General features: G+C 45.5%; 1 protein-coding gene across 1 annotated transcript; it reads left to right on the top strand.

The window, feature by feature from the left end:
* The first annotated feature begins 43873 nt into the window (after nucleotides 1-43873).
* SGPP1 (sphingosine-1-phosphate phosphatase 1) lies at nucleotides 43874-64745 on the top strand. The gene is made up of 3 exons (XM_088471321.1): nucleotides 43874-44514; nucleotides 61875-61964; nucleotides 63777-64745. Exons 1-3 carry the CDS (start codon nucleotides 43891-43893, stop codon nucleotides 64326-64328), a joined length of 1266 nt encoding a protein of 421 aa, XP_088327447.1. The 5' UTR covers nucleotides 43874-43890; the 3' UTR covers nucleotides 64329-64745.
* The last annotated feature ends 7344 nt before the right edge of the window (nucleotides 64746-72089 follow it).

The raw sequence follows: 72089 nt of genomic DNA, 5'->3' as shown, positions 1-72089 counted from the left end.
GTGTGACTCAAACACATGCACAGGCGAAAAACATTGCCCTACTGGGTCCAATATCACTGCTGTGTCCGACTCAGCCCCATTATGGGATGGAATCAACTTGGGTGATCGTGAGCCATCTGTTCAGTGCTGGCATGGTAGAATCCTACAATCCTACTCTTTCCCCTTCAGGAGAGTCCCCAGAGAGGAGATACAGGTGTCCACCACATAGAGGGGGGAGGGCACAGGTATGTTGGAGCTTGTAGTATTTAATGCGCCAGCATGTCCAATTATTTGAAGATGGCATGGGCCTGCTGGGACCTGTAGTGCACCAGCGGTCAATTATATTTCTTAACACTTTAAATTCCACATTAACCCACATACACTACCCAGGGGTCCTAGTAATCTTCACATGGAAATGGTTTTGCTAGGGATGAGGGCCATGCATTTTGTTGCTGGACCAATTCCCCTCTGGAATACAACCCTGTGCACCAGCCTAGGGCTGGTTGGCACAATGGCAGGGGTGAACCCACTCTGTATTTTCCCAGCTATAGTGCCACTAGTCCTGACTAATATAGTCTAGTGTAGGCAGTGGGAATTTCATGGGTACCACATGCTTTTCATCTACGGTTATTGATGCTTCCTTGCCTGTTTTTTAAAAACTATTATTTTTAAGTTACAGCTAGGTCGGTGTTGATGACCATCAGTACAGATCTTGCACCAGGGAGAAGGCACCCTTACTGTATTAAGGCTCTCTCCCCCGTTCCATTAATCTAAGGGGTCTATTTACTAAGCAGTGTTAGGAGACAGAGTGAAAAGTGATAAGAAAGTAATAAGGTGCCAGCCAATCAGCTCCCAACTGTCATCTCACAGGCTGTGTTTGAAAAAATGACAGTTGGGAGCTGATTGGCTGGCACCTTATTACTTCACTCTGTCTCCTAACACTGCTTAGTAAATAGACCCCTAAGTGCAGAAAGGCACAACAGGGAGAGACGTCTCATCTACATACAGAATGAGCAATACTCCTTTTTACTGCGCAATACTGAGAGCGCATTTCACGCTTGTGAGTTAGACGTATTTCCAACTCTACATGAGCCTCTTTATGAGCCAATGAAGGAATGAAGGAAGTTTTTTATTCTGTATCATTTATAGATTAAAAGGGCAGAAGTGGTGAGTTTTCACTTCAAAAGTGAGATGACAGAAGTGGAACAACTGAAAGCTATGCAGGCTTGCACACTTTTATTATATAGTCCATTCAGCATAACTGGAATATTATATTTACCTAAGCAGGCAATTATATAGCCTTAATAAGCAGTTTGCTGAAAGAGATCATTGAAGCACGCTATGATCACCTGGGGTGTATTTGATGAGACACCTGACTCTTAATGCCCTCCAGGGATCAGCTATTCTAAACACAGCTTATAATATGGATGAGGATTTGCCCTTGTCTGCTGTTCTCATGTGACAGTCTGGGGACTCATTACCATGGGATCACAGTATAAAGGTCCCACCTGTCTGGCAAAGTATACAGAGTAAGATAAAACCACATGTTTAGAAGCAGGATGTATCACCTGTTATTATAAACACTTGAACTAATAAAGTCATAAAGATGAAATTAATATGTATGTTTATCAAGTAAATAGTTGTATTGAAAGTTTGTAATCTTATTTCTGCTATTTAAAGTTGTTCACATTTTAATTTGATGAATATTGTGGCCTAGCTGTATATAAATAGATGCATACCTCCCAACTTTTCAACTGGGGTTAGAGGGACTCAGCTATGCAGAGCAGCGGTGTTAGTGTCCATCGGTGTGGTTACCACAAAAAAAATGAATAAATATATGGTTATGCTGTGCCATCGATGGAGGGAAACCACTTGGTTCTAGTCCATTGATGGTAAAAGCATTCAACATCTGCCATAAACCATCGATGATTATGAATCATCGATGGTCATCCCTAGTGTCCTCCCCAACTTTCACCCGCCAGTGGGAAACTGTGGCCCGTGGCTGGGACAGTGCCTGTAAAACGAGACTGTCCAACTGACATCAGGACAATTGGGAGGTATGTAGATGAATTCTTTGTGGAACATCCAAAGTTGATGGACTGCTGGATCTCCCCATTCTGCTGGGGGAGGATTACTATCTGGACTTCCTCGCTTGTTTGTGGGCCATCTTGAGGTCTGCTGCCAATGCATGATATACTGCTCCTATCCTGGCTCTGGCAGCCCAGCCATTTCTGGGCGCTGTGCCCTCTCCTGAGGGTCAGCATGATCAGCTCCACAGCGACCCAGATCCCACTGCCTTGTGTTCTATCATTAAAGCAGCTGGTGGTTATGCTCTGTCTGGCTCCTATGAGTCCGTCCACCCTACGCCAAATAGGCGTCCGCATGGCAAACTGGAGGTGGAGCAGCAGAGAGTTCTCTACCAGCAATGACGTCACAGTCCTATACAAAGTGGGATCCCTGTTCAGACATACACAACTTCCACTGGACTCCGAGCCGGGGGCCGAATTTCTGCAGGAGGCACTGTGCTACTGTTACTGGCCTACTGCTCAGATATGCAGTGGGATATTCCATTTTAATTCCTGCATGTTCATATGCAATGAACTATACTATACTTCCAAGCATTCCCTAAGTGTAGAGAGTAAGAACATCAAATCCCAACATTAGTGAAAAGTATGGCACCAGAGAGAAAGAAGCATGTGATTTCAGACAGAAATGAAGGGGGCACATCACTGCTGGGACAGCTGCCTGTCTGAGAGGAAATGATGGGGAAAGTGAAGCACAGCAGATAGGAAGCCTGCCAGTGGCAGTGAGTACAGAAAATGCTGGAAGAGTAACAGAGATGCTACAGAAAGAAGCACAGCCAGAAAGGGATATATCATTATAGAGAGGCTAAAGGCAATAAGCTTGGCTGCCGGTCCAACTGGAAGAGCATTAACACACAAACTGGTGGTTGCTCAAGTCAATTTATAAGCCCATTACAGGTGCGTGTAAGGGAAGGGTTAATCTAGACGAGAAAAAAAAAGAGAATTAAAATTCCCCAGCATTCTGCACATAGACCAGTAAAGAGATGTGTATCCTATATAATAATAGTAATTGGAGAGATCTCAGGGCCTGATTCAGCATGCAGCTTTGCAATTCTGTCCTTGCACATATGGTAATGCAGAAGGAGGCATCACGCCTCCTGTGCATTACTTATCCGAGCTGTGTTGTACAACGCAGCATAGGATAATCTGCGTGATCATCGGCCGGTTAAGTGACCCAGGCCCGTCAAGAGCCGCGCCCGGCCCCGGTAAAAAGGGGCGTGACCTAATAGAGGAAGGCGTGGCCACTCCCCCTTAGGTAAAAAAAAGTTTTTTGTGGCGCTGCGTGCTGGCGATGGGAGTGCAGTGAGACCCCTCAGCCCGGCGCATAACCAGTGGGGGTCGCGATCAGCTTGATCGCTCCCCCCATAGGCATAGGAGACTGCTGTGGCTGTTTCTCAGCAGCTGCGAGCAGTCTCCCAGGGCAGCCCAGAACACAGCGTGTGCTGGGCTGCTGTGATGTAAGAGGGGGAGAGCGGTGCCGGACCCGTGTCCCCGCCAGGCCCCTCCAGCAAGCTCGGGCAATTTGTATCCGATCCCCCCCCTCTCGGCTCCCCTGAAGTGACCCATGGGGCCAATCAGCCGGCCGCTGCAGATGAAAGAAGCCAGGAAATGTCCGAGACCGATGGAGATCATGGCCTCTTCCCTCCCCCCCAACGGCGGCGACACGCCTCCGTTTTGAGAAATGGAGGCCATCACCGCCCCCTCCCCGCCCACAAACGGCAGCAGACTGTCAATCAATGTCAGTATGCTGCCAGTCGGAATCGCAGACTTTTTCTGCACATGCCTAGAACGGGTCGGGCGACTGCGTAGATTCCTGACTGCTGAATCAGGCCCTCAGTACATGTATTTGCAAACATATCATTAAGCCACCAGCAACAAAAAAGTGTCTCTGCTTTTTGGTGGTCCTAACATTACATGACAATAGCACCCACTTTGGGGCATACATTTATGCTTGCCAATATCGCATACATTTATATATTTCTAAATTGAGAGCTAACTCACCTGGAAGCACCCAGGATCCTCCAATATGGCACTACAAGAACCAACACACCCTCCAACCACTGATCCCATCCATGCCTCTCAGAACATTAACCACAAAATGATGGTTTGTCAATCGATCTATAAACCCATGTGTTATTTATATATAAAAAAATATATATGTACTACGACCCGAAACCCCGTGTCCCAAATTTTGATCTTTAGTGTCCCCCAGTCTTAAGCGTACAGGGCCTCCAAAAGCCTTAATCCATCTCTGGGGCTGATTCAGAGCCAGATGCTCTGACAGAGTGCTCGCTCTGAATCAGGGCGTCTTTTTTTTTTTATGGAGCGGCCTCCTGGCCGCTCGCATTGCTGTGGGTTGCCACCCACAGCTAATGCGAGCGGCCATGATGATGGTCGCGATGGTCAAGACCATCGCGACCATCGGGCTTGCGACGAGACCCTTGTGGTAGGGTCTCGTGGCCGCCAGCCCCAGAGAGCTTTCGGCTCAAACAGAGCCGAAAGCTCTCCCACTGACATCACTTGTGACGGTAGGCGTTCTCATGGGAACGCCTCCCTCTGGGCAGCCACCCCCCCTGACCGGCCCACCAAAGGGGGCGTGCTGTCATTCAACATCGACGTCCAGGTCTGAATCAGGCCCTCTGTTTCCTATAAAAAGCTGGTTTGGGTCTTCCCTCTTTGCCAGAACTTTATCTTGTGTTACTTGCCGTCAGATCATTGGCTACCTTGTGCCTAAGATATATTATCGTCAGACCTCCTGGTGCGCCGCGCTTCATTACAGTCTGCACTGCAGTGCTATCCTCTGGTCTCCTTGTGACTCAAGCCTTTCTACAGTTAGCTGTGTTATTCCCAGGCACATTGCACCACTATATAGTCTACATATCGTTCATTGAGAGTCGCGTTTCCAGTTTATTATATCATCCTCAACTACTCCAGAGCTCAGTGGGGGTGATTCTGACTTGGACGCTAAGCCACGCGATTGTTCGCATCCAAAAGGAGCCGGGTATGCAAATCCCACGATCGCAATGTCTGGTATAAAGATGCCCTCTATGTCTTAGAGAGCGACGGCAGAGTGAATGCACACCGGTATAAAGACGTCCACTTTTCTTACTTAGCACACATTATCTCCAGGAAGTGTATGATTAATCAGAACCATCGAGAACCATCGGAGCTGCACGCAGCGCTTGAGATCGCCCCTACCTCGCGATCACTGCAGGCTAAAATACAACCAAGTGACGTGTACAATGACGCCTCCATGCTAATTATGCACACCCATACCACTCCGTTTCGACGCCCAGACACGCCTGCGTTCGCAGCACCACTCCTCCGTTCACAAGCACCTTCCCGTTACCACGCACAAACGGCGCTGTCACTCAAAGTAGCGTCCAGTCTGTGTACTACGAGCGCTCAATTCCCGAGCGCAATTAGTGACTAGCGCATGCACATATTGACGCATACGCACATGCAGACAGGCGGCTATCGGCCATAGCGTGCGTTTGCAGCTTAGCGTTCGGGTCTGAATCAGGCCCTTAGTCCCTAATGCTGAATGGCAGATACAGTGATTACCTGTGTTTTTTTTATTTATTTTTAGATGGGGGCTCTTCTTCTGTTTATTTATTTGTTGATTATTTGAACATACCACATTTGGGCCCTGATTCAGAGCCGGACGCTCTGACCAGAGCGCTCGCTCTGAATCAGGGCCCACCTCCATAAATATGGAGCGTCCTCCTGGACGCTCGTATAGCTGTGGGTCACCACCCACAGCATATACGAGCGTGCAGGATGATGGTCGCGATGGTCTTGACCATCGCGACCATCGCTACTGCGAGCAGAAGCCTGCGGTTGAGTTTCCCTTGGGAACGCCTCCGTCTGGCAAGCACGCCCCCGGCACGCCTACCAAAGGGGGCGTGCTGTCAATCAACATCGACAGCACGCCCCCTTTGATCAGACACTACGAGCGGAGGAAAGTCCTTCGCTCGTCGCGTCTCGCGCATGCGAACGACGGAGCTCCCTCCGTCGTGAGCATGCGCAGTGCAGACCATCGACCCACTTGCGAGCGGACAGCCGCTCGCGAGTGGGTCTGAATGAGGGCCTTGGTCTTCACTTTAGTAGTACCTCTAGTTCTTCTCAGACCACTTTTCTTTCTATCGCCCCTTTCAGCGATTGCCATTATTGCGCAAATGCACTGGCATGCAACGCATATTCACATTTTGTTGGGATGCAAAGCAGACACAAGCAGGGTTGCCGAGGGGGGGTGAGGTGAGTACTAACTACCTGTTGGAGGGGCCCGGCGGGGGCCTTGGTCCAACGCAGCCCAGCCTCCCTCTTGCCTGTCAGCAGCCCAGCACATGCTGCTGTGTGCTGAGCTGCAATGTGAGACAAGGGGGAGCCCACCCCCTCTGGATTTGCGCCGGGTTTCGGGGCTCACAGCGCCTCGGTTTGTGGCACAGCGAATAGGTTTAGGGAATGTGGCCACACCTCCCGTGATTAGGCCATGCCCCTGATAGTAATGAGGCCCGGGCCGGCTCTCTACGGCTATACAGTGGCAAATGCAGGATTTTTAGAGGGGGGTTTCCAAATGCTTGATTTTATAGTGAGTGTGGCCAGTCCATGAATAATTAGTACTTAACCATCTTTAATATGTGTCATACAAAGTGTAATGTGCATCATAATTCCAGCATATCCAAGACCAGCGATCACAGTAAGCCATTAAATGTGGCAGTAGGGCCATCCTGCCTGAGTTGAATGTTTTTAATTCAGATGTGGGCTCCATTCCAGAGCATTGGAGCAAATCCGGGAGTCTGGGGGTGCAGCAGAAGAACCTAGCACTACCCTGGGCATATATGTACATATTGGTCTTCTTATGCACTGAATAGTGTATTATACTATATTAATAACTTACCCTATTGATGGTCTATAGCATTGCACTCCTAACAGTGCATGTATTCCAGATCTCCTAGTTGGTGCACAGGTGTATTTAATACTGGCTGACACATATTAAAAGATCAACAGGGGGTGCTATTTATTTCATTTGTGATTCTGAGAAGAACATGCAGTAAAATTCTATTATTTTACAATTTCTATTGTGGTTATGGGCTGGGGAGGGGGGTTTCCAGGCAACCGGAAACCCCCCCTGCGTGTGCCTATGCTATAGATACAAGTGCGGATGACCACAGCCAGATGTTTTAGCTTATGCTGACGCCAGTAACCACACAGCTTGATTCAGAAAGCCGTGCCACCCAATGTTTTACATCTGCAGCCAGCAGCATTATTACCAACACTTGCTCTCACCTGATGTTGCGAGCAAATGATTTATCTGAAATAGGCGTTCCATCTCCGTCCACACGCCTCAAACAAGCGCGGAAGTCAGGCTCCATGCCCAAGACACTCCCACAAGAGGGATCTATTCCGTGCACGGTAGCCGGACAGAAAATGTTTATTTCATGGACCGAGATGTCAGCATTATGTGCAGATGGCATTATTATGTGCATCATTTAGTTATGTAATGCTGCACATTGGTTTATATTTCACCACACATTCTTCTAGTCTGGAAAGATAAAGTAGCTGATAAGAGAGCCCTGCTTGCACTTACTCCAAGGTTAAACAGCTCAATAGGCCTTATCAGCAACTATTAAACAAGTAATTAGCGTAAGAATATCACAGTGAGTGTTTATATCTCAAGTTCTTCACATGACTTACAGGCACCTTAGCTATTATCTTATTTTTCCTATAAATTGCTAAATATCCTTTGCACCTACATCCTGTTTGCCTGGTTTGCAGTACATTGATGATTTAAAGTTAATTGCATTGCTTTTAATTGCTTTTTTTTAGCATTTTCTTTTTTAGTAGTATGTTTTGTTCCTTGGGTTTACAGATGTTGTCAGCAGGCGCTGGATTAAACAATTGTTCACTGAGCACTATTTTGCCATTTCTTTGCTACTTCTTTTACCCATTACTGACCGTGACCTGACCTTCTGTCTGGCTGCTGTCCGATTCCTGATTTCAAGCCATTTTCTTACTACTGTAATAAAGAGCCCCCTCATGACGCTTTATAGGCAAGAGACCAAGGGTAAAGGCCCGAACCTTGTCAGCGACGGGACCAGGCGGGGGTATTGGCATCGACAATTGCATACATCCTCGCTAACGATATCGCCCGTTGAACCTGCATGCAGGGCCTATGGAGGATGTTACTGACGACGTGCAGGAGCGCGCATTGTCAGCGACATAGCGGGTACACACTAGACTAAGTGCCCGATATGTCGCTCCAATCCGCCAGATTGGACGGGATATCGTCTAGTGTGTACCCGGCTTTAGAATCTCTGTTCTTCAGCTTAGGAGGGGGCCTAGGACTTCCTAATTTTATACAATATTTTTATTCTGCTCAACTTGCTCATTAGATTCCTTAATGATCTTATCCTCAGATATGTGTTCCCTACAGTCTCTCTTTTTCCACACACACTCATAGACACTCTTCCAGGACCCTCATTCCCGTTGAACGTCTGTGTCGGGCTGGCCGCCCACCTCGAGTGCTAATTTTCCTCCTTTTATAACTCTAACCTGCTTTCCACCTCCTCGAAATGCTCTATACATAAACTACTGCAGTGGTTACGTGATCTCAATGAGGATGAGACTGTTTGGATATCTGGACAGGAGCCTCCAAATCCTCTCTATGTGTACATGTTAAGGAAACCACTTATACATTGCTCTATCAATGGTACCTGGAACCGTGAAGATAAACAAGCCTCACCGCAGGCAAAACACGCGTCCAGCAGCATAACATAAGTGTGGTACGATAGGTGCACCTATCAACCACTTTCTCACTCCTGTTATGAACCGCATGTTTAACTTTTGTTTGCAGCCGAAAGGTCTGATGACTATTTAGTGAGGAGACAGCCGGGTCTAATTTATGTTATGATATATGAGAGGACATAGTTTCATGTTTGTCCAGTAAACAGATTACATTAATTGTCTATACTTGGTATTTCATTGAAATCTATATTTATGTGTACTTATCCCTCCTTCTCTAGAAACTGCAGATACCAGGGTATTGACCAAGGGCACAGTAATAGTGATTGAGAGTACCGCACAATGTATTTTATATGTACTGTAAATGCAGGATCTTATGGGATATATATTCATAGTACTATCAATGACAAACATGACATGGGGTATGATATTACCTAACAATGTACACTAAAATCATGAATACCTTCTATAGCAGAGTAATATGATAATAATCGACCAAATGTTGTATACATCTGTTTCCTTAAATCAGTAAGTCACGTTGTGATATACACATTCCAGTGCACTGAATGAGGCTGTTAATTTCACCTCTTAGGTATCCACACTTGTTATCTAATGCATGGATATGTGTTGTAACTAATGTCAATGCAGTATATCAATTTTTCACTGTGAAGTTATAAAACCACCAGAGATGTGCAACTGTGCTCCTATCTTGAGGAGACAAGGTACCTGCATACCATATTAGCACCAATTAGGGTCAAAAATACAGGACCTTTGGGCAAGCTTGGTTGGATGCTATAAGCCAGTGGTCTCCAACATGTAGGCCGCGAGCTACCGGTAACTCGCGGCCTTAATTTTGGTAGCTCACCTATCTGCAGTACTGCTGTCAACTAGGAGGAAGTTCACTCTTACGTGTGTTCCCTCATGGGATCAACGCCATGGGTGGAGCCACAGGGAAGCACGTCAGGTGATTGCCACAGCATCTACAACAAACACCTGACGTAATTCCCTGTGGCTCCACCCATGGCGTCTACGCTATGACGGAGTGAGTGACACCCACCCAGCCCTGCCGGAAAATCACACAGCAGCCCTGCCTATATGTTTTGCTCCTCTACTGCACGTACCTCCTTGGAGTCGGTAATTACCAGTGATATGTGCCTGTGCTTAAATTGTATTTACAAACTACAACAATATCACTGTAATAATTAACATTTTTTTTTAATTTTCATTAAATTAACTTTAATTGTTCGGTTATTTGCCAGATTTTTTTTTTCTACAAATTTAGTAGTTCTTAAGGAAGTTTCATTTGTCTAAAGTAGCTCACACCTCAGTTAACCTTGGAGACCACTGCTATAAGTGCATAAACTTCACAGTAATAAATACTATCACAGTAATAAAGACACTTTGCATATAAATTGTGTTAGAGAGCAATGTGCTCCAGCACTGTCTCCTGCATACATCCCCGCACTAGGACCCAGGGTCACCGGTAGTCTGACCTCCAACCTGGTGATGTCATGGCATGTACAGCCTAGTGTGCGACACTGTGTAGAGAGCCACAGTACTGTGCAGATGCATTATAGCCATCACTGTAACCACTGCTGTGCATACTGACCATGGCTGTGTATATTGCATACTGCTGTTTAACCCTGTGGGTTACTGCTGTTAGCAACAAACCTGCAAGCCTGGTTAAGGATATCTCTGTTTGGACTAACGTCCATTTTACACCCCCTGGTACCTATAGCAACCACTAGGTTTATACCAATTGTGACACAGTCAGATTAGGAGGTCCCTCTCCTGGGTAGGGGACTCTTTCCTTACACACACACAGCAGCAGGGAAGCAGCACACCAGTCTGGAAGTGAGTACAAGCTGGTCGGCGCCAGTAGTTAGGTTTTCCAGTGTCTCTGAGCAAACTCCCTGACTTTCTTCCGACCAAGTAGTACCTGAGAGCCTCTAACGCCCACTTTATGGCCAACGCCTCCTTCTCCACTGTGGCATAGTTTCTCTCATGTACATTCAACTTTCTGCTAAGATAGAAAATAGGGTGTTCCTCACCCTCCTTGTTCTGGGACAGGACCGCTCCTACACCTACTTCTGATGCATCGGTTTGTACTATGAATTCCATTTCAAAATTAGGAGTCATCAGGACTGGTTGGGAACACAACGCTACTTTCAACTCCTGAAAAGCTTTCTCTGCCTCAGGACTCCATTCTACCATGACTTTTTGTTTGCCTTTGGTCAGGTCAGTCAGTGGGACTGCCATGGTGGCAAAGTTGGGTATAAACCTCCTGTAGTACCCCGTAATTCCCAAGAAGGCTCTCACCTGCTTCTTAGTCAGAGGCCGTGGCCAGTTTTGTATGGCATCAACTTTATTGAGCTGAGGCTTTATCAGGCCTCTGCCAATGGTGTATCCCAGATATTTTACTTCCTCCATGCCTAGACAACACTTTTTTGGGTTGGCTGTCAAACCTGCCTTATAGATGGAGTCCAACACTGCTTGTACCCTGGGTAAGTGAGACTGCCAATCAGGACTATGAACGACCACGTCATCCAGATAAGCAGCCGCATACCGTCTATGGGGCCTTAGAATCCTGTCCATCATTCTTTGGAAGGTAGCAGGTGCCCCATGTAGCCCGAAGGGCAACATCTTGTACTGAAACAAGCCCTCTGGCGCTGAAAAAGCTGTCTTTTGTTTGGCGCTCTCGGTTAACGGTACTTGCCAATACCCTTTGGTTAGGTCAAGAGTGGTTAAATACCTTGACGTCCCTAGTCTCTCAATCAGTTCATCCACTCTTGGCATCGGATTTTGAAACACTGTTCAACTTTCGGAAGTCATTGCAGAAACGCACACTCCCGTCAGGCTTTGGAATCAACACAATGGGACTTGACCATTCACTATGTGATTCTTCAATAACCCCTAACTCTAGCATATTTTTAATTTCTTTCGACACCGATTCTCTTTGTGCTTCTGGTAACCTATAGGGCTTTAGATTAACTTTAACCCCTGGGTCAGTGATGATGTCATGTTTAATGACCGAGGTTTTCCCAGGTACGTCAGAGAACAGCACCCTATTTCTAATCAGAAACTCTTTGACCTCTTGTTGTTGAATTGCCGACAGGGTTTTTGCCACTGTCACTTCGGGAACTAAGGGCCCTGGACTTACTGGAGGGTCTCGGACGGCCGACAGTACCGTTCTATCTTTCCAGGGCTTTAACAGATTTATATGGTATATCTGTTCCGGCTTTCTTTTCCCCGGCTGGTAAACTTTGTAATTGACCTGCCCCACTCTTTCTAAGATTTCAAAGGGCCCTTGCCATTTAGCCAAAAGTTTATTTTCCACAGTGGGAACCAATACTAACACTCTGTCCCCAGGAGCAAAGCTGCGTAACCGAGCATTGCGGTTGTATACCCTCTGCTGTGCCTGTTGAGCCTGTTCCAGGTGCTCTCTCACTATCGGCACTACCGCAGCAATTCTCTCCTGCATTTGAGAAACATACTCAATCACCGTTTTGTAAGGACTAGACTGCCCCACCCATGTCTCTTTGGCAATGTCTAGAAACCCCCTTGGGTGTCTCCCATACAATAAGTCGAAGGGTGAAAACCCGGTGGAGGACTGGGGAACTTCTCTTATGGCCAACAATAAATACGGCAATAAGTAATCCCAATCCCTACCATCCTTGTCGACCACTTTCCTAAGCATGTGTTTTAACGTCTTGTTAAACCTCTCGACCAGCCCATCGGTTTGGGGGTGATAAACCGAAGTTCTTAACTGTTCGATTTTGAACAGGCGGCATAACTCTTTCATGACTTTGGACATAAATGGTGTACCCTGGTCAGTTAGTATCTCCTTAGGTATACCCAGCCTGCTAAAGACATGAACTAGCTCTCTGGCAATGGTCTTGGTTGACGTATTGCGCAACGGGATCGCTTCCTGGTACCTGGTAGCGTAATCCATTATGACCAGAATATACTGGTGTCCCCTGGCAGACTTCATTAAGGGTCCAACCAAATCCATTGCTATTCTTTCAAACGGCACCTCTATAATAGGCAATGGAACTAGTGGACCCTTAAAATGTGGCCTGGGAGCATGATACTGACACTCAGGGCAGGATGCGCAAAAGTCAGATACCTCTTTATGAAGCCCGGGCCAGAAAAACCTCTGCATTATTCGCTCAGTGGTTTTCTCTAACCCTAGATGGCCTGCCGTTATATGACCATGGGCCAGATCCAACACTGTTCTTCTGTAGGCTTTGGGAACTATTAGTTGTTCCACAACATCTTCCCCCTTCTTAGTCACCTGATATAACAAATCCTGCCACATTGCCATGTGGGGATAGGACAAAGGACTATCAGGGTCTACGGGTTTACCATCAACTACTTTTACATTCTCCCTGGCTTTTACCAAAGTAGGGTCATTCAACTGCTCCACGGCAAAGACCTCTCTTCTGACCTCTAAATCAGGCAGACGATCACCTGGCCCAACAACACTTCCCACCTCAATGGGAGGCACATCAGATGGCGGGCCACCGTCACGCTCCGCATTCTCTAGTTCGCCAATCATAGTAGAAAAAGGGAATAACTCTGACTCAGAAGAAACTCCCTCCTCCACTACATCGACAACCTTCTCAAATGGATCGGGGTTGTTCATCTCTGGAACAAAACGGCTTTCCCACAACTTCCAGAAGTGAGCAAAGTCTCTCCCCAATATTGCATCGTACATCAGACCATGCACCAAACCTACAGAAACTATAGCAGAACCACATGGTGTCTCGATGTTCACCTCGGCAGTAACATAATATCGAGTATCCCCATGTATGCAGGTCACACCAACAGTTTTCCCCTCACGCCGCAAGGGGTTCACCAGCTCAGCTTTTATAAGTGTCACCAAGCTACCAGAGTCTAACAGTGCCTCTACTCGGTTGCCATCTACAGTGAGTACACACATGTGCTTATCAGTCTCAGCCTGCCGGTCAGCCGTACAGGCTATCTGTGCAAAGAATGACCCCTGCGGTAGACATGAGCAGTATCACATTGCATAGGTTCAGTTGTAAGTGAACAATTAGCGGCAATATGGCCGAAGCCACCACATCGGAAACACTGAGTCATCTTAATGTCTAGTCGTTTACGGGGCAAGAACCTTCCCGGCCTGGCAGGCCTGTCTCCAGGTTCTACACCCTCAGTCTTAGGTACATTCCACCGCCCAGCACCCTTCTCCCCTGGAACAGTCTTACCAGTGTCTGTGGGAGTTCGCCAGTGCGCCATCGGGGCTCGGTGGGGCATACTCATCAGCTCCTCAGCCGCCACGTGCCTCTCCACCAGCTCGACCAACTGGTCCGCGGACTTAGGGTCTGCATGGCTCACCCACTTGCGCAGAGTCACAGGTAATGATCACAGGTACCGGTCCATCACGACCCTTTCCACGATCTGTGGTCCCGTCAGCGTCTCGGGCTGTAGCCATTTTGAGGACAGATGGACGAGGTCATGCATCTGTGAACATGGAGGCTTGTCCTTATGGAACTCCCAGCGGTGGTCGAAATAGGCCTTTTGTGGCTCCCCAGACAGAAAAGGTGCCACCAGAATTGCCCACTGCTCCTGGGGCCAACTCTCCCTTTCGGCCGTTCTTTCAAATGCGGCGAGATAGGCCTCCACATCATCGCCCGAAGTCATCTTTTGGAGGAAGTGACTGGCTCGTATGGAGTGAGTGGTGGTGGGTGGACCAGTAGTAACATCTCTGGGCCGGGCGACCAGGTGCTGTACCACCTCTCTTATGGCCTGGCTGTTTTCCGCTAAGGCCTGGCGGGTTTCCTCAATGGCGACCTGTTGTTGCCTCTGGGCTGTCTCCAAGGCCAACAGTTGCACCCTGGTGGATTCCTGCTGAGCCCTGGTAGATTCCTGCTGAGCCCAGGTAGATTCCTGCTGAAGTTTGTTCGTCTCCTGCTGAGCTGTTGTAGTTTGGAGCAAGGCCTTAATAATGTCCTCCATTTTGTCCTGGGGTGTAGGTTGGAAGCTGAACCTTGCCTCTCTGAGCATTGGCTGACGCCTCCTCTATGGGACTCCAAGGACACAGTGTTATTTCCACACTCACAAATTGGGTGTCTGTCCCTTTAATTTTTAAATGGAAAGTTTTCCTCTCGCTGCAACTTCAGTGTGTGTGGATACCCGCATTCTCCACCATATTGTGACACAGTCAGATTAGGAGGTCCCTCTCCTGGGTAGGGGACTCCTTCCTTACACGCACACAGCAGCAGGGAAGCAGCACACCAGTCTGGAAGCGAGTACAAGCTGGTCGGCGCCAGTAGTTAGGTTTTCCAGTGTCTCTGAGCAAACTCCCTGTCTGCTCTCCCAGGTGAGACAATCAGCCCTAAACACACTAGGCTTATATTGGCCACTCTCAGGTGGAAAACTAACAAGCCTGTTACCAGGCTGTGAGAACCAAAACCTGGAGTGGCCGTGGGTGGAGCCCTCCCTCTCCTCTCACCCACAACCCCCAGGTCTCAAACCGGCTTTTCAAAAAGCCGAAACTCAAGCCTGCTACACTGAAGACTTTCTCCTGGGGGTTTAAAACACAAAAGACAGGAATCTGGGACAAATGTACCTGCCACAGACCACTTTACCAGTGATCCTATCACACAATATATATATAATGATTATTTAGAGTCCCTCTGCTGCTGATCTGGTACGTCCACACAGGTTACCCCATACTTGCCTACTCTCCCGTAAAGTCCCAGAGATACACAAACTTTGGGTCCTCCCAGGTTCCTGGGAGAGTAGGCCGCCCTTGGTGTCGCTAGGTCCCGTATCTGCAGGACCAGCGCTGCTATTAGGCAGCTTTAGGCATTTGACTAGAGGTGCCTACCACTAGAGGGTACCTCTGAGCCGGCCTACAAAAAGCCTTTAGGATATCTCTGATGGAGACATCATTCATCTACATGGCCATGCTGCCGGCAGCAACTGCGGGTGCTTGCAGGTGCTGTCACTTTTCCCCTGCTCTCTGTGCTTAGGCTGAGCTGTGCTGGCCAGGCTGTCATTCCTCACACAGCCAGCCCGACAGGACAGCTCCCAGTGGCGTAACTATCAATTTTGCTCCCCCCTGCCAAAAATGTTTCTGTCGCCAGCCACGGCCCCCCCACCCCACGGCATTTTGGTAAAATAATTACAGGGCCATTTATACGCAATTTGGCACCCGTGCAAAAGTTAAAAATGTGCTCCCACCCCCCCTAGACAGTTTGCAGTATTTTTCCTCCTTGTAGTAATGCCCCTTACACATTATTCCACACACCATAATGCCCATTACACATTATTCCACACACCATAATGCCCATTACACATTATGCCACACACCATAATGCCCCTTACACATTATGCCACACACCGTAATGCCCATTACACATTATGCCACACACCATAATGCCCCTTACACATTATGCCACACACCGTAATGCCACTTACACATTATTCAACACACCAAAATGCCCATTACACATTATGCCACACACTGTAATTCCTATTACCAAAGTGTCACTTACATATTTGCCCCCTGACACCATTTTATGCCTCTCACAGTCAGGCTTCTAATTACTTTTAAATTACCTGCTCGTCAGAGGTCTCATGCTCGTCAGGGGTTTCATGCTAGATGCACGGGGTCTCTGGGTTTCATGCTTGTTGCCAGTGGTTTCATGCTTGTTGTCAGGTGTTCCATACCCATTGCCAGGGGCTCCATGCTCATTGCCAGGGGCTCCATGCTCATTGCCAGGGGTATAATATATATATTTGGGAGTGTATGTAAATGGGGGTAGCCGATGCTTCTTTGAATTCACAGAGCATCCCTGCTAGTCACAAAGCATCCCTGCTAGTCACAGTGCAAGGCTCCTAGTCACAGGGAATCCCCAGGGGTGCCGAGAGGGGGGGGAGCGGGTACAACTTACCCGAGCCCGGGCTTCCAGGATGTAGTGGGAGATTGCTGTGGCTGCTGCTTAGCATCTCCTATGACTGAGGGGGGAGTGATCAAACTAATTGCGCCCCCTCTGGCTTTGCGCCGGGCTGAGGGGCTCACAGCGCCCCCTCCCCGGCGTGCGCAGCGCTGCTACGTGGCGCTGCAAAAGTATGTTTTTTTTTACTTTGAGGGGGCGTGGCCATGCCGCCCACGATTAGGCCACAACCCCCTCTTTACCGGTGCCCCGCGGCGCTCTCAATGGCCCTGGGTATCCATTCTAATTCACAGCACATCCCTGCTAGTCACATAGCATCCCTCCCAGTCGTATAAAGCATCCTATACCGCCAGCATCCCTCACACTGTATTTATATTAGGGGTGTGCACTGGCCACTTTTCGTGTTTTGGTTTTGGATCTGGATCTTTCTTCATGTTTTGGATCTGGATTGGTTTTGCCAAAACCACCCTTCCGTGTTTTGGGCTCTGGGTTTTGTGTTTTGGATCTGTATTTTTTTTAAAAAAAGCATAAAAACAGCTAAAATCACAGAATTTGTGGGTTTTTCTGCTCCTATGCTATTATTAACCTCAATAACCTTAATTTCCACTCATTTCCAGTCTATTCTGAACACCTCACAATAGTGTTTTTATGTCCAAAAGGTTGCACCGAGGTAGCTGGATGACTATGCTAAGTGACACGAGTGGGCGACACAAACACGTGGCCCATCTAGGAGTGACACTGCAGTGGCAGACAGGATGGCAGTTTGAAAAACTAGGCCCCAAACAGTACATAATGCAAAGAAAAAAAAAAGAGGTGCAAGATGGAATTGTCCTTGGGCCCTCCCACCCACCATTATGTTGTATAAACAGGACATGCACACTTTAACAAACCAATCATTTCAGCGCCAGGGTCTGCCACACAACTGTGGCTGAAATGATTGGTTCGTTTGGGCCCCCACAAAACAAACTGGCAATTAATCTGTCCCTGCACAAACTGGCTCTACGGAGGCAAGATGTCGTCCTCATCCTTCTCATCCACCGATTCCTCACCCTCTTCAGTGTTGTGTACATCCTCATCCACACAGAGTATTAATTTGTCCCCGCTGGAATCCACCACCACAGGTCCCTCTGTACGTTCTGGAGGTTGGTCTCCCTGGAAGAGTTGATAATTCATTTTTATGAACATCATCTTCTCCACATTTTATGGAAGCAACCTCCTATGCCTTTCGCTGACAAGGTTCCCGGCTGCACTAAACACTCTTTTGGAGTACACACTGGAGGGGGGGGCAACTCAGGTAAAATAGAGCCAGTTTGTACAGGGGCCTCCAAATTGCCTCTTTTTCCTGCCAGTACAGGTACGGACTATCTAACATGCCTACTTGGATGCTGTCACTGATGTAATCCTCCACCATTCTGTCAATGGTGACAGTATCTTATGCAGTGACAGTCAGAAATTGTTGCCAGTCCGGACCAGATGTCCAAACTTGGTCCTGCCTACCCTGCATCACTGCCAGCGGGTTGCTTAGGATACCTACGTTTTTTCCTGGCAGCCCCAGTTGCGGGAGAAAATGAAGAAGGAGCTGTTGACATGTTACGTTCCGCTTCAGCTGACAGTGTTTTCACCAGCAGGTCTTTGCACCTCTGCAGGCTTGTGTCGGCCGGAAAGAGAGACACCACATAGGCTTTAAACCTAGGATCGAGCACGGTGGCCAAAATGTAGTGGTCTGATTTCAACAGATTGACCACCCTGGAATCCTGGCAAAGCGAATGAAGGGCTTCATCCACAAGTCCCACATGCCGAGCGGAATCGCTCCGTCTTAGCTCCTCCTTCACTTTCTCCAGCTGCTTCTGCAAAAGCCTGATGAGGGGTATGACCTGACTCAGGCTGCCAGTGTCTGAACTGACTTCACGTGTGACAAGTTCGAAGGGCTGGAGAACCTTGCACAGCACGGAAATCATTCTCCAGTGCGCTTGAGTCAGTTGCATACCCCCTCCTTTGCCTATGTCATAGGTGGATGTATAGGCTTGAATGGCCTTTTGCTGCTCCTCCATCCTCTGAAGCATATAGAGGGTTGAGTTCCACCGCGTCACAACCTCTTGCTTCAGGTGATGGCGGGGCAGGTTCAAGAATGTTTGCTGGCGCTCCAGTCTTCAGCACGCAGTTGCTGAATGGCGAAAGTGGCCAGAAATTTTTCGGGCCACCCAAAGCGTCTCCTGTACGCCCCTGTCGCTCTTCAGAAAATTCTGCACCACCAAGTTTATTGTGTGAACAAAACATGGGACATGCTGGAATTTGCCCAGATGTAATGCCCGCACAATATTGGTGTTGTCAGATATCACAAATCCCCAGGAGAGTCTAAGTGGGGTAAGCCACTGGGCGATGATTCCCTCAGTTTCTCTTAGAGGTTGTCGGCGGTGTGCCTCTTACTTGAACCGGTGATACACAGCGTAGCCTGCCTTGGAACGAGCTGGCGTTTCTGAGATGCTGCTACTGGTGTTGCTGCGTAAGGTGATACATCTACCCAGTGGGCTGTCACAGTCATATAGTCCTTAGTCTGCCCTGTTCCACTTGTCCGTGGTTAAGTGGACATTGGGTACAACTGCATTTTTCAGGACGCTGAGGACACTTTTTCTGACATTTCTGTACAGTCTCGGTATCGCCTGCCTAGTGAAGTGGAATCTAGACGGGATTTGGAACCGGGGACACACTACCTCCATCAATTGTCTAAATCCCACTACACTAATGGCGGATACCGGATGCACGTCTAATACCAACATAGCAGTCAAGGTCTCAGTTATCCGTTTTGCTTCAGGATGACTGCTGTCGTACTTCATCCTCCTTGCTAAGGACTGTTGGAGGGTCAATTGTTTAGTAAAAGTAATGTTGTTCCTACTTCCTCTCTGGGATGATGAACGACTCCCAGCAGCAACAGCAGCAGAGGCAGCAGTAGGCGTAGCAATTGAGGATCCTCCGGAGGAATCCCGTATAGGAGAGTCAGTCATGCCAGTGACATGGCCTGCTGGACTACTTCCGATTCTGACTAAGGAGGAAATTGACGAGGAGGGAGTTGACGGTGTGGTTTGCAGGCGCTTGGATACAATAGGACAAAGGGATTTAGGTGTCCCTGGACTGCTTATAGTCTTAGCCAAAAGTTTCTGAACTTGACAGTAACTTTTTATGAACACACTACAGGTGACATATAAGGGAGGATGTTCCTACTTATTTCACCTTTACATATGGCAAGACAGTTGTTGTCCGGATTTGGATAGAAATATTGCCAGACCAAAGAGGTGGAATGTTTGGTCTTCTGCCCAGGCATGACCGTGATGGGCTTTTTCATCCTACGGACAACAACTGTCTCCCCCGGAGCCTGATTTAAACAAACCACATCACCATCAGAATCCTCCTCACCAACTTCCTCCTCAGCGCCAACTACACCAGTATCCTCATCCTGTTGTACTTCAACAGTGACATCTTCAATTTGCATATCAGCAAGTGGACTGTGGGTGCTCCTTTCAGCACTTGCAGAGGGCGTGCAAATGGTGGAAAGAGCCACCTCTTCCCGTCCAGTGCTGGGAAGGTCAGGCATCGCAACCACCACCACACTTGGACTCTCCTTGGGGATTTGTGATATCTTCTTTGAACGCACAGTTCTTTGCTGTGCTTTTGCCAGCTTAACTCGTTTGATTTTCTTAGCGGGAGGAGGGCTTCCATCGTCATGTGAAGCTGAACCACTAGTCATGAACATAGGGAAATACCTTAGCCGTTCCTTGCCACTCCGTGTCGTAAATGGCATATTGGCAAGTTTACGTTTCTCCTCAGATGATTTAAATGTTTTTTTTAAGGTCATTTTCCTGAACTTTGTCATTTGGGATTGTATATGCCCTCTACTATGACATTGGGCATCGGGCTTGGCAGACGACGTTGATGGCATGTTATCGTCTATGTCATGACTAGTGGCAGCAGCTTCAGCACTAGGAGGAAGTGGTTCTTGATCTTTCCCTATTTTATTTTTATCGGAGAAAGTTTGGTCCTCCATTTATGTTATATTGATATATACGTGCGGCTAAGGCGCACACAAACACAGAAAATAATTTTTCATTTTTGTTGGAGACTAGTACACTTTGTGGGTTACACCACCCTTTAAGAAATGAGCCAGCCGGCTCTTTACTTATGGGACACAGGCGCACGCTTGGCGCTGCTCCTTTGTTGATGCATGTGCAGCTACAGTGCACACAATTCACAAAGACAGAAAAAAAAGAATTTTTTATTTTTTGTGGAGCGCACTTTGAGGGTTACACCACCCTTTAACAGACAGACGCACGCTTGGCGCTACTGCTTTGAGGATGCACATACAGTGCAGACAATTCACAAACACAGAAGAAAATGTTTTTATTTTTGTTGGAGTGGACTTTGGGGGTTACACCACCCTTTGACAGACGCACGCTTGGCGCTGCTGCTTTGAGAATGCACGTACAGCGCACACAATTAATAAACACAGAAAATATTTTTTTATTTTGTTTGGAGTGCACTTTGGGGGTTACAGCACCCTTTAACGGACGAGCCAGCCGGCCCTTTACTTATGGGACACAGGCGCATGCTTGGTGCTGCTCCTTTGTTGATGCACGTGCAGCCACAGTGCACACAATTCACAAACACAGAAAATATTTTTTTATTTTGTTTGGAGTGCACTTTGGGGGTTACACCACCCTTTAACAGACGAGCCAGCCGGCCCTTTACTTATGATACAGGCGCACGCTTGGTGCTACTTTGTTGATGCACGTGCGGCTACTGCGCACACAATTCACAAACACAAAAAAAAATATTTTTTTTGGAGTGCACTTTGGGGGAGCACCCCTGATGCACAGATCACCCCCTGGACAACACTACAGCACCCCTCTAGGACTACAGCCTTTATGGGACACTGCACAACACAGTCCAGCCAACCCCTATAGACTTTTGAGTGGACACAGCCCTTATGACTGCAACTGACTGCACAACACAGCCCAGCCAGCCCCTATGACAGCAGCACAACACAGCCCAGCCAGCCCCTATGGACTGAGTGGTCACAGCCCCTATGGACAACAGCAGCACAACACAGCCCAGCCCAGCCAGCCCTAGCTCCCACCCTCTCTCTTCACTGTAGACAGCCGGAGTGAGAAATGGCGCCGATGCGGGGACCTTTTATAGAATCCATAACCCGCGAGATCCGGACGGCAGGATGATGAAGTTTTACCTCGATTTCAGATCTGAGTCAGGCGGGAAAAGTCGAGCTTGACTCGGATACGACTCGGATCCGAGTCGAGCTTGACTCGGATACGACTCGGATCAGGGGGCTCGGGGGGGTTCGGATTTCAGAAATCCGAACCCGCTCATCCCCAATTTATATGTACAGTACACCATGTATCACAGAGCACCAATCATCATCACCATAATGAGCATCCTGCACAGATCATCCTTCCCGTACACAGAGCACAAAAGCAGAGCATTGCTCCAGAACACAGAGACAGAGCATTGCAGCCTGCACACAGCAGCATCTGGTAAACATCCAGAATCCTGAGTGGCCTGGGTGTGGGGGGCGTCAGGTTGTGGCCACAGCAAACCCATCGGCTCCTCCAACCGGTGTCTGACAGCCCTGAGGAAGAGGAGAGAGCCAGTATGAGTACCTGTCAGACAGCAGGAAGCGGCTGTACTCCTCCGTGTCCTCGGCATAGTACAGCGCGCGTGGGAGCCCCTGGGTTCAGGGCCGATACAAGGTTTCTTGGCACCCTAGGCATTTCTTCAACCTCGCACCCTCCCCCCTCTCGGATAGCTACACAAGCCCTTATGCAGTGCCCCTTATACAATGTCCCAGTAGTGGTCCCCCTATGCAGTGCCCCTTATATAGTGCCCCAGGTAGTGGTCCCCCTATGCAGTGCCCCTTATATAATGCCCCCAGTAGTAGTCCCCCTTATATAGTGACCCCAGTACTAATCCCCCAGCAGTGCACCCAGTAGTAGTCCCCCCCAGCAGTGCCTCCAGTAGTAGTCCTCCCCCAGCAATGCCCCCAGTAGTAGTCCCCCACCTATGCAGTGCTCCCAGCAGTAATCCCCACCTATGCAGTGCCCCCAGCAGTAATTCCCACATATGCAGTGCCCTCAACAGTAATCCCCACCTATGCAGTACACTCAGTAGTGGTCCCACCAGTGCAGTGCCCCCAATAGTGGTCCCACCAATGCAGTGCCCCCAGTAGTGGCCCCACCAGTGCAGTGCCTACGGTAGTAGTCCCCATAGCAGTGCCCCAGTAGTAGTCCTACCAGCAGTGCCCCCAGTATTAGTCCCCCCCAGCAATGCCCCCAGTAGTAGTCCCCCCAGCAGTGCCCCCAGTAGTAGTCCCCCCCAGCAGTGCCCCCAGTGGTAGTCCCCACAGCAGTAATCCCACAAACAAAAAAATCCACTTACCTTGATCCACGCTCCTCAGTCTGGCGTCCGCCCGGGCTGGCCCGCTCAGCATGATGGGAGAGACGTCTCTCCCATCACGCACTGTGGAAGCCGGAAGAGCCCGGCTCCGGCAGTGGGCGCAAGGCAAGCAGCCGTTGAGAGTCTATCTGACTCTCATCGGCTGCTAAAACACACAGCTGCCGGCGCCGGCGGGTGTGTGTTTGTTATACTAGTAGTGTAGTGCGCACTGCACTTATGTGCAGTCCACACTACCGCCCTGCCTGGGTGACCAACAGATGCTAGAGGTCCAGTAGGACCTCTAGCATGTCTCCTCCTAGGCGGCGGCAATTTCCAGTGCCATTTTCAACAGATTTCATGCTGACGGCTAGTCTGCATGGAATCTGCAGCCCCCCCGCCACCGCGCCCCACAAGCCTCCGTGCCCCCAAGCCACCACGGGGTCTTCGGGGGCGGTAGTTACGCCACTGACAGCTCCGTCCCTGCTCTTTCCTCCTCTCCCCTTCCTTCGCTCCAGTCCCAGCCAGTCACAGAGTAGCTCCGCCCCCATGATGAGTCAGTCTCTGAGACGAGGAGCTGTGATCATGGCAGGGAGCAGCAGCTGCATGATCTGGTAAGTGTTGTGTGCTGCTGACTGACTATAATCTGTATCAGAAGTAAATGAGTGCAGCACCTGTCATTTTTTAGTTTTGCAAACACATTTATGTTTCCCCCCCTCGCCCCTGCAGCTGGAGACTGATAGAGATGAGCAAGGGTTTAGTGCTCCCAAACACAAAGTGCATGACACGTGGAGCAGATAAAGGATCTGGACAATATCTTAGGTCCTTACAGCAACAGTATATATTACCTTGCATCTCCTCTGCTCTTGATATAACTACACAGTGCCCCTGAAAAGTCAGCTTCCTAGGTGAGATATGGCTCAACCCTACAATTATACTGTATTATACTTGAACGCTGTGCTGTAATGTTTTAAAAATACACTTTAAGTTTTTCAAATCCTCTGGTGTGGTGTATGTGTATATATATTAGGGGTGAGCGGGTTCGGATTTCTGAAATCCGAACCCCCCCGAGCCCCCCCGATCCGAGTCCGATCCGAGTCAGGCTCGACTTTTCCCGCCTGACTCGGATCTGAAATCGAGGCAAAACGTCATCATCCCGCCTTCCGAGTCTCGCGGGTTTTGGATCCTATATAAGGTACCCGCGTCGGCGCCATTTTCTCACTCGGCTGTGGACAGTGAAGAGGGAGGGTGGGAGTTAGGGCTGTGTAGTGTAGTGTAGTGTAGTGTAGTGTAGTGCTGCTGTTGTCCACTACTTCAAAGTCCATAGGGGCTGGCTGTGTTGTGCTGTGCTGCTGTTGTTAATAGGGGCTGTGTCCACTACTTCAAAGTCCATAGGGGCTGGCTGGACTGTGTTGTGCAGTCAGTTCTCCATAGGGGCTGTGTCCACTCCAAAGTCCTGTGCAGTGTCCCAGTCCTAAAGGAGTGCTGTAGTGTTGTCCAGGGGGTGCTCTGTCCATCAGGGGTGCTCCCCCCAAGTGCTAAAAAAATAATATATTTTCTGTGTTTGTGAATTGTGTGCGCAGTAGCCGCACGTGCATCAACAAAGTAGTGCCAAGCGTGCGCCTGTGTCATAAGTAAAGGGCCGGCTGGCTTGACCGTTAAAGGGTGCTGTAACCCCCGAAAGTACACTCCAGTCCAAACCAAAAAAAAATTATTTTCTGTGTTTGTGAATTGTGTGCGCAGTAGCCGCACGTGCATCAACAAAGTAGTGCCAAGCGTGCGCCTGTGTCATAAGTAAAGGGCCGGCTGGCTTGACCGTTAAGGGTGCTGTAACCCCCGAAAGTACACTCCAGTCCAAACCAAAAAAAAAATTATTTTCTGTGTTTGTGAATTGTGTGCGCAGTAGCCGCACGTGCATCAACAAAGTAGTGCCAAGCGTGCGCCTGTGTCATAAGTAAAGGGCCGACTGGCTTGACCGTTAAGGGTGCTGTAACCCCCGAAAGTACACTCCAGTCCAAACCAAAAAAAAAATTATTTTCTGTGTTTGTGAATTGTGTGCGCAGTAGCCGCACGTGCATCAACAAAGTAGTGCCAAGCGTGCACCTGTGTCATAAGTAAAGGGCCGGCTGGCTTGACCGTTAAGGGTGCTCTAACCCCCGAAAGTACACTCCAGTCCAAACCAAAAAAAAAATTATTTCTGTGTTTGTGAATTGTGTGCGCAGTAGCCGCACGTGCATCAACAAAGTAGTGCCAAGCGTGCGCCTGTGTCATAAGTAAAGGGCCGGCTGGCTTGACCGTTAAGGGTGCTGTAACCCCCGAAAGTACACTCCAGTCCAAACCAAAAAAAAATTATTTTCTGTGTTTGTGAATTGTGTGCGCAGTAGCCGCACGTGCATCAACAAAGTAGTGCCAAGCGTGCGCCTGTGTCATAAGTAAAGGGCCGGCTGGCTTGACCGTTAAGGGTGCTGTAACCCCCGAAAGTACACTCCAGTCCAAACCAAAAAAAAAATTATTTTCTGTGTTTGTGAATTGTGTGCGCAGTAGCCGCACGTGCATCAACAAAGTAGTGCCAAGCGTGCACCTGTGTCATAAGTAAAGGGCCGGCTGGCTTGACCGTTAAGGGTGCTGTAACCCCCGAAAGTACACTCCAGTCCAAACCAAAAAAAAAATTATTTTCTGTGTTTGTGAATTGTGTGCGCAGTAGCCGCACGTGCATCAACAAAGTAGTGCCAAGCGTGCGCCTGTGTCATAAGTAAAGGGCCGGCTGGCTTGACCGTTAAAGGGTGCTGTAACCCCCAAAGTACACTCCAGTCCAAACCAAAAAAAAAATTATTTTCTGTGTTTGTGAATTGTGTGCGCAGTAGCCGCACGTGCATCAACAAAGTAGTGCCAAGCGTGCGCCTGTGTCATAAGTAAAGGGCCGGCTGGCTTGACCGTTAAAGGGTGCTGTAACCCCCGAAAGTACACTCCAGTCCAAACCAAAAAAAAATTATTTTCTGTGTTTGTGAATTGTGTGCGCAGTAGCCGCACGTGCATCAACAAAGTAGTGCCAAGCGTGCGCCTGTGTCATAAGTAAAGGGCCGGCTGGCTTGACCGTTAAAGGGTGCTGTAACCCACAAAGTACACTCCAGTCCAAACCCAAAAAAAAATTATTTTCTGTGTTTAGCCGCACGTATATATCAAATCGATATAACATAAATGGAGGACCAAACTTTCTCCGATAAAAATAAAATAGAGAAAGATCAAGAACCACTTCCTCCTAGTGCTGAAGCTGCTGCCACTAGTCATGACATAGACGATAACATGCCATCAACGTCGTCTGCCAAGGCCGATGCCCAATGTCATAGTAGAGGGCACATACAATCCCAAATGGCAAAGTTCAGGAAAATGACCTTGAAAAAGACATTTAAATCAGCTGAAGAGAAACGTAAACTTGCCAATATGCCATTTACGACACGGAGTGGCAAGGAACGGCTAAGGTCGATCCCTAGTATGTTCATGACTAGTGGTTCAGCTTCACATGACGATGGAAGCCCTCCTCCCACTAAAAAAATCAAAAGAGTTAAGCTGGCAAAAGCACAGCGAAGAACTGTGCTTTCTAAGAAGATATCACAAATCCCCAAGGAGAGTCCAAGTGTGGTGGTGGTTGCGATGCCTGACCTTCCCAGCACTGGACGGGAAGAGGTGGCTCTTTCCACCATTTGCACGCCCCCTGCAAGTGCTGAAAGGAGCACCCACAGTCCACTTGCTGATATGCAAATTGAAGATGTCACTGTTGAAGTACAACAGGATGAGGATACTGGTGTAGCTGGCGCTGAGGAGGAAGTTGGCGAGGAGGATTCTGATGGTGATGTGGTTTGTTTAAATCAGGCTCTGGGGGAGACAGTTGTTGTCCGTGGGATGAAAAAGCCCATCACGGTCATGCCTGGGCAGAAGACCAAACATTCCACCTCTTTGGTCTGGCAATATTTCTATCCAAATCCGGACAACAACTGTCTTGCCATATGTACCATATGTAAAGGTGAAATAAGTAGGGGTAGGGACGTCAACCACCTAGGAACATCCTCCCTTATACGGCACCTGCAGCGCGTTCATAAAAAGTTACTGTCAAGTTCAGAAACTTTGGCTAAGACCGTAAGCAGTCCAGGGACACCTAAATCCCGTTGTCCTGTTGTATCCAAGCGCCTGCAAACCACACCGTCAACTCCCTCCTCGTCAATTTCCTCCTTAGTTAGGATCGGAAGTAGTCCTGCAGGCCATGTCACTGGCATGACTGACTCTCCTATCCGGGATTCCTCCGGAGGATCCTGCATTGCTACGCCTACTGCTGCCGCTGCTGCTGTTGCTGCTGCTGGGAGTCGTTCATCATCCCAGAGAGGAAGTAGGAACACCACTACTTTTACTAAACAATTGACCCTCCAACAGTCCTTAGCGAGGAGGATGAAGTACGACAGCAGTCATCCTGAAGCAAAACGTATAACTGAGGCCTTGACTGCTATGTTGGTGTTAGACGTGCGTTCGGTATCCGCCATTAGTGCAGTGGGATTTAGACAATTGATGGAGGTAGTGTGTCCCCGGTTCCAAATCCCGTCTAGATTCCACTTCACTAGGCAGGCGATACCGAGACTGTACAGAAACGTCAGAAAAAGTGTCCTCAGTGTCCTGAAAAATGCCGTTGTACACAATGTCCACTTAACCACGGACATGTGGACAAGTGGAACAGGGCAGACTAAGGACTATATGACTGTGACAGCCCACTGGGTAGATGTATCACCTTACGCAGCAACAGCAGCAGCGTCACCAGTAGCAGCATCTCAGAAATGCCAGCTCGTTACAAGGCAGGCTACGCTGTGTATCACCGGTTTCAGTAAGAGGCACACCGCCGACAACCTCTTAGAGAAACTGAGGGAAATCATCGCCCAGTGGCTTACCCCACTTAGACTCTCCTGGGGATTTGTGATATCTGACAACGCCACCAATATTGTGCGGGCATTACATCTGGGCAAATTCCAGCACGTCCCATGTTTTGCTCACACAATAAACTTGGTGGTGCAGAATTTTCTGAAAAGCGACAGGGGCGTGCAGGAGACGCTTTGGGTGGCCCGAAAAATTTCTGGCCACTTTCGCCATTCAGCGACTGCGTGCCGAAGACTGGAGCGCCAGCAAACACTCTTGAACCTGCCCCGCCATCACCTGAAGCAAGAGGTTGTGACGCGGTGGAACTCAACCCTCTATATGCTTCAGAGGATGGAGGAGCAGCAAAAGGCCATACAAGCCTATACATCCACCTATGACATAGGCAAAGGAGGGGGTATGCACCTGACTCAAGCGCAGTGGAGAATGATTTCCGTGTTGTGCAAGGTTCTCCAGCCCTTCGAACTTGCCACACGTGAAGTCAGTTCAGACACTGCCAGCTTGAGTCAGGTCATTCCCCTCATCAGGCTTTTGCAGAAGCAGCTGGAGAAAGTGAAGGAGGAGCTAAGACGGAGCGATTCCGCTCGGCATGTGGGACTTGTGGATGAAGCCCTTCATTCGCTTTGCCAGGATTCCAGGGTGGTCAATCTGTTGAAATCAGACCACTACGTTTTGGCCACCGTGCTCGATCCTAGGTTTAAAGCCTATGTGGTGTCTCTCTTTCCGGCCGACACAAGCCTGCAGAGGTGCAAAGACCTGCTGGTGAACACACTGTCAGCTGAAGCGGAACGTGACACGTCAACGGCTCCTTCTTCATTTTCTCCTGCAACTGGGGCTGCCAGGAAAAAACTTAGGTATCCTAAGCAACCCGCTGGCGGTGATGCAGGGCAGGCAGGACCAAGTTTGGACATCTGGTCCGGACTGAAGGACCTGGCAACAATTTCTGACATGTCTACTGTCACTGCATATGATACTGTCACCATTGACAGAATGGTGGAGGATTACATCGGTGACAGCATCCAAGTAGGCATGGCAGACAGTCCATACCTGTACTGGCAGGAAAAAGAGGCAATTTGGAGGCCCCTGTACAAACTGGCTCTATTTTACCTGAGTTGCCCCCCCTCCAGTGTGTACTCCGAAAGAGTGTTTAGTGCAGCCGGGAACCTTGTCAGCGAAAGGCGTAGGAGGTTGCTTCCACAGAATGTGGAGAAGATGATGTTCATCAAAATGAATTATCAGCTCTTCCAGGGAGACCAGCCTCCAGAAGGTACAGAGGGACCTGTGGTGGTGGATTCAAGTGGGGACGAGTTAATACTTTGTGAGGATGAGGATGTACACACTGAAGAGGGTGAGGAATCGGTGGATGAGGAGGATGAGGATGACATCTTGCCTCCATAGAGCCAGTTTGTGCAGGGACACATTAATTGCCAGCTTGTTTTGTGGGGGCCCAAACGAACCAATCATTTCAGCCACAGTTGTGTGGCAGACCCTGGCGCTGAAATGATTGGTTTGTTAAAGTGTGCATGTCCTGTTTATACAACATAAGGGTGGGTGGGAGGGCCCAAGGACAATTCCATCTTGCACCTCTTTTTTTTCTTTGCATTATGTACAGTTTGGGGCCTAGTTTTTCAAACTGCCATCCTGTCTGCCACTGCAGTTTCACGCCTAGATGGGTCACGTGTTTGTGCCGCCCACTCGTGTCGCTTAGCATAGTCATCCAGCTACCTCGGTGCAACGTTTTGGACATAAAAACACTATTGTGAGGTGTGAGGTGTTCAGAATAGACTGGAAATGAGTGGAAATTAAGGTTATTGAGGTTAATAATAGCATAGGAGCAGAAAAACCTACAAATTCTGTGATTTTAGCTGTTTTTATGCTTTTTTTAAAAAAAATACAGATCCAAAACACAAAACCCAGAACCCAAAACACGGAAGGGTGGTTTTGGCAAAACCAATCCAGATCCAAAACACGAAGAAAGATCCAGATCCAAAACCAAAACACAAAACACGAAAAGTGGCCGGTGCACACCCCTAATATATATATATATATATATATATATATATATAAACAGGCTTGCTATATCACCCCTTTAATTGTGGACATGTGAATACTATTAGGGAGCTGTAGTGGATGTGTATGTGTCTGTGAGCAGGGTTTGGGGGATGCAGGGGCGGTCTTGTGAACCTTTGCCTAGGGCGCCCTGAAACCTTGCACCGGCCCTGCGTATCTGCTACGCAAGGACACGATTGGTGTCATCATGACATAGTTAATGGGACATGATTATGCGAATCGTGTCATCATGGTGGGGAGCGGGGTTGTGATGCTGCAATTCACATCATCAGCCCCCCCTTCCTTTTCCTACACAACTTGCCCATTAGCGGAGATATCAAAACAGTAATCACGTATGGAGGATACCACGTGATAAGACAGAGCACACGTGATAAGAGAGCATGGAGGATTACCACCTCCAACATGTCACATTGACTGAACTTGTTCGCATTTTAAATATTTCTTTTTGCATTTTTTTTTATAATAAACTTCTAAAACCTAGAAGTGATAATCAGTGGTAAGAATTGCAACCAACATGAAGAATAGATGAAACTGTGCTGTGCATTGAGGTCAGTATTGAGAAACAGGGATGGTCCATGGAAAATATAACAGCTGGATGACTCTTTAAACAGCTTTAGTAAATGTTTCTGACCTGTCACCTAACCACACTGGAAGATGCAGGTCAGCTTGCTTAATGAATATTCAGTGATTCAGGAAAGGACATGTGATGAACACACATTTGAATGCATCCTTCCCTAGCAGGCAGCTACAGAATTCCTAGAAGAAAAAAATACACAAAGTTGAAGGCGTGCCTTCATTATTAATCACTGTTAAAATGCAGACTGATAATTAACTGATCTGCTCTAATTACCGATAATTGGCCTGTTTCTCAAATTGCATTCTTAGGTTTCCTTTGAAGACACAGAAAATAAATAGTTTTCTTTGAGGTGATGCCATAGGGAACCATCAATGAATAAAACAAAAGATTTTCTTACTAATGGTGCATACACACGATCAGATTTTTTCTTCAGATATGGACGATAACGATTTAAAAATCGTTCAGTCGTTCATATCTGATGAAAAATCGTTCATATCTGACATGCCTGAACGATGGACGATCAACGATGCGCGTTCCCGTTTGTCAGATAACGATATCTGACATCTGATGGGTTTGCAGTCAGACTTGGACGATTCCATTCATTTTAATGCAGTTAAAAATCGTTCAATCGTTCAAATCGTTCAAAACTTTAGTCAAATCGTCCAAATCGTTCAAATCGTTTAATCGTTCAGTCGTTCATCTGACAAATCTGACAAGTCTGACAAATCTGACCGTGTGTACGCTCAAGAAGTAAATTGTATTTCCTCATTCAGTTGTCCCCTTCAGTGCTACATATAATCCATGATCAAACAAATTCACCCATAGGAACAATGAGATATCACCTCGCTCCAAAGTCCCCAGTCCTAGAACGAGGACAAGTTAAACAACCAGGGCCGGTTCTAGACAAAGCGGAGCCCAGTGCTAAAATTTCCTTTTTGCGGTCACCCCCACCAATACAAAAAATGAACATATCTCAGTTTAGGCATAACAATATGTGATGCAAGGCATCTCGTGGGTTATTAGTTTCGGGCCTCAGACTGTTGTTTTTTTGTTTGTTTTTTACCCAGATGGCGTACTTTTTCCTGCATTCTGCATCTTAATTTTATAAGTGTGTACTAAGGGCCTGATTAAATACGGATCGCAATTGCGATCGCACCTGCGAATCCAAACGGAACGCAGCTGCTAAAATATGAAAATGTTTGCCAAAGCTCAGCCAACATGAAGACGCCCACTGCTGTATTCTCATATGTCATGTCCGTCCAATCTTGTTCTTCTGCGTAAACATTGGTACAATCGTCGCACATCGGGCCAGTCACGGCAGCATTTACAAGAGGTGAGACCAGCCGCAGACACTGCGAGTCTCCTCGCACGCAGAGGGTTCTCAAGCTGCGTATGCAATCGCAGTAGCTAATGTATGCACGCCCTGGAAACAGCGTTCAAACGGACAGGCATGCCAGCGTTTCTCCATCCACTCCCCCGTCATCACCCCCAAACACTGACATCCTGTCATTAACTCTGCGATGGGTTCCTCTGTGCGTCCGTTATTGCTTATACGCATGCAATCGCTCGATGTGCATCCGTAGTTTCACTTGCGATCGGTACTGAATCAGGCCCTAAAGTACTTGGGATTAGTATTTTTACTGACCCCTGTATAACCTACTCTACATTACTGACCCGTCTATACCTAACACTACATCAATGACCCCTCTATACCCTACAATACATTGTGGCATGATACACTTCCACAAACGTGTTGTGAACATCAGACTTTGATAGATCCCTGTTCTTTTAAAGACAGGTTGTCCACTCACACCTGATGTCATCACATAGATTGAAAATACCTGACTCTAATTTCACCTTCAAAATACCTGCTAAGCCTAAAGGTTCACATACTTTTGCCACTCACATATATGTGATACTGGATCATTTTCCTCAATAAAAAAATGAGCATGTCTAATGTTTTTGTCTCATGTGTTTGATTTGGTTCTCTTTATCTCCTTTCAGGACTTCAGTTAAAATCTGAGGTAGTTTTAGGCCAAATTTCAGCAGAAATATAGAAAATTCTGAAGGGTTCACAAACTTTCAAGCACCACTGTATGGCCACCATGTTCTGTTGAATACATCTACATCAGTTTGCCATGTTCAGCGCATAATTACCTACTTAAGTCTTCTCTGTCTGGGAGGCCCCGAAGGGGAGTCGCAGGTGACTAGTGTTTGGGGTGGGTCCCAGTGAATCTGGTCTTCATGGCAGCAGGCCCACACCATATTTGCCTACCCTCTCGGAATGAACAGGAGGCTCCCAAAAAATCGGGTGGTGCTCCCGGCCACCCGTAAAGGTGGACAAGTCTCCCGGGAGCTGAAGCTGTAGAAAGGGGGTCCAGGTACTATAAGGGGTGTGGCCTAATCATGGTCACACCTCCTACACAAATCAGACACATCACGCAGGTGCAGGCAATGGAGACTGCTGCTGCACTCAGTGGCAGCAACCTCCCTGGACCCACTGCAGTTGCTGCCCTTGAGAGGGGGAGAGGCAGACCCAGTCTCCTCCAACAAGCCCGGGCAATTAGAACCTGCTCTCCCCCTCTCTGCATCCCTGATTTGAGTCCATCTTTGCCTACATTTTTCTGTTCATAAAGGTCACCTAGGTAAGCAGAGAACAAGATGTAATTATATTAAATGCTCAAAATGGGCTCATGTGCTGTGGCTACAAGACTACTGGTTTATCAATGAGACTCCTAGAATTATAAATATAATGAAGTAAAAAATAATGAACAGAAACAAGGAGTGACGTCTATCCTCTCTCATTCACAGTCCTGTCATACATTTTTCAGTATGTTTTTGCAGCGTAGATAATATCAAAAGGCCCTAAAATACTGCAAGCCCTTTTTTTAAATTGTATTTTTATTTGCATTTGTAGCAGTACATAAGCATAGAAATAGCAGAAAACAAATACAAACACGTTTGAAAAATGCACATGTAAATAAGAAAGGGAAGGATGAGGAAAGGAGAGGAAAGGGGCGGGGGTTTGCCCAGGGCTAGAGAAAGAGAAAAGTGGGATATTAAGGAGAAAAAAGCAACGGAGCTCTAACCGTCTAAGTAGACATATAGCAAGTAAGGTCTATGAGGGAGGGAACTAATTAAGCAAGAAAATCCACAATACTTCTAGGTGCAGCATTAGTGGGAGCGGGCTGATTTAGAGTAAACCAAGGTCTCAAAATTTGAATAAATATGGATGATTTGTTATGGAGGTAAGCAGTTATCTTTTCCATAGCTGCTATATGCCATATTTTATTGATGACTGCTTGTAGGGATGGAGGGTCAGGTTGCTTCCAATTAGAGGCTATAAGGCATCTAGCTGTATTTAGGATCTGGGAGACTAACTTATCTGATAGTTTATCAAAAGATGTAATATGTAGCCCCAGAAGAAAAGACCATGAATCTTTGACAATTATTGAGTCAATCACTTTACACGCTAGGGCTGCCACCGCATCCCAGAAAACAAAAATTTTTGGGCAGGACCACCAGATATGAATGAAGGTGCCTGTCTCTCCACACCCTGTCCAAAAAAGTGGAGATGTAGAGCGGAATATCCTATTTAGTCTGGTGGGTACCATGTACCAACAGTAACAAACCTTATAAGCATTTTCTTTAATTTGTGTGGTGACAGACGATCTGGAGACCCGTTCTCGAATTATGGACCATGATTCCTCCTCTGGGGCATCCCTCAAATCAACCTCCCATTGTAACTAATATTTTGGAATTGAAGGTTCAGTAGAATGAAGTAGAGTGTATAAATACGAAATCATACCTGTCATAAGGGAGTTATTTAAGCATAATTATCGTTCCAACGAAGTCATAGCGTGGGAGGGCTCCGAACAGCGGAGGGATGTAACAAAGTGCTTCAACTGGAGATAAGTAAAAACATTTACATTTTGAAAAGAGAACTGATGCTGTCCACACACATAGTGATATTTTACCCGATCTGGCCGATTCCGACACATTGGAACGACAGATCGTGTAAAATATGGCCAAATCGTGAGAAAATCGTGAGTCCCCACTCACGATCATGATGCGATTGGCGTCCCCACTGATCGCACATCGCATCGTCAGATCTGCCTTGCTGTAGGGCACATCTGCCAATCTGGGACACAATGCGCTGGATAAATGTCTGGCTGCACGATAGATCGTTTGAAGATTGGACACTGCAAACACCAAATCGTGTGCAGAGCTGCCGAGGAGAGTTTTCAAGGGAAATCTTACACGATGTCGGATCATGAACACATCGCTATGTCTGTGGCCAGCTTTAGACTGTAGATCTCCCTGGCTAATGCAAATACCATTGTCCCCACCATGTCTGCCACAAACTTGATACCTCTAGCAATCCAATGTGCAGGGAGAGAAGTAGACATACCTGGAGTGAACAATGGATTGCCCCAGAGTGGAGAAAGAGGGGAAGGGGTGGTAAGAAATTTTAACTTTCGAGTACAAAGATCCTAAATAGTGCAAGTGAAGTTGACTATTGGGTGAGAAGACACAGACAATGTGTGGTGTTTTGAGGAGATCTCTAGAATAGAGGGAAGAGAAAGGAGCTTGCAAGCAGTAGTCTCCAATTTCACCCATCTTAGAGAGGCAGCAGGAGCAAGCCATGGTACGGGCCGACTGAGATGTATAGCCCTTTAACATAGTAAAATATCTGGGAACCCTCGACCCCGATTGGAAGTCTCTCTACGTAAATTTAAAAAACTTGTTCTGGGGATCGTTTTCTTCCAAACAAACCATTTGTGAAGTAGGAGAGGACATTATAAAGGTACATCAATTGGTAATTTCTGAAATAAATAGAGCAGTCGCGGGAGGGGATTCATTTTAACAGCTATTATTCTACCAAACCAGGAGATAAAGTAAGATTGCCATCTGAACAGGTCCGATTTTATAGAGGAGAGGATCCTAGGGTAATTAGTAGCATAGAGAGAGTTGTAGGAATGGGTAATAAAAACTCCTAAGTACTTAAAGGAGTCCATCCACTAGACGATTAAGTTGAGCGATTGAACGATAACAATATCGTTATCGTTCATAAATCGTTTGCATAATCGCTGGTCGTTTAGACATCTATCATCGGGCAAACATGCTGGACAACCTGACGATAACGTCAGGTTGAGCATGTTAGCAGATGATTGATGAGCCTGCACTGAACGACTGCTCGTTCAGTGTAGGCACATCACAGACTGACAAACAACTGAACGATTACAATGTCAATGGCACTGCCACCATCCATGCCATCTTTGCCTGTCTTCTAGTGGATGGGCACCTTTATTCTATCCGTCTTCCAAGCATTATTATAATTAGATATGAGAAGGTCCGATTGAGAGCTACAGATATAAAAGGGGAGAGCTTCTGTTTTTGAATAATTTTATAACCAGACAAAGTACCATAGCGGGCAAGAAGTTCAAAACAGATTATACTGCAAGCTCTTTAATTTTTTTGCAGGTAAAAGGTCAACTCCATTATTATGGCACCATCCCATGAAGTAGCTGTTGCCTTAGCTTATCACACATTTATGTTTTCTTGTGTTGTACTGAAGTGTGATAACACAATCTATGTAAAATGAGCCAATCGTCTGACATCTATCTAGACAATCTATTTTATCCCTTATCTATTTAAGCTGTAAGTATCCCTAAACCTAAGTTTACCTTTAATGCTGACCACATATGCACAGATCAGACGACAACACACTGACTGACCTTGGTGTATGTCCCTAGACTTGTGTAACTACTTTTTTTAACTATACTTCACAGTGTAATCAGGTCATATACCTCCCAACAGTCCAGATTTAGGCAGGACAGTCCTGATTTTAACATTCCTGAACCGGATAGTCTTGTGTTGCATAATGGAAAGTTAATAGGTATTTTCCCATTCTCTGCATAGCAAAGGAATTATCTTTTGATGGGAGGGCTGGGGGTTAAGGGTCAGCCTTTCACTTTACAATTGATAGACAGGCTCCAGGGTTGTGGCCACATACCCATCGTAATATGGCCACATTCCTTCTATATGTTTCCCAAATTGATCCACAGTTATATGGGTGGGCAAATTAGACAAGATAAGTCTCGTCAGCTCTCAGACCACATGGCCACCAACCATCAATGGTCAGATGGAGATAGTAACTAGCATCCCTCCCCAACAGTATTAAAAACACACATCTGCCTCCACAGGTAAAAAAAACAACCAAACAAAACGAATTGCACACCACAGTAAATACACCCACATTACTCACCACAGGAAAAAAACACCATATAGTATTACCAAATCCACACTACAGCAACACAACCACCTCCAACCCCACACTACAGCAACACCACTGCTCCAAACCCACACTACAGCAACACCACTGCTCCTAACCCACACTACAGCAACACCACTGCTCCTAACCCACACTACAGCAACACCACTGCTCCTAACCCACACTACAGCAACACCACTGCTCCTAACCCACACTACAGCAACACCACTGCTCCTAACCCACACTACAGCAACACCACTGCTCCTAACCCACACTACAGCAACACCACTGCTCCTAACCCACACTAGAGCAACACCACTGCTCCTAACCCACACTACAGCAACACCACTGCTCCTAACACTTCAGAAACACAACCTCTTATAACACCACACTGCAGCATTACCACCATTCATAAACCGTGTTCTAGCAATACCACTGACCCCAAACCCACACTCAGGGCCAGCGCCACCATTAGGCAGCTTTAGGAAGCTGCCTAGAGCGCCAGCCACTGGATTGCGCAGCTGGTTTCATTAAGTGCAGGGGGAACGCACATAAGTGTGGTCTGCAATATACAGTAACAAACACACCGCCGCCGGCGGTGTGTTTGTTTTAGCAGCCGATGAGAGTCAGACAGACTCTCATTGGCTGCTGCGCCCATTGTCGGAGCCGGCCTGGAGCTCACTCATGAGCTCCGCCTTCCGGCTCACTCATGAGTTCCGCCTTCTGGCTCCCGCAGTGGGTGAAGGGAGAGACGTAATGACGTCTCTCCCATAGTGCAGAGCAGGACACAGGAGCAGACGGCAGCAGGAGCGGAGGGAGCTTAATGTCTGTGTGTGTATGTTTTATGTGTACTGGGCACTACACAGGGGGGATCACTACTGGGGGACCCTGCATAGGGGGGACCACTACTGGGGGGCCCTGTATAAGGGACTCTGCATAGGTGGGGCCAACTACTGGGGAGACTGTATAGGGGGACCACTACTGGGGGCACTGTATAAGGGGCACAACTGGGGAACTGTATAAGGGGCACTACTGAGGGCACTATATAAGGGGCACTGCTTAGGGGGACCACTACTGGGGGCACTCCATAAGGGGGACCACTACTGGGGGCACTCCATAGGGGGGGGGGCACTATATAAGGGCACTACTGAGGGCACTGCATAGGGGGAGCACTACTGGGGGCACTGCATAGGGGGACCACTACTGGGGGCACAGCATAGGGGGACCACACTGGGAGCACTACAGATGGCACTGTATAAGGAGCACTGCATAGGAGGACCACTACTGGGCGCACAGCATAGGTGGACCACTACTGGGGCACTGTATAACGGGCACTTTATAGGCGGACCACTACTGGGTACGCTGCATAGGGGGGACTACTACTGGGGGCACTGCATAGGGGGGACCACTACTGGGGCACTGTATAAGGGTTTGTGTAGCTATCTGAGGGAAGGGGGAGGGACGCTAGGCTGAAGCTAGGCCTAGGGTGCCAAGAAACCTTGCACTGTGAACTAGCTCTATACAAACAAGCAGCGGCACTCGGTGTTGTTTCAAAATAGAAAAATGTGTATTGATTACATCAGCCTGATATCCGACGTTTTGGGGCACAGCCGCCCCTTTATCAATGTGAAGAAGTGTGAATCAAGAGCTATAAAATGAGCTTACCTTAATATAGATGTAGAAGCCCACCGTGCATGCAGAGAAAGAAACGGGTGGACGCGCTGGCTTGTCCAGCGTGTCTCACCTGGATGACGTCACTGAGCCGGGAGTGACGTCTTTGTGTGTGTGTGTAAGGGGCCGCTACTGGGGGGCACGATATGGGGGGGGGGAGCGCTACTGGGGGCAATGCAGCATAAGGGGGACAAATAAGAGGGCAATGCTAAGGGGCAATGCAGCATAAGGGGGACTACTGAGGGGGCAATTCAGCATAAGGGGGACTACTAAGGGGGCAATTCAGCATAAGGGGGACTACTACTGGGACAATGCAGCATAAGGGGGACTACTACTGGGGGCAATGCAGCACAAAGGGGACTACTACTGGGGGCACTGCAGCATAATGGGGATCACTACTGGGGGCACTGCTGTGAGGTTGTCTAAATTATTGTTATTGAGGTTAATAATACTCCAGGAACAAAAAAAAGCCCAAATTATGTGATTTTAGCTTTTTTGGCAATTTTTGTAAACAAAAATTCAAATCCAGTTATGGCAGGTTTGGCAAAAGACGAATCAGAGCCAAACCCAAATCCAGCAAAAATGGGCCGGCGCACATCCCTAATTCAAAGCTTACTATAAATCATATGACAATTACTGGATCTGACAATTTATCTCTAATTGGCCCTATGTGATGGTCCTAATTTGCCAATCCCTAGTATTGTAATTCAATAGAGAGTCAATAATCATCAAATGATATCTCATTAGAAAACTCCTGTAGAAAAGACAGTCTCACAAGCTGCTTTAAGGCACATACAATGGCTCCTTAGTTGCATCCAGACATATATATAATCTCACCAATTGAAGTGAAAATGCTTTGGCTCCGTTTAGTAAATTGGAAAGTCCCAGTTTAAAAGCAGGCGATCTTGCAGATAATTAGCAGAAATTAAAGCTAAGATGCCTTGACAAAGATACACACCACAAGTATCAAAACACGTTGGCTGGGAGAGACTGACCTAAAGAGGATCGTGGCACCTCACCTGGATTTGAAAGTACACCTGGGACGCCTGGCGGACTTTCCTATACTTGCTTGTTTTGTCTACTTTAATAACACTGGTGGACATGGACATCTGGCCACCTTTTCTCCTTTTATATGTATTCTGTTGATTGTGTATAATTTGTAAATAAATGCAGTATGACACTATGGAGATTCTCTCATTTTAATCATATCCCCCACAAATGGGATTGGTGCACTGAAAGGAGTGAAACAAGGGATTACATCCATACAGAAAAACTACTTATACACATGACTGTTTGTCTACCTTTGTTGTAGACCATCGTATCTGGTAGGGGAGCCATCTACACATATACAAGATTGTTATATTTTAGGAAAACTGTATTATACCATGGAAAATATTTTCTTTTTCTTTTTGAGTGCTATTTGTGATTGAGAAACCCAGAGTGGGACATTTTGGAGAAAAGCATTCGTTAGAGCGCCCAACGGATCAATTTTGGTGATATTTGTGTTATTGCTACTGCTTTGTGGGTTATACAGGTGATACCACAACACCAAAAGAACAGTAGGGCTGCTTTTTCCGTAGCGCACTTATCCTTTGCTCACCTTTTATGATACCTTCAATTTGCAGAAAAGTTTCTTTGCCTCTGGCTGTTGGTGCTTCCCAAGTACACAGGTGCTATGGAGGAATCACATGAGTCACTGCTTATCGTCCCAATGGACCTTCTGTATACCACAGGTCACTGCTCCTAATCAAAGAAATGGAACTTCCTTGATAAAGTATCACGAGCCAGCACTTCTTTTTTGCGGTAATAGAATGCGTTTCTCCACCTGTAATCCACACTCGGCAGCTTCCTCAGACAACTATAGCTCCCCACTCGTCCATATTTTATTCCCTGGTCAGTCGTGCCATCTCTTTCCATCATACGTACACAACACAACAGCTTGTGTGGTGTAATTATTATTACAGGTTGAGTCTCCCATATCCAAATATTCAGAAATACGGAATATTCCGAAATACGGAATATTTTCTGCATGACTGAGATAGTGAAAACTTTGATTTTTGATGGTTCAATGCACACAAACTTTGTTTAAGGCACAGAATTATTAAAAATAAAGTATAAAATGACCTATAGGCTGTGTGTATAAGGTGTATATGACACATAAATGAATTTCATGTATTTACACAAACTTTGTTTGAGCCACAAAATTATTGAAAATATTGTATAAAATTACCTTCAGGCTGTGTGTATAATGTGGATATAAATCATAAATGCATTCTGTGTTTAGATTTGGGCCGTATACTTAAGACATTTCAATATGGTATGCAATTATTCCAAAATACTGAATATTCTGATATCCAAAATACCTCTGGTCCCAAGCATTTTGGATATGAGAGACTCAACCTGTATCACTGATCGCCGAGACAGCTGCTTTCCAGAGCAACGGTCCCCGCACCAGAGAAATATTAAAATGCCCTGATACTTAAGTATCCACTGCCGCAACTCAAGGCGAGTTGGATACTTAATTATAGTGGTTGCCCGGCCCCCGAAGATGAATAGTCCCCCGTTTTAAAGTAGTGGGTGTTTGGTCCACATTGCACACTGGTTAGGTATATAAATAGCTGGAGCTCTCTGTTCTGTGCCCTTCCACTGGGGATGGGTACAGGATCCCGATGGTCAGAATCCCGATGCCGGCATCCCAACAGGGAGGGAATAAAGACACTTTGTTGGTCAGTATCCTAACCCTCCCCAGTGCCTGACCCTAACATCCCCCCTAGTGCCTAAACCTAACCTACCCCTTTCCGCACCCTAAACCTCCCCCCTTAGTGCCTAACCCTCCCCCTAGTGCCTAACCATAACCCTCAGGATTTCGGTGGTCGGGATGTCGGCGCCGGGATTCTGATGTGTCGGGATTCCAACACTGGCATTCTGACTGCCGGAATCCACTCCATCTGTATTTTGACCGCATCTACTTCCACTGTGACTGTATTGCTGACAGTTTTAATAAGTATAATTGGTATTGACACATAAATGTACCAGTTGCAACGCTGGCATGAGAGGGACACAGGAAAATACTTGGACCCACTTGAGATCAAAGAAAATGAATTGCTTCCCATTTTAAACAATCTTACATAATAGATACTTTAATACTACAACTACTAATAATAATATCAATAATATTAATAATACACAAAATATTATTATTTATGTAGCAAGCAAACAATCAGCTCATTGAATAATATGTGCAATATATTGTAATATGTTTACAGATTATTTTTTAGAACTTTCTTGGCGAGTTTTTACTATCACAAATAAAACTCATGTAGATAACAGACGGCCTGATTCAGCACAGATGACAACTGCGATCGCAGCTGCGTAACCGCACGCAACCAATCTGTGAAAAATGTGCTAATGACTGCCACCGCTCAGCCAGCATAGACGCCCACTGCTGCCTTCTCACATGCGTAATACCTCGTAGTCCTGCGTATACATCGGTAACATCAGTAACACCGGCCCCTCATGCACAATTACAGGTCTGACCCATCTCAGAATTTGCTAGTCTCATTGCACGCAGTGAGTGCTCAAGCTGCGTAGGCAATCGCAGTGGCTACTTTATGCACGCCCAGGAAATGGCGCTCAAATGGACAGGCATGCTTGCGTTTCTCCAACCACTCCGTCACCACCCCCGATCGCTCACTGCCTGTCACTCACTCCGCGATGGATTCCACAGTGCATCCGTAACCGCGGTGGGATCGTAGAGACACATGCAGTGCGGTACATACACAATATGCAACAATTGGCCGATCTGCGTACACAGTTGCATAGTTCCTGAATCAGAGATGGATGCAATTCTGTTTACGCAGTTGAGTGAGCACTGGTGGTCTGTTGACCACACTGATTCACACTGCACATGCGTCAAGTTTCATTACCGTCATTGCTCGCAGTGAGGATTCACAAAGTGACTGACAGGCAGGGACCATATGTGGGTGGCAACTGGCAACTCAAACGCAGGCGTGTCGCGACTGTTTTCAGGGGCGTTTCTGAGCCTCTGACTTCGATCCAGGATGCAGTAAAAGTGGCTCCGATGCTGGGGCGTTTCTAGAGAGGAGGGGGCCCGTGTGCAGTCTCCGATACGGGCCCCCTCCTCTCTGTTATAGACTCTGGGCACTACAGTGTGCCCAGAGTCTATAGAGTATGCGCTGGTCACTGGGAAAATGGTCGCGGCAGCCATTTTCCCTATATTGCACATGTGCAAATGACGGTAAAATGGCCGTGGCGGCCATGTTCCAATCGTTTCTTACAGCGCCGGGCCCCCGCGCTGACGTGGGACTCCGGGGAGGTAAGTAATAATATGGGTGCAGGGTGTGTGCGGTGCGGGGCCCCCCTGGACCCAGGGGCCAGTGTGCCCCGCACACCCTGCACCCATTATAGATACGCCAGGGCCGTAACTAGGGTAGTGCGACCAGTGCCATGGCACAGGTGACCTCAGGACAGGGGGCGCTGTTTGGGCATGTCAATTTTCTATTTATTATCATTCTCACTTGTAGCTTCCTCTTATCCCCAGCATCTTCTTGCCTCCCATATCTCTTGCCTGGCCTTTCCCTATGAGGCCATGCTCCTTTTTTGGGTTTGTTATGTCCCTATTTGAAATATAGGGGGGGCGCCAATGCTCTCCCTGGCAGAGGGCACCAAAAAGTGTAGTTACGGCTCTGAGATACGCCCCTGCTCCGATGTCTTACTTCTGACAGCCATCGTGCGCGTCCAAAGGCTTGATAATCTACTCAACTGAGACCGATGCTGCGTCTTTGTACGCAGTCTCTTGGATTTGTGAAGCCGCCAGCCCGGTGGGCATCTCACTACAAATCCTGGCGGCTGATACAGTTGCATATTTTCGCGCAGCGGCGGCATTGGCGCACGTTTATACAGGAATTGGGAAATAAGTGGGAAAAGCAGAAACAGCCGGTCTATACGATCTATCAGAGTGACTGAGGTAATAACGTTGGGTGATGAGGAGGAGTGCTCCACACACCGTGTCACAGCCACACACACAGCACAGAGGAGTGACAGCAGGATCATCCACCCGAGTCAGCGGCAGTCACATGACAGCCCCCAACCTCCTCCTCCTCCTCCGCTATCAGGCTGCGGCCAGCCCTGTCCCCTCAGTAGCACTAGCAGCGGCGTGTGCCGTGTGACAGTGACGGCGGCCGTGATTGCGGCGGGATGCGGGGCGCCATGGCGGTGGCGAGCACCGGGCTGCAGCGGCTGACTGACTACCTGCAGGACCCGGAGAAGGTGGCCCGCTTCCAGCGGCTGTGCGGGGTGCAGCAGAGCTCGCCCTACCCCGGCTGTAACACCACGTACCCGCAGGAGGAGGAGGAAGAGGCGGCCGGCGGGGACGGAGCCAGGCGCCGCACGAACCTTCACTCCAACGGGCTAGAGAACGGGGCCGCCGCTCCCCCCAGGGAGGAGGAGAAGCGGCCGCGGCGCCGGAACTCTCTGACCGGGGAGGTGGGCCAGCAGTTCGTCATCCGGAACCGGCTGCTCTATTACCTCTTCAGCTTCGGCACCGAGCTGGGCAACGAGCTCTTCTACATCTCCTTCTTCCCCTGCTGGATCTGGAACGTGGATGCCGCGGTGGGCCGGCGACTGATCGTCATCTGGGTGTGGGTGATGTACCTGGGCCAGTGCGCCAAGGACCTGATCCGCTGGCCCCGGCCGCCCTCCCCGCCGGTGCTGAAGCTTGAGGTCTTCTACAACACGGAGTACGGCATGCCCTCCACCCATGCCATGTCCGGCACCGCCATCCCCCTCTCCCTCCTGCTGCTCACCCTGGGCCGATGGCAGGTAATACCCACTGAGGGGCCCAGGGGGTCATTACTGCTGAAGGGGTCCAATAAGGGTCCCAGAAGGGTCATTACTGCTGAGGGCTCCACCAGGGGCCCCAGAGGGTCATTACTGCTGAGGGCTCCACCAGGGGCCCCAGAGGGTCATTACTGCTGAGGGCTCCACCAGGGGCCCCAGAGGGTCATTACTGCTGAGGGGCCAGGAGGGTCATTACTCCTGAGGGGCCGGGGGGGTCATTACTGCTGAGGGGCCTGGGGCGGGGGGGTCATTACTGCTGAGGGGCCCGGGGATGGGGGGGGTCATTACTGCTGAGGGCCAGGGGGGTCATTACTGCTGAGGGGTCCACCAAGGGGCCCAGTGGGGTTCATTACTACTATATTCATTCATTCATTGGTAGAAGGTTAATGAGAGAAATTTTTTGTCAGATCGATTAGTGTGAAGGGCATGTTGGGCATTGTAGTTCATCAGCAGATGGATATACTCATGGTGAAGTTGCATGGCCACCTTGACCTGATTTGTTACTAAATTTTGTCACACATTTTGCAACCATATTGAGCAGATTTGTTTGGTTGAGGGGGTCCATTATCATCATGGGCAGTATTTATTATCCAAAGGGACCACAGACTCCACAGCGCTGTATAGGCAGTGTTTCCCATTTTATCTTATTATTAATGGGCGTGATAATGTTATGCGTGGTTATCCGTGACAGTCATAGAATGTACTATGGGGCCTATACATGTTCTAGTTGAGACTGAAGCGTGAAGAAAAATAAATACATTTTCACATGTAGCTTTAAGCTGCATACACACGTAAAGATGTTCTGTCCAACCATCCAATTAGTTGATTGGTTGGAATGAAACTCTGGTAATGTATGGGAGTAACTGATGATCAGCAATTTGCTCCTAAATGCCAGAAAACAGATGAAAATGGGCGTCAGACAAGTTTGTTAAATGTTTGATCCAAACTATTTGTTCAAAGAACAATTTTTGTCCATTTTCCGGCGTTTGTGAGCAAATTGTTTATTGTCATTTGCTTTCATACGTTACCAGATTTTCATTCCAGCCAATCAACTAGTTGAATGGTTGGACAGATAATCTTTGTGTGTATGCACCTTAAGTCTTGCACATATAAAAAGTGTTTTGGAACAGCAGAGATGTTAGCATTTGTGTCCCTGTAAAGAAACAATACTATGGGGCAGGGTGGTGATGGTATGATAGATTGCCCCAGGGTTCGGATTAATTTAGAAAAAATAAAACCATAACAAAAAATGTTGGCAGCACGTTAGCAAAACAGTTTTCATACTGGATTTGGAGAATTTTGATGAACGGGCTGATTGTGTACATGATATACACACACAAGGTTATGGCATGTGTTTGGGTTGTTTAGAATGCATCCGATTTTACTTGTATGTCTATAGGTTTAGTCTACTAAATTACATCTTTATTATTTGTTTTGTTAGGAACGACCATTTCTTGTCATTTCCAGTCTGTCTTCTAGTCCTGAATAAATAAGCATTTTAGGGGCATATTTATCATTGTATATCTGCTCCTTAATCCCCGAAAACACCAGTTTCAGGGTTAACCGTAAATATTAAGTCTCTCCCAGATGTATGAAAGAGGGACCGCAGCAGATCTCTCAGATACCTGCTACGATCCCTTCATTCCCACTGGCAGCCGCAGCCCCCATAGGTTTCTATGGGGGATGCGATGCTGCAAGAGTTACCAACTTCCAGAATATGATGCAGTCCGGAGATTGGCCACCACAGTTAATGCCATCTGAAGATGGAGTTAGGCTATAGACTACACTTCACATAATTACTTGGTAGAGCGTTCCCCTGGCATCCTCCCTGGCAAAGGTGGCCGTGCATGTGCAGTCAGCGGGACTGCACATGCGCAATAGGCCCGGTGGCACTCCAGGCACATCGCAGGGACGGATGATGCATTCTGGCGCTGTGATTGTATATTGCAATGCGGTCATGGGCGGTAATGTCATGCCCAGATTGCAGTGCAATTGCGATCATTAATAAATAAGCCCTTAGGGGTATGTTCTCTAAAGTGACGGGTTTTGTTTTTCTTTAGAAATGGAGATGTTGCCCATAGCAACTAATCACATTCTACTTAATATTTAACTAGCACCTTCTAGAACAGGGTCGGGGAACCTCAAGCCCGGGGGCCGTATAAGGCCTGCGGAACCATTTGGTCTGGCCCTCTGAGCTTTTTTCTGCTAGCCTCCTCTGCCTAGGGTGGCACCCTGCAGCCAGAATGTGCAGCCTGGGGCATCCTTGGGACCTTTCACATGGTCACACCGCTGCCTTTACAGCCCCCCGGAGCATTGTAATCACCGGCGATTGTGGCCCTCCCTATGTGACGTCACATGGACGGGGCATGGCCTGCACCCGACCCGCAAATAATGTTATATATATATCAAAATGACCCCCGGCAGAAAAAAGGTTCCCCACCCCTAGAGGTTAATAGCTAGAATCTGGTTGCTATGGGCAACATCACTTCTAAAAATTCTCACTTTAGTAAGTTTACCCCTTGAGGCCAGATTCAATAAGCGGCGAAAAGCCGAGATCGGCGATATGCGTGATGTTTTTGCCTCATTCACCTACTTACACAGTGCGCGCTCCCACTTTTCGCCCTGTTCAGTTGCAAAACAGGTGAAAACGCATATGAGTGAATAGCGAAAAGGACACTTTTTTTGGGGGGGACATCAGTCTATCTCCTAAAAGGCGTAACTGACCCGGTATAGAAGTGTGTTAATAGACCTAATAAAAGCTTCTTAAATAGTTAAGGGCTGTTATTTGCATAAGTGTGGAAAAATGATAAAAACTATTTATTTTGGAAAAAATAATTGTTGTAGTTAAATTTGGGAATCATTTAAATGGGTACAAGTATATTTTTGTGTCTATAAAGTGCATTATAAAAAGTTTTAAAAATACAGCTGCTGCAGCCTCCTGCAATCCTAAAAACACCTGTCCCATCTATACAGCACCCCAAATTACCTGACCCAGCACTTTATGGCCATTTTCCAACACTTTTTTTTTTTTTTTTTTTTTTTTATCCCCAAAATTGACATGTATTTTTTTTTTTTTTTAGGGTGTATTTAGATATTTTTTTTTTATTATTTGGCCTAATTAGCCATTCGGAAGGTGTCCAAAGGGTTGTGAACCAAGCCCCCACATTTTTAGGCCAAGATAGGGATTTTGCACATCTTTTCTCCTGCCTTTGGGTGGAGAAACTTTTTCGCCTGTTTTTGCCTATGGAGTTTTCCATGCGAAAATGTGCTGGAATTGAATAGGGCGATACTTTGGAATGTGGCGAAAACATTGCATCGGTGAATGTTTTTCGCCGATCGAGGCTTTTCGCCTCTAATTGAATACTGGCCTTAGAGAGAGAGAAATTGTGATAGCTAAATTTCAACGCATTATTTAGCAAATATACACTTGACAAAGTCCTTTCCGTTTCCACTTCAGCAGTTTATTTTGATTGTCAATAATTTAGCGATAAGATGTCTCGTCCACTGACCTTTGTTTCATAGTTCAGTCATTATAGGAATTTTTGCTTGCATGTACAGTATAAGAAGCCCCATATTCATGCTTATTTAAAAAAAAATAAAAAAAATAAAAATCTAATACAGCTGCAATATTTAATGGATGTTTGTTTTTCGTTTCAACATTACCTATAGCAGTGTCTGCATGGCTCAGGGGTTGTATGGGAGATCTTTATCAGGTGGCCCCTAACAGCAGCTTTGCTGCAATCTATACCCTCTGCAGACCTCTCTATTCAGTATCCTTAGGACAACTACTAAGAAAAACTTGGGTGCATTCTAAAAAGCAAAAATAAAAACTGAACATACCATTGGGAAGATGACAAAATAAAATGGTTCATTCCAGCATGGCTGATGCATCACAAACATTTAATAAACCACTAAGCAGGTTGGAGTAAGAATGTCTGGATAATCCACGACTTCTTTATATTTTTTATCTGTACATTTACATTTTTTTTTAAATTTAAATGCTTCAGGTTAAAATGTTCAGTCATTGGCCCGTATGCTACTAAAACTCATAAAATTGAACAAAACCAACAAAAATACTGAATATTTCAACATCTGGGGGATATTTCTGGTAAAGCTAGTGTATCAGTTGGTTGCTAACTGTTGTTTTGTGTGTTGCATCCTTTTTTACAACACATGTTTGCAGCTATTCATTTCACCTTGAGTTGCAGACTCCTGTGTCTTAAGATGATCTTACAACTATATTTCATATTATGTGCTTAATGACGCTAAATATTAATGGTAAATTCCTACGGGTAAAATACTATAGCAGCTGTTAAATGTAATAGTTATACAGCTTGAGTCTCCCATATCCAAATATTCCGAATTACGGAATACAGGTTGAGTCTCCCATATCCAAATATTCCGAAATACGGAATATTCCGAAATACGGAATATTTTCAGCATGACTGACATAATGAAACCTTTGATTTTTGATGGTTTAATGTACATAAACTTTGTCTAAGGCACAAATTATTAAAAAGATTGTATAAAATAACCTTCAGGCTGTCTGTATAAGGTGTATATGAAACATAAATGAATTTCATGTATGTACACAAACTTTTTGATGCGCAAAATTATAAAAAATATTGTCTAAAATGACCTGCAGGCTGTGTGTATAAGGTGTATATAACACATATATGCATCCTGTATGTGTATTTGGGTCCCATTTCCAAGACATTTCATTATAATATGCAATTATTCCAAAATACGGAATATTCCGATATCCAAAATACCCCTGGTCCCAAGCATTTTGGATATGGGAGACTCAACCTGTATACTGAAATACAGAGTTTTTTTTTTTTTTTTTTTTTTTTTAGCATGACTGAAATAGTGACACCTTTTGTTTTCTGATGGTACAATGTATATAAACTTTGTTTATTGCATAGAATTATTAGAAATATTGTATAAAATTACCTTCAGGCTGTGTATATAAGGTGTACAAGCTGAGTCTCCCATATCCAAATATTCCAAAATACGGATTTTTTTTGGCATGACTGAGATGATGTAACTTTTTGATGGTTCAATGTACACAAACTTTGTCTCTAAGGCACAAATTATTAAATATATTATATAAAATTACCTTCAGGCTGTGTGTATAATGTGTATATGAAACATAAATTAATTTAATTTCTGTACACAAACTTTGCTTGGGCCACAAAATTATTGAAAATATTGTATAAAATGACCTGCAGGCTGTATGTATAAGGTGTATATAATACATAAATGCAGTCTGTGTGTATATTTGGGTCCCATTCCCAAGATATATCATTATGATATGCAATTATTCCAAAATACGGAATATTCCGTTATCCAAAATACCCCTGGTCCCAAGCATTTTGGATATGGGAGACTCAACCTGTATATGATTCATAAATGCATGCTGTGTTTAGATTTGGGTCCCATTCACAAGGTATCTCATTATGGGGTGCAAATATTCCAAAATGCAGAAAAATCCGATATCCAAAATACTTCTGTTCCCAAGCATTTGGATATGAGAAACTCAACCTGTATATGACAGAGCATGTGCACTGGCAGAGTATTGTCATAAGTGAAAGTGAAATTTGCTGTATAAATACACCCTCTGTTTGTTTCAGCATAGTCTGGTTTCCAGTGGATATTGGTATTGGCAAACTTTTGGTACAGTGATTGTTCATAGACAATCTCTTGTCACCAAGAAGGCAGCTGTTAAAGCGGTGTACACACCTAGCAGATATATCTGCAGATGATGGTTGTTCATACACACTGAAAGACCATCATCTTCTGGCCACGTGTCCTGCTGGCTGGGGGCGTATAGCGCCCACCTCCCCGCGGCCTCTGCTACAAGTGCGTGGGCGGTCGTCTGACCGCTTGTACACACAGCACCATGCCCCAATATATCTGCAGATATATTGGGCGTCGGCTCTGCAGTACAGCCGACAAGATATGTCTTTGAACGACATTGTTCAGACATATTGCTGGAACACACTGGCTGACACACAGAAGATATATTGGCCGATCAATTGATTGGCTAATATATCAGTAGTGTGTACCCAGCATAAGATGTGATGTCGGACTCCCCACAGTTTACCATATATATGTGATGACCTTTAGAAATTCGAGGATATGTCCAGAACACATAAGCAGGGCTGCCATTCTACACGTACAGCCCTAAAGTCAAGCTGATTGGTAGGTTAACTGAAGCGAGGATATACAGATAGTGCTGCAGCTCATTTGAACCTAGACCACAGCTGAATGACTTCTCCACTGTGGCTTGTCCCAGCTCCCTGTCTAGTTGCTTCTTTCTTGGATATATGTTGAGGGTCATTTCATGGTAACTCACGTTAAAAAGTGACATAGCGACAATTAGCAATTCCTTTATACAGTTTTTTTTTTTTTTTAAAGCATGATCGTATATTAATATTTATCAGTAAATACATTTCACATAAATTCCTTTTGCTGTTGATAGCCATGCATATACTTGCTATGTCACTTTGTAATGTGAGTTACCATGGAATGACCCTTCCATACAGCGATCCAACAGTCAGTACCACACAGCATTGTGGTCCAGGGCAGCTAGGACAGGCACATTGGAGAATGCTTTCTTTAAGGCCTGTTCACTTCCTCACAGGCCATTGTCTAGGAGACCATACACCAAAGCTGATTTCTTTTTTTTTTTTCAGGTGAGTCAGTGGTTTGGCTATTGTGCTGCATTTGAAGTACAATGTTCAGTTTGTAATCTGCTGTCCCTAAAGAATGGCAAAACATATTGATCTTTGTTGATCAGAACACTTTGGACTGGATCAGCTCGGGTACATTGTAATTTTGTCCTCATTCATTTTGTATTGCCTTTTCCAATTGTGTCACATCTATCCACATTAATCATTTGTTTATAAACTAATTCCTGCACCCACTACTCACATACCTCTCCTTTATATATCACTTTTGGAGCTGCGCTCATACATTAGCAGCACTGTTCTTTACATGTATTTTTGAACATTTAACAACTTTAATCCACACTGACTCTATATCTCACTGTCTCTATATCACACAGCCTCCACATTACACTGTCTCTATATCACACTGACTCTATATCTCACAGCCTCCACTCCAGTTTACATCTCAATTATTACCTTGTCCACAGCATGAACACCCTTACTTCACACAACCCCCATATTCTATGTCCACATAATCCTCTACTTTATCCGTCCCTCTCTTCCCCCTCCTGTTTCCTCCACTTGCTGTTCTTCCTTTTTTTTCTCTCATCAGTCTGCTTCCAACCCTCTGCTTCTTTCCCCCACCTCTCCTATACCTCCACTCTCAGCCACCTCCCTCCATGGTCTTGTTACCCCACTACTAAGCCCCATTCCCTCCTCGTTCTGTCTGTCACCTCCAGGGCTGCCAAGAGAAATTCTGGGCCCGGGTACTGCAACATCCTGTGGGACCACATCATGTATGGCTGCACCCATTTGTGAGTGGGTCTAGCATGTGAGATGCACCCACTCACAGGAGCATGGCATAGCACCCAGCAGCTGGAACTAAAGTAGTCACTACTGTATTAGGATGGCGGGACAGTCCCATAATAGCTGCATTTCTTGTCAGGCTGTATATAGATGCTAAAATGTAACACACAAATTAAAGTGCTTCTACTTTACTTTGTACATCTCTCATGTAAATAACACAAACAATCTATTTTCTATCATAGAGATAGATGTATGAAGGACTTAATTTTTACATAACATCAGGTCGTCTTATACACACACATTCCGCAGCACATATCCTAACCCACTGCTCCATGCTCCTTCTTCACTATCTACCCCTCTGTGTCGCCCCTGTCTGTCTGCCCTTCCCCTTTAGAATGTAAGCTCTCACGAGCAGGGCCCTCATCCTCACGTGCTTCTCCTCCCCCTACTTATAGTATAATTTACTCCTAACTCCCTACAATGGCACCTACCACCTGGTTGCTCATGTCCTGCTGCTTGTGTTTTGCAGCTGAGTTTATAACCTTGTCCTTGTCCTGCATTGTTTTGTATTACTATTAACTGTTTTTCTTGTGTGCTCATTTATGTACTGTGTAAGGCGCTGCGGAACCTTTGTGGCGCCATATAAATAAAGGATAATAATAATAATAATTCATGGGGGTTAGCCAATTGGGGATCAAGTCTAGCTTTTGCAGGTTATAGTCTGTCACATGTGACTCTTGCTGGGTTTGATGGACAATTTGTCTTCCCTGATTCAAGGGGGTCTGGTATAAGAGAGAGACAGTAATTAGTTAGAAAATGTCTAGACAGTCAATAGTTAGGGAAAAAAGTTAGACACAAACAAAAGTCAGACACATTAAGGTCAGACAGGGTCAAAAGTTCGACATAAAAATGGTCGACAATTAATTTATTTTGTTTATTAGCCCTAATGTTCACCCTAACCGTGGGGGTAAGTGCCTAACTCTCCAGTAAGTGCCTAATCCTAAAAAATAAAAAATGTCGATCCTTTTTCATGTCAAACTTTTGACCCCCGTCAACTTTTTACATGTCTAACTTTAGTGTGTCTGTCTTTTGTCTGTGTCAAACTTTTATCCTTGTCTAACTATTAACTGGCTCGCATCTGGGGCCAAATGTAATAGGGTGAGAGTTTAGCAGTAAAACTCTCACACTAATACATTGATCGAGTTGTATTTTCAAAACAGGAAACACCTGGATGAGAGTTTGAATCTTGAGAGTTTTTGAGTCTGAAAAACATGCGAGTTTACATGTTCTGTGACTGTATTACATTGGCTGAGTTTAAAAATGTGACAGTTTTCTCTCACATTTTCTAAACTCTCACCCTATTACATTTGGCCCCTGGTGTCTATCTAGACATCGTCTAACTAATTACTGTCTGTCTATAGTCCGGAACCCGATTCAGGGCTCTTTATCAGATATTCTATTCAGGTCTGACTGAAAATACAATTATCTCAAGGTTGGCCCTAGCAACATTTTGCTGTCGATTGGCCAGTCTTTGGAAAGAGGCAGATACATTCTTTATCCCATAAAGGCACATTCACAAAAGACAAAGATGTTATGCATGCAGAACCTTCTTGCTTTTAGCATCAGTGAAATCTGGCAGTATTAAAAGTCTCAGTTTTAAGGTTTCAGACAGGAATGAGCTGTCTCAGTAGTTTGTCTGTACGTGGCATAGGGTATTGCTTGTTGCTGTGTGGGTAAGTTGTTGGTAGTCCACATCAAACCTAGCTGAACCATGTTTATTGGGAGCTAACACTTAATGTTTAAAACCATGGCCTTTGGGACTTTCTAATTACCCCCAATGTGTAACATTTAATTTATTGTACCATATTCTTTTCCAGTATATGAGAGATTTGGTAAGATGACTGATCCAGACAAGGCTGGCAGCCTGTACATAATTAATGTTCAGCATAACCTATTATCCTTAGGCTAATTAGTATAGTGTTTGCTATTGTGCTGCAACATTGGCCTTAGTAGACCCTTTTGTGGTTGGGAGCTTGTTCTTTCTTGATTGTTAGCTGTATCCCAATTAATTGCGTTACACAACATTTTGAGCTAAAAGTTCAGATGGGGCTTCTCTCATTACCCTCTTAATGGTAAACTTCCCTAGGCATCATTGTTTCCCATTCTGGTAGCATTATATGGGAACCGCTTTCTGTCTTTGGCGTTGACTGTCTACATGGCATGCAGCTTGTTCTTCTGAGCTTGCACCAAACAGGGATCGTGTCTTTGGCTAGATGGTAGTGCTACCTGGGGAGTTACTGCCATTGTTTTTTAGTTTTCTTTGGAAGAAAATTCACCACGTACTCCACCACATGCTCTATGTATGCAGCACATTTCCCTTTCCAAAAGTGTGTCCTAAGGCAAACTGCTCGGACGGTGTGATCATATAGGCCTGCAGCACCCTCCTCAATGAGCAAAGTCCTGGTGCTCAGTTTGCCCGCCCAATGTTTTTTTTTTCCCTGGACTCCACAATGGTCTTTAATGTATATTTTAGGGTACCACAGTGATGCCCATTATCTCAGTCGCACCATTCCCATAGGCTTTGCTCCAATTCAGATATTGTTTTCCTTGCTTCGTGAATGTCTCCTTGGACCAACCAAGCCCTGTGTAGATCTTAAACAGGAAGTCCACAATCTACAAATCCTAAAGTGGACAACGCTACTGCTTCCAGATACTGGGCAGTAGAATCCACGATTATAATGCTATACATGCAAATACAGTAATGCTAACGACGGCAATTCTAGTGATCAAACTTGGGCAATGATATTTCTGAAAGACCTTTTAGATTGCTTGTGTCAGTTTTCATCATTCTTGTGCCACACGTAATGACAATTACAAGGTTAGACCATTTGTATCACATATAAACATTGCTTGTGTTTGTGCATGCTAGGAAGAGCTGCTTATAACTAGAAATGGGGAGTTTACATGCTGTAGAGTTCAAAAGAGATTACTGTAACAGGTGGTACACACTGGAGCGATGGGCATTCGTTCAGACATCGGAATGAATGGCCGTCAACAGTGATTGTGGACTTTACCGAACGTTGTAGCTATCACCGTTACATCATTCATTAACAATGCATTGGCTGATAGCGATATCGCTAGGTTTGATGTGCAGCACATCAAACCTGGCGACCGTCTATAGTGACCGCTGGAGCGCGCAAACATGCATACACACTATTCGATGTAGGCGATATGTCGTTCCGAAATGGCATATTGTCCTGATATCGCTCCACTGCGTACCTAGCCTAAGACAGATCTTCAGCTGTCATTTTCACACTACTACAGATGGACATGTAAATTGGACAGCTATTAATGCATGTTTTCAGAGGGTGTGACATGTAAAGATATGGAATATATATATATTATATTATATTTTGTTGGAATGTGCCAACTTCTACTTTAAAACTTTCTCTTGAGTTGGTTTTGCTTGATGTGCACAATGACTCCCTTGAAAACTGTTGCTGTGCTAATGCCGGTGTCATTACTTATGGTTTATTAGGAACCAAACTTTTTTCCAGCTCAATGAGGGTAGCAGATGACTTAAGGTGCATACACACGTAAAGATTTGCTGTCCAACCATCCAACTAGTTAATTGGTTGGAATGAAAACAATTTGTTCAAACAACAGTTTTTGTCCATTTTCCGGCATTTGGGAGCAAATTGCTGATTGTCATTTGCTTTCATACATTACCAGATTTTCATTCCAACCAATCAACTAGTTGGATGGTTGGACAGAAAATCTTTTCGTGTGTATGCAGCTTAAATTTAACAATTTCCTACTTCTGTAGTGTTCACTCTAGCTCCGGCGGCAGGCAGGGCGCCGGAGCTAGAGAGGGCAACCTTGTGCGCGCGTGCCCGAAAAGGGGGCGTGGTCATGAAAAGGGGGCGTGTCTATCAGACGCGTCCCCTTTTCGTCATACTTGGGGGCGTGCCCGGCGCTTACGGACATGCCGGGCAGCCCCCAAGCGCTGCCGAAAGGGAGAATAGATGCCGGGCGCACGTCTATTCTCCGGCGGTGACCGGGTCACCGCATGTTTGTCCACCCGCGGGACACTGTGTTCCGTGGGTGAGAACGGCACCCGCAGGCTGTGAGGGCAGGGCGCTTTTTGCCCTCCTCCTGGAGGGCAGGGTGCTTTTTGCCCTCCAGAAGGAGGGCAGGGCGCCGCGCCCCGCTAAAACAGTCTAGTGGGAACGCTACTTCTGTAATTTAATTCTGGGTTCATAATTCAACAAAAGTTAAGGAAGCCGTAAGCTTGAAATGATAAAAATGAAATACTGTAAGGTTGAGCTTATAACTCTGTGCAACTTTTCACTTTGCAGTAGTTGGTCTTCAATGTAATATGTTATCTTATTATTCACAAGCAATCTGGATCTGACCAGGCTTGCCCGTTCCATCTGTTAGTTTTCCTGCAGTACCCGTCAGCCTTGCTTGTCCAAACACAACTCTTTGTTGTATACTGTAAATGAAAACTGTGAACTGAGTTTTGGAAACTTGTTGGTGAACTGTTGTTTGTTTGAAGTGCTCATGAAAGCATTAAAAATTATTCCGTTTGATATATTACAGAACTTTTAAATCTTCTTTGGCAGCTAGATTTTGACAAATTAATATCAAGCTCTAATTATTATCTCAAACAACTGCAATAAATGAACCATAAAGTGCCCCCAAAACGTATCTTATTATGGTAAAGTGTACCGTACCAAAATAAATGGCAATGTGCACAGCATGGAAACTTGGTGCATCACTCAGAATTAAATTCCCCAAAAAGGGTTATGATACACCAATCTATACTGATTCCAAACAGTGCAGTTTTTCATGGTTCACAAATAATACAAGATTGTAACAAATGGCAGTATATTTGTATGGCTGTATTACGGCTCATTTGTTTAACTAAAGGCGTACATCCACTAGCAGATGAGTAACGACAGTACGATTACGACATTGTAATCGTACCGTCGTTCCCCATCCCCTGCAGTGCCTACACTGAATGATTAGTCGTTCAGTGTAGGTACCCTCCATGATTCCTGAACATGGCCAATCTGTCGTTATCGTCAGATTGACCGGCATGTTCAGCCGATGATTGATGTCAGAAACAGTCGGCAGGAGCGCGCATCTCTGGTAGTTTCCGACATTATAGTGCGCGATTAATGAGAGATTGCACGTTTCCAACATCGTAATCATGCAATCGCTCATTCATATCTGCTAGTGGATGTGTGCCTTTAGAATTGAAGTATAGTTTGCATATGTGTACAGCATCAACTTATTTTAATGGTTTTAAGCTGTTCCCTGTAAGTTCTTGTGACACATGATTAGTTGTCAATCTGGCACAGTTGCATAGACATAAAATAGAAAAGTGCGGACCTGCATTTATTTATTATGGTTTTGTAAAAAAGCCTCGCTGGTGGGAAATCACGATCTTGGATAAATGTAAGTCCTGGACTATATAATATAAAATAATACAAATGGGTACATTGTACACATTTTCATGAAAACTTGCAGCTGTTGTTGTAATGGTTCCAATGGCGCCTTCCTTCCCAGATCTGATTGTGTAACATCTTGTTGTTTTCAGTCTTCTAAACCTGATTCACAGGAAACCTCCAGTTTTTGGTTAAACAACTTGTTCCGCTTTCTGCATTTGTTCCTCCGTATCTCTAAAACTGCTAACATTGCATAATGCAAATATGCTGAAAATTATTATTAATTTTTTTTTTTTCTGCCACTGCCTTTGAAATGTGAAATTAGTAGGGTGGACCGCTATGTATCTAAATTGAGAATCGCCTATACACATGCTGCAGGGACCCAGCAGTGAGTGACGTCAGGCCTGACACATCGGGCGGACGATTGGTAAGTGTTTATGCACTTACCAATCGTCAGATAGGTAGGAGGTTTGGTCGACCTAATGTGTACCCAACATTACAGTCAAGGTCTCGTATGGTGTGCTCTGGATCCTGCAATATAGTTATCTATCTGGAATGCCCACTTACTAGTCTTTAGATACACTACTGCGAATTAGATGTACGCCTCTGGAGTGCTGGAAGATGTGCACTGTGCAAACATATCAAAGTCCAAACTCCTGCCACTTTAGAGCTATTCCTTTCATTTTGATAAACAAAAAATGTCTGTTCTTCTTGATGACTTAATTTAATCATGTTATTTTATCTGGATAAAGTGTGCTAGAAATGTAATTTTTTTTGTAAAAGAAAGGCGTTCCTGCTAGGCTGTTTTAGCGGGGTTCTGCGCCCTGCCCGATTTCAAAAGGGCAGTATGCTCCCTGCCCTTTTGGCGGCACCCCGCTAAAACATGGCAACAGTGTCCCTTGGTTGGAAAAATAGCAGTGCAGCGATTACCGCCGGTGAGTAGATGCCATGTGCATGCGCACATAGAGGGGAGAGCTTGGGGGCAGCCCAGCATGTCCGTAAGTGCCAGACATGCCCCCAAGAGTGTTGCAAAGGGCGGCGTGTTTTAAAGGCACAACCCCTTTCTCGTGACCATGCCCCCTTTTCGGGCACGCAGGTCCCGAAAAAAATCCCTGATAAGTGCCAGCGTCGACCTGGGCTTCGTGGCTAATTGGATTAGCCACGGGGGATCCATTAGCGCCTGAATAATGTTTGGGTCTAATCGGATACCGCCCTCAATCTATTATATTCGGCTATTTATGTGGGTGGCAGGATTGGGTGCTCCATGATTGTTTGTTCTGGATTACATATAAAGCACACCTCTTATCATCCCATCATGGGTGTATTTCATTTGTTTGTACCTCCCATCTAACCTGCACTGGAACTATTCAATTGTATGCTAGACCACAGGGGCGTATCTATAAGGGGTGCAGTGCACACGGGCCCCCTGGTCCAGGGTGGCCCCGCACCGCACACCATGCACCCGAACTTTGTCATACTTACCTCTCCGAAGTTCCGCGTCGGGTCTTCTAGTGCTGTTTAAACGCCGGGAAAATAGCCGCCACGGCCATTTTGCTGGCGTTATGCGCTGTGAGATAATTGCCGGGAAAATGGCGGCCGCACCATTTCCCCGGCAAACTGCGCATGCGCAATAGACCCTGGGCACACTATAGTGCCCAGAGTCTATTGATTATGCGTGTCGGCTGCCGGACACCGGAGTGAGAGGAGGGGGCCCGTGATGGGGGATGCACACGGGCCGCCTCCTCTCTAAAGACGCCCCTGCTAGACCAGTGAGAATTCTCCCGTGTTAAATGCCAGGCACGCTGCAGTTACGGCACAACCAGCCCTAAAGCCCGCTTTACGTGGAATTTATGCTCACACCTCAGCGGGGTGCGAGCAGAAATCCGCAATAAGTGCAGCCTCAAGACCGGTCGCACAAAACAATTCATTATATCCTGTGCAGATTAGACAGGAGCTATGGTAGGTCCAAAAGGTTTAATCGCCCCCAATGTTGATATTTTAAGAAGTGACTAAGGGGGAATCAAAGTGGAAAAGTTGTCTATAGCAACCAATAAGCTTCCTTTTTTATATAGTGTTCACTCTCTAGGTGCGGCGCCGGGCCTAGAAAGGGCAATCTATAATGCTTGAAAAAGGGGTGTGGCCACGAGAAAAGGGGCGTGTATTTAAGACGCGCACCCTTTTCATCACTCTTGGGGTCGTGCCTGGTACTTACGGACATGCCGGGCTGCCCTCAAGCTCTCCCCTCTATATGAATAGATGCCGTATTGCGCACGGTGTCTGTTTACCAGTAGTGATCACTGCACTGCTATTTTTCCCACCTGCGGGACTCTGCAGCCCGCCGGTGGGGACTGCTCCCGCCATGTTGATTTAGCGTGGCGCTGCCAAAAGGGCAGGGCACGTTCTGTCCTTTTGATATTAGTCAGGTCGCGACGCCCTGCCTAGTGGAAATGCTATAGATAAATGAAAGCTAGAAGAAGCTAGCTGGTTGTTATTGGCAACTTCTCCACTTTATCTCTCTCGAAGGATGAGACCTCTCCCCTTATGGGGGAGATTTATCAAAGCTTGGAGAGACATAAACTACTTACTAATTAGGTTCTGTCATTTTACAGACTGTAAAACTCCCAACATTAATTATATATACTACATTTAGCAATAAATAAATAGAGGTTTTAGCCTAATAATGGCCAAGGTTATGGGCCTACTCACCACGTCCAGGTAACCTCTTGGGGTAGTTCCTAACATACTGGGGTTGAAATCCAGAGTGCAGGACACCCCCAAAAACCAGCCCAGCTGAGCCACCCCAGGGCATCACCCTAATGAGAAAAGGTGAAGTGTAGCCAAGTGTTAGATAGGAGCAGCTACTGCTGCATATATTAGAAGTAAGGTGAAAAATAAAGATAAATAATAAACAAACAATAGAGGTGCAAAAAAGGAAATGTGTTATAATGTGATGCTCTGAAGCAGCCCAACTAAAGCAATCCAGGGGACCCACGCCCCAAAAATCAACCCACAGCTGCATTACACTATATATAAATTTGTAGAACTTACCTAGATTGTGCCTTTTACTAAAGTGCAGTCAAAATGCCAGAATCCCTGCTTAAAACTAAATGGGGGACAGGTGGGGAGGGGTGCTAGCCTAGGCTGAAGGAGTCTCAGAGTTTGTGGAAAAGGACCCTTGACTGCACATCTTTTCGTGTCTGCAACAATAGTCTCAACAGGTAGCACCTACCACTGTATATATTCAGGGTGTGCAGTCTACATACAGACTGTGTTTGAAAATGTCAGTAAAGCTCTCTACCCCCCCCCCCCCCCCCCAGTAGAGAGAGACGTAATAAGAATAAAAAAAAAAATCACTTACCTGAAACTCCCGCTCCTGGTCCCGCCGCTAACAGCTCCTCCGGCCGCTTTGCATGGGAGAGACGTCATTACTCATGACGTCTCTCCCATTACCCACTGCGGGAGCCGGAAGATGGCTCCCGCAGTGGGAGCAGTAGCAGCCGATGAGTCTGACAGACTCTCAGCGGCTGCTGATTACACCAAACACACAGCTGCCGGCTCCGGCGGCTGTGTGTTTGGCAGTGTGTAGCGCTGACTGAACTCCGTCCGGTCAGCGCTACACACTTCACTCGAGTATAAGCCGAGGGGGTACTTTTTCAGCACAAAAAATGTGCTGAAAAACTTGGCTTATACTCGAGTATGTACGGTATATAAGAGTCCACCAATATTTGCCAAGCTATCTTGTAATAAGTTACTGCAGTATTAAAGTACTTGTGGCACATACAGTATGCCCTAGAGTCCAGTATGAAACTCCACCATAAAATACTTGACCTTAGCAGCTGCCCCTCCAGTTACTCAGTTGGACAGAAGCTCTGTAGGTGCCGCGCCATCCTGTACCTGCAGCCTACACTGCACTGTTCTTTGCTAGCGGGCCCTGAGATCTACATTGAATGTATGTCCCCCTGTGTGTACTGTCATGTACATCAATTATTTCAATGTGTTTTACTCCTGATATTATGTTTAAGGAGGTTATTCTCTATTAAATAAAGTTTTACACCATTGTGTAGATATATTTATGAATGTCCTATGATGGATTTTCATAAGGGATCAATATTTATTTTGGAACGTCAAGACTGTGTTACCCAATACTGTCCTACTGTGGTGGTGAGCTTGTAATTCCCACAGGAAGCTACAGGAATTGCTGATTCGTCTGTCACCATGTCTGAGTTCATGGAGGTGACTTGATAAGACAGCGCAGTTACTGTAGGAAATCTGACCTTCTTACAACACATCCTGTTGTGATGTATTTAGTATATAGATTATCTCAAGGCCATATCTTGTCTTCACAAATATTCTGTATCGCAATTTTTGTACTTCACCGAATAACAACATTTTTTCTTTCTTTCCTGTTTAGTATCCATTTGTTTATGGGCTGTTGCTCGCTGTGGGCTGGTGCTCCTTGGTGTGCCTTAGTCGTGTTTATATGGGAATGCATTCCATTTTGGTAAGCCAGGCAATGTGAACTTATCACTTAAAACATATCTATTTTCTAAATTATATGATCATGTCTGTTACAGTAAATTGCACTTTAATGTCAGAAATACAACTATTGTTGATGATAGCCTTATATTGTCAATGTTAACTTCTGACATTTGCCATCACATATGTAAATGTATATACTGTAGTGTTCACGCTAGAAAGCGTGGAGGGCATCTTCTGCACACGCTCCCGAAAAGGGGTGTGGCCATGTCCTTGTGACACACCCACAATTTGTCACACTTGGGGGCGTACCCAGCACTTACAGAGGTGCTGGGCTTCACCCAAGCTCTCCCCTCACAGTGAAGAGATGCTCACAGTGAATAGATGCATGGCGTCTATTCACACAGCAGTGATTGGTCACTGTAACTTTTCCCACCCGCGGGACACTATGGCCCGCGGGTCGGGAAGTCTCAGGGCAGGCTGTTTTTGCAGGGCGATGCTAAAAGGTAATGGCTCATTTTGTCCTTTTAAAATTGGGTGAGGCGTAGCACCCCGCTAAAACAGCCTAGCGGGAACACTATACTGGGTCTCACGTTATGCCAGCACCCTGCCGTGTAATTTATTCTCCATTGTTTGTACCCCTTCGCTGTCCTTTATTTTACCTTTCACAAATGAGGTCCCCCTCACCCAAACTTTAAAATGCCACTATCCAATAGCAGTCCAGCTACTTCCATTTGGTAGAGAAGTGAAGGTCTGTGGTAACACACACACACACTCTCTGCTGCTTTGTGTCATTGATCTGCTGCGAACAGGTACAACCTGATTGATGTCACCAGAGCGCTCACCGCCAGCCATTATGCAGATGTGGGGCGATACCAGATACATCCCCCTCCACACTTGCAACTTCTATATGAGGGAGGAGTGAAGTATCGGGGTAGGGGGCGTCAGGCTGTTATTTTAATTTGTTACTTGTCCTCTGCTTCTTTACACTTAATTTTGAATGTACGAGTCATAATACAACATCTATGTAGGAGCTTTGTGCTGGGAATATTATTGTCTTTCATTGTAATATTATTGCCTTTCATTGTAACCCAGATTTATAAATCCGCTAAGCCAAGTAAATTAAACCATAAATTCAATTTGAAATATCTGTGCCTCAGTGATGATTTAATGCATGTATCTGCCCTGCATGCTCAATTTGTTTTTATATATTGTTACACCTACAAGCCCTGACAGCTCACATATGTATGGCTGCCTACAAGCCCTGACAGCTCACATATGTATGGCTGCCTACAAGCCCTGACAGCTCACATATGTATGGCTGCCTACAAGCCCTGACAGCTCACATATGTATGGCTGCCTACAAGCCCTGACAGCTCACATGTATGGCTGCCTACAAGCCCTGACAGCTCACATATGTATGGCTGCCTACAAGCCCTGACAGCTCACATATGTATGGCTGCCTACAAGCCCTGACAGCTCACATATGTATGGCTGCCTACAAGCCCTGACAGCTCACATATGTATGGCTGCCTACAAGCCCTGACAGCTCACATATGTATGGCAGCTAGGGGAGACACTAGATCAACCTTCCCCCCCCCCTCCCCCATCCCAGTTAGGTAGTGTCCAGGCAATGCAAGATCTAGTGCAGTTGTGTTATTCCTGAAGCCCCACAAATGTTCCTCTGACCAGTATATAACATGCATGCCTTACATACATTTAGGATCATTACAACGTATTCAGTCTCCTGCAGGAAGCAATTAACTGTTCAGTCTGAAAACATCACTTACCTCAACATTCAATCATTCAACTTTTTTTTTTTTTCTTCTTCTTGCAGGATGTTATAGTTGGTGTCTTTTATGCAATCCTCATTCTAATAGTCTTCCATCCGGCTCTTGATGTCATTGACAATTTCAACCTGACTTACAAGTATTCCCCTTTTATCATCATCAGCCTGCACCTAGCCCTGGGCATCTTCTCCTTCACACTCGACACATGGAGCACCTCCCGCGGAGACACCGCTCAGATTCTTGGCAGCGGGGCCGGAATTGCCTGTGGATCACACGTTAGTCACTTATTGGGTCTCCTGAAGGAGCCATCGCCCGATATGCTGCCTTTCACTATTCCACCCTTCACTGTGCGTCTGCTTGGGAAAGCCTTGCTACGCGTTTTAATTGGCCTAGTTGTTTTATTGCTGATCAGAGCGGTGATGAAGATGATTACTATTCCTCTGGCTTGCAAGGTGTTCGGCATTCCCTGCGATGATATCAGAAAGGCAAGGCAGCGTATGGAGGTGGAACTACCGTACCGGTATCTTACCTATGGCATGGTTGGATTTGCGGTCATGTTTATAGTCCCTTGTGTATTTTATTTGGTAGGGCTCCTTTGATGGTGAATTCCTCCCAGCGTAAACACATGACATAGAAGGACTTCTCAGAAAGGTTATTTGGTAAGCCTGGAGATACTGAAGTGTTTCTGGAAAGAATTGCTATCTTCTTGGGAGATTTGGGGGTGGGGAGTTGGAAGCTCTAAAAGACTTGTATTCTCCCATCTATTTATCATGTGCTTCAGTTAGCAGCAGGTTTCTTTTGGGCCAAACAAGCAGTAAAATGGTCCATTATTTTTTTTTTTCTTTTTATTCAAATACAAGCTTAGTGTTTAACTCCATTTTTGGTTTAAATCTTAAAACCAATTTTTTTTATTTTTTTTTATTCAGGTACTGCTTGATAATTGTGCCTTTATTTTCCTAAAATCACAAGCGCCATGTATACTGTGATTTAATGGCAAGCATCCAGAACATAGTTTGAACTCGAAAAAATATTTTTACACAGCAATGGTAATGCCTGTTTGTATATGTCATGTTACACAGGTCTACCTTGAGAGACGGCAATAATTTGACGTGCTTCTTACTATTGTAACTTTAAAAGGTATAATGTTTGTTTTGCCTTTTTTGAAGTTGGTAACCACTATGTATTTTAATATCTATTTTTTTTTTTTTTATATATCCACTTGTTTTGGTGAAGAAACAACGGATTGGATTGTAGCTTTGTGATTCTGCTATTGCAAGCTAATTCTGACACTTAGTACAGCACAAACTGCAAAGCATAATAGTCCAAGTAGTTCTCTCCTTATGCTGCTTTTATATTGGTGGGTGCAACACATTAATGCTATGTTAACCTTACGCTCAGTTTGCATGAAATGCATTTAGAGGAAGATAGCGGTCTCCTGTTTCTAATGACCCTGTTATGAGGGTACCCATAGCCTACAAACAGAGGTGGCTGCCATTTTACGGACTGCAGCAATATTCTCAACAAGGCGGCCGACAAATTCCCAGGAGACCAGTAATGTCACCGACACACACTACTCTGGCAATGTCACATGATCTGTATGAATAGGCTGCATTCTCAGGAGAACTTCACTGTGTTGTAGTCAATGGGTAAATGTTAGGTCTGCATTTAATCTTCTCACCATGTTGGGATATCCAATTTGCTTCATATTGGAGTCCTAAAGCATGTGGGGAACTGCAGAGTTATTTAATAAGATGTCTTATCTTTGAGTTGCACCTATAAATGGAGTTATAGAATAACTAGACCTTTTTATATGTTATAGTTTAATGAATGTGTATAGGGCTTTTATTACATGGGAATGTACCAAGCACATGTATGTCGTTGGAAAGCACTGTACCTTTCATAATGTTTAATGAGCATTCATAGCCATCTCTAGTTTATAGCAATTCGCCATATATTCTATCTTGAGACGTTCCCAAACAAGAGCCTATTTATTCTACTATATGAACTTTGCATTTACAAAGTGTTAACGCGCTAATTCTGCAAATAGTTATTTCACGTCAGTTGTATTTATCAGATTGTTTTATATTTTATCAGCAAAAAGGCACTGATCTGCAAGATCTTCAGCAGAAAATATCAATATGTATCACGAGATTATACAGTGTATATACAAAACCATTACATTTCAGGGCGTTAATATGAATGTTTGCTACATATGACTAGGTATTCATTAAGTTATGAATGTTTTACATTGCACCATGTTTGCAGAAGTGTTTAATTTTGAAGAATATTTCCAACAAAAGTTAAAACCATAGTTTTGAGTGGAGTTCAGTTCTACTTGCTGTGAGTGCCCTGTTTACTGCCAGATACCCCAATGGAAGGATATTTCCCCCCCACTCGGATTGTTTGAATGGGAGAGTGAAATGCAACATGGGACTTTTGAAGCCGTTGGGGACATCCTGCATATCTGGCTAATGGAGCATCCCCCGAAAGAACAAATTTAGTGGCCACGATTCAATTCAAAGCAAATAGAATAGTGCCGGGAAGGAGCTCCTGGAGCTATTCAATTCTGCACACTGTTAGGTCAGGGAATACCCGTTCTCCCGCTCCTCGTGCCTTAAACAGGGTGTTTAGTCGCGAGAGCGGGCATTCTCCAACTAAACTTCCGGGGCGATGCTATTTCTGCCGCGCTAAGGGCAGAAAACAGCATTGCGCCTGCACTTTGGTCGGATTTCTACTCGCATTCCAGGCGGGATGCAAGAAGAAATCCTTAGTCGGGCTTAGCAGCGTGCTGAATTGAATAGCTCCGGGAGCTCATTCCTGGCGCTTTTCAATTCGCGTTGAATTGAATCGAGCCCAATTATTTTATACTAACTCGTTGAACTTTATCGTCAACTACATTTTTTTTTTTTTTTTTTAAGTTTTGGGTCAAGTTGCTCTTTAATGTATTGTGAGGGTGCATAGAATCCTTTTTTTTAATTCCACAAATGCACCCCAGCAATGACCTCTGCTAGACTTTTCTTGAAAGTTATTACTTAATATAAGCCTTTCAGCTGCCATGAGACCCTTGTACTTATGGCAATTAATGGACCTTCAGGGCTAATGGAACATTATTTTCTAACAAACATCCCACATCCAAATACCCCAATAAAAACTCTGGGTTTCCCATGTCAGTGACAATCTACACTTGGGAGAACATCGCTGGCACTTCTTACAGCATTTACAACATAGGAAACATCACATAAAGAGTGCACAGGTGCTGATTGGGCAGAGCCCCTTTGTACCCCCACACCAATGTTGTCCGCTTTTAGCTCCCATTTATGTAGTGCTGTAATGTGGCAATTTCAGCCTGTGTAATTTGAGATACAATGTTACTAGAGGGAGTAAGTGTTTTTGTTATTTCACAAATGCAGTTATATATCATGGGAATTAGAATCAGTGCAATAGCGATGAGATTAATTGTTACTTATTACATGATTTAATCTTCCACCCGATCTCTGTTCTGGGGTCCGGACACAGTGGAGATTTATATAATTACTATGAAAGCGTTCTCTGGTCACTGTCCCAAGAGTAATACACACTGTTTACCTAGTTTTTGATTTTTAGTAGTATAACAAATACAATCCTTCTACACAATCCATCTGTATTCACTATCATTTTCTTTCCTCCTATTCACTTCTTTTCAAAGGTCAGTAAAATGATATTGGAATATTTTGCATACACTCCAACCTTGTAAGAAGCACAGTGACTTACAAATAAAACCTAACATTCCTCCGTCAGAGATGAAAGCCATCCCTTTCACATTTTAACTTTTGAGTCAAAGATTAGTTTGGAGATTTTTTTTTTTTTTTTCATTTAAGTGACCAAGATTCCTGGCACCCTTGTGACGTAAGAGAACACAGCTGGCACATACGTGAGTAATGTATGCAGGTCGGCGTTCCAGTTTGCCTTCTATATTAGCACTTATATGTATATACCTCTAAATATCTAATGTACAAAAAGATTCATTTTTCTATAATACAATTGCTGTATATCATATGTTGTAACACGCTAACTCCTAGGTACAAAAGAAAAAAATCTTTTAAATATTGTATAAAATACTATTTTGCAAAGTCTAATATATATATGTATACAAGGGATTTCTCACATAGAAAGGAGAAAACCTTTAATAATTGCTGCTGTTGGGTTTTTCTCCTAACCACAGATGTGAGCTCTTACTAGTTCCTCCAGCGGTTACTAGAATTCATATTTGAATGAAACATTATCCCCTATTGACCATGCTGCCTTTAAGTGGTGTTTTCAGTATATGTATAGTGCTCCAAACTACGGGGGTACTGCAAGACCCATGCATTCCATGTAATGGATCCATATATATATATATATATATATATAATTTAAGATTAACGGTACTCCTGAAAAAGAATAATAAAAATTAATACCGATGATCATCTTTTCTGTTCCTCCAGTGTGCATACACAATTGCGCATTCCCAAGGGTCGTACACCATGTCTTTTGGTTAGCAGTGCTGCACGGCCAATCAAAAGATATCGTGTGAGTCTAATGAAGGATGGAACAAGATATTTTTCAGTCGTTCATTAAATTGCGCAGTGTGTATGGGCAATCACAGATGGTCTTGGACGTAGGAAATTGGTCTCCATCATCGTCCCTATAGCCCGTTGTTCTGATGTGTACCCACCCTTACTTTAAACTACTTTGGTTAAGTTGATTTGTGTTATCCACATGTTAAATTATTCTTGTCTTCAGCCAGCTGTCACAGCCGTTACTGACCTTTACCTTGTCACCACTCTTTTTGTAGAATTTGGAAAATATGGTGAAAAGAAATAGGACAATGAAGTTTTTTTTTTTTGTATGTTTGAACTGGATCGCTTTCAGGTACTCTTTTTTTTTTTGCTTGCTTTTATTTTGTGCATTTTACATTCAAATATCAGTGAATATGTTGGCATTCAAGTATAATTCTAGTTAAAATATTTACAACATCATTATATGGTAGAAATTGGAGGATAAATTCACTTTTTGAAACAGCAACTGATGAGTTTCGTGCATGACCAGTCCCAGTACCAACATCATTTAAAACTAAAGTAGTGTATCCTTACTCCAGTTTTCCTGAAACCCTAAGGGCTATTTCCCACACAGCGTTTTTTTGCCGTGTAGTAATTTTAATATAGTATGTAAGCAGATGGGTCCTTTCAGCCGGCACGGACACGGCACAGTTGCCGTGTTACAGCCGGGAATTTACACTGACAAGGACTGCTGCTGTCCATGGTTTCAGTGTTAAAGATAGGGGAAAAAAAAATGCACACTGCACAAAACCGTTGTGTGTGTGTGTGTGTGTGTGTGTGTGTGTGAAAGGGACATATCCACAGGCAAAAAAATGGCCGCCTTTAGACAGTTTTTTTTGTTTTGCCGACTGGTGAAAACCGTCGTGTGTGAAATATCTCTCACAGTACATGTTTTACAAGTCTCTCTTCCTTTTCACAATTGAAACAATTAGCAACACCTGTGTGTTTTTTTTTTTTTTTTTGTCAGCCAGTAATGAATACACCTGTGCACCACATAGGAGATCTGTAAAACATGCACTGTTAGGGGTTCCTGAGGACTGGAGTTGGGGAAACGCTGCTCTAAAGCAGTGGTTCTCAAACTCTGTCCTCCGAACCCCACACAGTTAATGTTTTGCAGGTCACCCAGCAGGTGCACAGGTGTATTCATTACTTACTGACACATTTTAAAAGATCCACAGGTGGAGCTAATTATTTCATTCTGTGAGGAGACCTGAAAAACATGTACTGTTTGGGGTCATGAGGACCAAGTTTTGAGAACCTGTGCTCTAAGCAGGGGTGGGCAATCAGCGGCTCTTCCGCTGTTGTTGCAACAGTTTTAGAATGGCCAAATAGCAAAACTGTGTCAGGTCATGCTGGGATGTGCAGTTCTACAACATCTGGGGGTTTGCTTATTGCCCACCCCTACTCTAAAGCATACTGGGAATAATGTAAAAAGGACCTGAAGGGAAAATCTAAAGTTCCTAAAAGTTATCCAGTAAAATGTAACCTTTCAGCTGATATCACGAGCTGCAGTATCTGCATCAGGATTAAAAGGTTCCTCCAATGTCACAGCTTTTGTGGTCTCAAAATGACCTTCCTGCATGATAACAAGCCCATTGGTTCCTATACAGACATTACTGAGAATGTTGGTACCCCTGTGGTTCGGAAGATGACCGCCGTCATCTTGTGTCTAAAGTCCTCTTATGATTGCCCCCAAGGGCCCGGGTGATGCTGAGGGCAATCTGCCTGCTTGGTTCAAGCACCAAATGGTCAAGTCTTGTCCAAGTTTGCCACCTACATGTATGACACACTGGGACCATGATATAGTTGCTTGGATTAAGTGGCAGTTATGTAGGTTGTGTCGCCAGCATGTGTACTCAAATACTCAAATGCACAGGGGTACCTGCAAGAGGGGACTACTGTCTCTCTCTTATTTAAGATGACATCACTGATTCCTGTAAAATAAAACAGTCTTGTTTGAATGGCCCACTCGGCATGAATGTTCTACAGATTGTAGCATTTACCGATCCCTAAGGCAATCTAATGAGTTTGTCAAGAAATAGAATATTTAACATTTACAGCATTTAACAACTTTTAAAGATTCTTTGAGAACTTTATATGCCCTTCTTAAGTTTGGGCTTGCTGCTCAGTAGCAAGCAAATTAATAAATTACTACACCCCAAGTGTATTAAAATAAGACATCGCATGTTTTTTTGTGTATGATGCAAACAGTTATGTGCAGCTTACATATACACTTTCGAATCTCTTTGTATACAAGCTTATATATAATGATGGTATATATACACCATATATACTTTTACAGTAGACTACCTTGGTTATGACTGACAAAGACTTGCTTATGGCCGAGTATAGAATTTCCTGAAGCCAAATGTTCTACTTGCTAGTTAACGCTAGTGCCTAAAGCTGGCCACACACTAGACCAACTTACATCCAACCAGCCAACTAGTTGGTTGGAATGAAAATCTGGTAAGGTATGAAAGCAAATGACAATCAGCAATTTACTCCCAAACGCCAGAAAATGGAAAAAAAACTTTTGTTTGTTAAATGTTTTATCTAAACAATTTGTTCAAACTTGTCTGACCGACCATTTTCATCTGTTTTCTGGCATTTAGGAGCAAATTGCTGATCATCATTTACTCCCATACGATACCAGATTTTCATTCCAACCAATCAACTAGTTGGATGGTTGGATGAAAGTTGGTCTAGTGTGTGGCCAGCTTAAGGCTGGTTGTTGGGAGGGGGGGGTCTGATGAACCTGTAGTGACAACACATCGGTGATGTGGGAGAGAGAATCTGTAGAGAAAATGAAAAACCTTAATCTAGTTCCAAAGTCAAACATTTACCAGGGATTGAGCGCTCTATCAGTCAGGGATAGATTTTTATTGCACAGTTGCTGAAAATAAATAACAAAATGGCGTACTAAGTTCACATTAGCGTGACTTTAATAGTCTATTTATGTAACATTGGACAAGGCAGCTGTGAACAATGTTTTTTTTTTTTAATGCTTGGCTACTCCCTGATTGCACTGTAAATTGCCTTCACTTGAATTGTAGCATATGATATAGTAAATGTCATACATAACAACGTTTTAAATCTGTTAGAAGACAATTTGGTAATTATTTAAGAACTGCCCTGCAGCTGTCTTACTGCTCGTAACCTGTCCCTGCAGTATTATAAGTAAAAGCTTTAGATCTGCTATTTCTAAAACTGATACCCTAATTCTGCGTACACACTGGATGATAGATTGAACAGCTAATATATCGTGTGTGCGTCGGCCAGTGTGTACAGACAATATGTCTGTGAATGATGTCGTTCAGACACATCGCGTTGGCTGTGCAGCACAGCCGATGCCCTATATATCTGCAGATATATATACTGGTGCATCGTGCTATGTGTATGGGTGGTCAGCCGACCACCCATTGCTGCAGAGACCACCGGTGACTGGCAGCTCAACTGGGTGGGCATATGTCAATGCCCGCCCAGTTGTGACGTCATGCACTCTCCAATCGTTGGATAGGTTGGTGGATCGGCCGATACGTCGTCCTAGTATGTACCCAGCTTATCCTTATCATTTTTTTTTAGAGCGTAAACCAGCTTGTACCAAAAATGCATTGTATGTAAACATTTATTTTCTTGAAAAATTAGCACATGTTTGATTGTAAATAGTGGGATGTTGGCTGGTGATAGTATATTTTTTCCAGTGAAACTCCTGTAATAGTCTCACTACTTCGGAAGGGGCTCATTTTCTTCCACATGAACTCTTCCTATAAATATACAATGATA

The sequence above is a fragment of the Taudactylus pleione genome, unplaced genomic scaffold (genome assembly GCF_031769625.1).
Source record: "Taudactylus pleione unplaced genomic scaffold, aTauple2 ptg000113l, whole genome shotgun sequence".
In the NCBI taxonomy this organism is placed as follows: Eukaryota; Metazoa; Chordata; class Amphibia; order Anura; family Myobatrachidae; genus Taudactylus; species Taudactylus pleione.
Note: the sequence above shows the minus strand (reverse complement) of the source record. Positions and strands in the feature narration are given on the sequence as shown.

Bases quoted from the DNA above. Each gene is read 5' to 3' on its own strand.
- SGPP1 (XM_088471321.1), top strand. From the start codon at position 43,891: ATGCGGGGCGCCATGGCGGTGGCGAGCACCGGGCTGCAGCGGCTGACT. The intron at 44,515-61,874 runs GTAATACCCACT...TTTCCTGTTTAG, and splicing joins TCACCCTGGGCCGATGGCAG to TATCCATTTGTTTATGGGCT. The intron at 61,965-63,776 runs GTAAGCCAGGCA...TTCTTCTTGCAG, and splicing joins TGGGAATGCATTCCATTTTG to GATGTTATAGTTGGTGTCTT.